At 45.1% G+C, this 71,934-nt stretch overlaps 2 protein-coding genes and 1 long non-coding RNA gene across 3 annotated transcripts; all 3 read left to right on the top strand.

Annotated features, from left to right (window-relative positions):
• The first annotated feature begins 8,313 nt into the window (after positions 1–8,313).
• Positions 8,314–9,723, top strand: LOC142922661 (exosome complex exonuclease RRP44-like). The gene is made up of 3 exons (XM_076063496.1): positions 8,314–8,419; positions 8,771–8,990; positions 9,719–9,723. The coding sequence occupies exons 1-3, from the start codon at positions 8,330–8,332 to the stop codon at positions 9,721–9,723; spliced, it is 315 nt and encodes a 104-aa protein (XP_075919611.1). The 5' UTR covers positions 8,314–8,329.
• A 1,614-nt stretch (positions 9,724–11,337) lies between these two features.
• LOC142922663 (uncharacterized) lies at positions 11,338–13,936 on the top strand. The gene is made up of 3 exons (XR_012940214.1): positions 11,338–11,446; positions 13,105–13,206; positions 13,871–13,936. It is a non-coding gene; the product is annotated as an uncharacterized LOC142922663 (long non-coding RNA).
• Positions 13,937–17,629: 3,693 nt separating this feature from the next.
• Positions 17,630–25,582, top strand: LOC142922660 (exosome complex exonuclease RRP44-like). Its single transcript, XM_076063495.1, has 4 exons — positions 17,630–17,682; positions 19,386–19,527; positions 21,109–21,231; positions 23,196–25,582. The coding sequence occupies exons 1-4, from the start codon at positions 17,630–17,632 to the stop codon at positions 23,271–23,273; spliced, it is 396 nt and encodes a 131-aa protein (XP_075919610.1). The 3' UTR covers positions 23,274–25,582.
• Positions 25,583–71,934: the final 46,352 nt, after the last annotated feature.

Raw genomic sequence — 71,934 nt, 5'->3', positions numbered from 1 at the left:
CTGTTGTATCTGTGTTCCCCCCTACTTGGGTGTCTGTATATACATCTGGGGTTATGTGTTTCCTCTCTCTCGTAAATTTAGCTCTTCTGTACCTGATGATGGCTGCTTGTGTTGCAACCGAAACGTCGTACGCTATTTAGTTTTTTTATTATTTCTTATTTATACGTGACTTTACCGAAAAAAACTAAGAGTAATTCCTGCAGTCACGAAAGCTTCAAATCAAGTCTGAACTACCTCTACGGGGAGATATGAGGTTTGTGTCTTTGTGTTGTCTCTGCTTGTGTATCTGCCTTTGTTTCTTGGCTTGGATTTGTGTCTCTGTGCTGTCTCTGCCTGTGTGTGGGCCTTGGTGTTTTCGAGTGTGTGCTGCTGCACCCCCTTTGCTCCATGCATACCTCATGCTAAATTGTCCCATTGTCTCTCAGCCTTACCTTCTCTGCCTATTTAAGGCGACTTCACTGTGTGCGTGTCTGTGCTGGTTCGCTCTACTTGGATGTCTATGTGTGTGTGCGCGGTCTGTATTTTAAATTTCATACTTAACTTGCAATTTAGCAATCTTTGAAATAGCGTAATCAACCAGACTATGCGTTAATTGTGTTTTGACCGACCGTCTGTGTTGCTTTATATGGTTTCCAAATGTTGCTAAACCCTGTTTGTTTGGTATGCTTCTCTCTCTGTGTCCCCTGTTGTATCTGTGTTAGTTCCACCCTACTTGTGTCTGTATATACATCTGGGGTTATGTTTCCTCTCTCTCGTAAATTTAGCTCTTCTGTACCTGATGATGGCTGCTTGTGTTGCCACCGAAACGTCGTACGCTATTATGTTATTTTATTATTTCTTATTTTTACGTGACTTTACCGAAAAAAACAAAGAGTAATTCCTGCAGTCACGAAAGCTTTGAATCAAGTCTGTAGTGCCTCTTGTTAAACAGTGCTTCAGTTAAACAGGAATATTAATAAATCTAGCAGCCATGACTTGAAAAGTAACAAATTTACATTTTGGGTGGCACTCTAAATCGTCCGGTAAAGCGTGTCGCCAATTATAATGTCTGCGTTTATCTGCGCGTGTCTGTGTACCCCCAGTGGAGGAATACGTGCGCAGCTTGCTGGACAACCCTGAGTTGATTGACCGTCTGGCACTGGCCTCGGAGCAGGTGAGACTCCGTATGCGTGCATCAGCTCTGCCCCCCCTCATATTTTTGGTGCGGGCCTGTACCCTTGTCCGACCCCTCACTTCCGCGTTGCATCCAGCTGCCTCACTGAAGAAAGGGACACTTGCCTTGCGCTGAGTACGACGTTTCGCTGGTTGTAATCGCCAGGGAAACGATATACTCGATTTGTAAGTGTTGTGGGTTTACTCTCCAATACACTGGCGTGCTGCAGTAGTAACTAATTGACACGTTTTGTTTTACGTAACAAACCTTACTAATTGGCTGTACCTGGTTAACTACACACATTTACGCGCTCTTACCCAAAAAACCTTTATTATGGATATTGGTCGCGATAGAATACGTGTTAAACAGCTCCCTTTTAGAACGTCTCATCCTCACCAGCAATGGTCAATCAATCAAATAAATCCTAGATTCATAACGTGGCATATTTAGCAAAAAGCAGAGACGGAAGGGTGAAACTCTAGAGGTAGCTCTATGATATCCGCTTTTGTGGAACGTTCTCTAACACGGATGGCCGTACTGCTCTGAGATAAATCAGACTGGATCCTTCGTCTCGTTACGTGATGGCGGTTGCAAAATTGTTGTTGACGCGTGCATGTGCCGTGCGTGTGCTGTGTACGTGTGCAGGATGTGGTGGAGTCCCGGGTAATCTTCCCCGAACGTCTCCCGCTGTCCCAGCTGCAGCAAGGTGTGCGCTCCGGCCGGTTTGTCCAGGGAACCTTCCTTGCGAGTCGTGAGAATTACCTGGAGGGGACTCTGAGGGTGCGAGGGGACGGTGACAGTGATAAAGAGGTACACGTTTCACAAGCCTGCGTCTGGAAGGAACAATGCTGTTCGATCGTATCTGTGTGAGTTTTAAAAACAAATTTATAATGAAGCAGTGGCATAGCCTTCTTGGCATGAGCAGTAGCTCTTAACCTTTACTGCAAGGCTGCAGTAAAGGTTAAGAGCTACTGGGCTAAAATATTTGTATTTTGAACGTGTTTTGCACCCTACGTAGGTGTCGTAGCCTGGCTCCTGCCCCTCCGGCCTGTGGGTCCTGGTGCAGTTGCACTGCCTGCACACTCGATAGCTACGCCACCACAACCACAGTATATACGTTAATTGTGACTACTTTAATAATAGGGTTTTTCCCTTTTTTTCTGGCAACAAAACTGAAACCTTTTACAAGGAATCATGTGTGCATTAACCACAATACTTGTGGTCAAAATGCAAACAAAAAACACTCTATGATAATATATACATTGTCCTTGAGACTGATTGGTCCACACCAGGGACGGCTTTCTTTTGAGCCTCGACCCAATTGGTGCGAGACCAGAGGACGCCAAAAGGCGTACGCATATATTGCAAATATTATCAGTGTGTTTTTGTTTGCATTTTCACCACAAGTATTGTGGTTAATGCACACATGATTCCTCGTAAAAGGTTTCAGTTTTGTTGCCAGAAAAAAGGGGAAAATCCTATTATATTTTGGTACTGGCAAAGGAGGTCTAATGATGGTTGTGACTACTTTGTTAACAAAATGAATGGTTCTAGATTTAAAGCTTTCGTGACTGCTAGGATCCATACTCTTTGGTTCTATTGGGTAAAGTCACGTAGGTGAAAATAAAATAACAAAAAATCACGACGTTTCGGCCACAACACAAGCGGCCTTCATCAGGTGAAGGGACGAGCCTGCCTGTAGAACAGCGCTGGAGTGGAAGAAGCCACGCTTAGATCACGACATTTAAGCTGTGTGAGAAGAAGAAAAAGACCACGCGCTTTGACAAAGGAATTAGCATATAATTTAGCATTGAAATGGCTCATTGAAATAGCTAAGTTAAAGTATACACATCCGCAGAGGTGCCCGTTGACAAAGGAATTAGCATCGAATTTAGCATTGAAATAGCTGAGTGATTAGCTAGTAACTGGTCACAGAAATAGCTATGTTAAAGTTAGAGTATATACATTCACCGAGGCACCTAGTACTCATCAAACAGGAGAATTTAGCGAAACACAACCACGCTCAGACATCGGACCTGTGTGCGAGCCTACAAGGTGTTCTGACAAAGAGATTAGCATAAAAATTAGCATTTGATTGGCGGATTTTAGGAAAGAGGTGGTGTACGTGCCGGTGGACTTGCAGTTTGGCGCGGGGGGGGGGGGGGGGAAGGGGGGAGGGGGATGTTCTGTTTGAGAGGAGACCTGATGGCTCATTGGGGCATTCTGTCTACAGGAAACCCACCCACACAGATTCCTACTTGAAACCTGATTCCCACCACCACCCAGCCCAAAAGAATTCTCTCATCAAAACTTTATTCCATAGGGCTCATTGCATTTCGGACCAACACCACCTGACCAATGCATTAAAACATGTACACCTGACCCTCAAAAGGAATGGTTACTCTGACCGTACCATCCGCCAAGCTGTCTCTCCCTCCATACAGAAACAACCACTTGATACTCCGGTCAAACCATCACACTTCCATATATCGCAGGCGTTACTAAAAAGATTTCCAAAATTCTAAACAAACACAAGATCCAGGTCCGGTTCAATACAGTACACAAAATTCGTGATCTTAATTAATTGTATTTTTACGATGACTTTTTTCGATTTAAAGCTTTCGTGACTGCAATGATTCATCTTCTTTGGTTCTTTCGGTAAAGTCACGTAGAATGATAATAAAATAATAAATTGATAAAATAAAATAACACAATAATATTCTCGAGACTGTCCTGTCTGGTAGGACAGTCTCGCCCCCTTCACCTGATGAAGGCCGCTTGTGTTGTGGCCGAAACGTCGTGAGAATATTATTGTGTTATTTTATTTTATCAATTTATTATTTTATTATCATTCTACGTGACTTTACCGAAAGAACCAAAGAAGATTTTACGATGACCTTCAGACCACAGCTCTTTCGCCAGCATTGCCTCTTAATACCTCTCACACCACGGTTAATGGTATGGTTTTACAACATGGAGTATACTAGGGCCTCGCAGCTGTCTCTCTCCCCCTCCTCTGTTCCGACCATGGACGAACTCGTCCGTCTGAACGGGGCCCGTAGCTATCCGTGGTGCTAAAGTTGAGGGTATGAATCCACCCATTTTTTCGCCATATAGCATTGTGATATATAACGACTTATTCTTGGTAGCTTAGCTGATTGGAGAATATAGAGTTTATTGATAACATTAAGGTAATTTATATTTTAGTTTTTATTGGTTCACTATATAGTACTGTGAATAGCTCAGATGTGTAGGCCTTGACTTCAACATAGTCATTTCTGTGACCAGTCACTAGCCAATCACTCAGTTATTTCAATGCTAAATTCGCCTAGTTATTTCAATGCTAAATTCTCCTGTTTGATTTGTACTAAGTGCCTCGGTGAATGTGTATGGTCTGACTTTAACGTAGCTATTTCTGTGAGCAGTTACAAGCTAATCACTCAGCTATTTCAATGCTAAATTCTATGCTAATTCCATTGTCAAGGGGTGCCTCTGCGGATGTGTATGCTTTAACTTTTAACATAACTATTTCTGTGACCAGTCACAAGCTAATCATTCAGCCATTTCAATGCTAAACTATATGCTAATTCCTTTGTCAAGGCGCTTTGTTCCTCTCACACAGCTTAAAGGCCGTGATCTGAACGTGGCTATTTCACTCCAGCGCTGTCCTACCAGACAGTCTCGTCCCTTCACCTGATGAAGGCCGCTTGTGTTGTGGCCAAAACGTCGTGAGAATATTATTGTGTTATTTTATTTTATCAATTTATTATTTTATTCTCATTCTACGTGACTTTACCGAAAGAACCAAAGAAGCTGATCCCATCCGTGAAGGATGTCATTCCTGATTTACAGTACCCCGGGGTTTACAAATTGAGTTGTACCTGCGGTGATTGCTACATCGGTGAGACAAAGCGACATGTCTCTGACCGAATTCGCGAGCACAAAGCAGATTTGAAACACGGCAAAACGAATTCTTCTGCCGTGGCTGATCACTGTTACAACGCTGTGGGGGATCACGATATATTTTTTTCCGATACCAAGGTTCTTTGCAAACCCACGGGCTTTTATCAGAGATTTGTTCATGAAGCAATTCAGATCTACAAACACAGACACAATTTCAACCGAGAGGATGGTTTCAAAATTAAGCAACCATTGGAAAGATGTTCTAAATCGAACTAAACATTAAACTAATTTCAATGGTACAGTATATTTTTCGAGTAGTGGTACCCCAAACTTTCGCAGCTCTTATAAATTCCCATTTTCACACCATCAATAGGTAAAATCCCCCTCCCCCCTTTCCCCCCCCCCGCGCCAAACTGCAAGTCCACCGGCACGTACACCACCTCTTTCCTAAAATCCGCCAATCAAATGCTAATTTTTATGCTAATCTCTTTGTCAGAACACCTTGTAGGCTCGCACACAGGTCCGATGTCTGAGCGTGGTTGTGTTTCGCTAAATTCTCCTGTTTGATGAGTATTAGGTGCCTCGGTGAATGTATATACTCTAACTTTAACATAGCTATTTCTGTGACCAGTTACTAGCTAATCACTCAGCTATTTCAATGCTAAATTCGATGCTAATTCCTTTGTCAACGGGCACCTCTGCGGATGTGTATACTTTAACTTAGCTATTTGAATGAGCCATTTCAATGCTAAATTATATGCTAATTCCTTTGTCAAAGCGCGTGGTCTTTTTCTTCTTCTCACACAGGTTAAATGTCGTGATCTAAGCGCGGCTTCTTCCACTCCAGCGCTGTTCTACAGGCAGGCTCGTCCCTTCACCTGATGAAGGCCGCTTGTGTTGTGGCCGAAACGTTGTGATTTTTTGTTATTTTATTTTCACCTACGTGACTTTACCCAATAGAACCAAAGAGTATAAAATGAATGGTCTATTTCCACCTCCAAAATGTAACGTTAAATAACAATTAGGTACATTGGCCCTTTGTTGGAAAAAAAACCCAGTCCAGAAATTGCCCTGCTTGAACATATGTTACTGAAAAACATTGGTTTAGGAAGATTCATGGGCTAATAGTCCTACATTTTAAATTGTTTATTCGTGGTATTAAAACTCTCGTACAGTAAAACCTTGGATTGCGAGCATAATTCGTTCTGGAAACGTGTTTGTAATCCAAAGCACTCGTATATCAAAGCACTCGTATATCAGTTGTGATCACGTGACGCTCGGCAGTACAAAGCTGCTCGTATTGCAAGACCCTCGCTCGTTTATCAAATTAATATTTATTATAAATTTTGCTCGTCTTGTAAAACACTCGCAGACCAAGTTATTCGCAATCTAAGGTTTTACTGTATATGCTGCTCTCTAACAGCACTTGGCCCAGCGGTCTGTTAAGGCTATACGGGGGATCTTTATTGTCTCCGTGCAGGTGTTGATCCAGGGGCTGCAGCATTTATACCGCGCGATGCACGACGACATCGTGTGCGTGGAGATGTTCCCCGAGGAGCGCTGGGTTGCCCCCTCCTCGCTGGTCCTGCACGATGAGGGCGTCGCAGGGGACGTTGCAGAAGAGAATGAGGAGGATGTGGTGAGTGGAGCGTCAACACTGCCGAACCAAAATCAAACCCAGACACCTGCAGTGTGCGTGTCTCTCTCCCCGTGGTCGCATGGATTTTTCTCCAGGTCCTCCGACTTTTCCCTGCACAGTTACAATCTGACATGCACTTAGAGTATTTGGCTGCTATCAATTTCAAATGTGATAAGATACTTCATTGAACGATCATTTGTGGCCAGGTCACTTAAAAAGAGCTATATAGCTCTCAGGGTCCTTACCTGGTAAAGTTATTTAGTTTATAGTTTTTAAATAGTTTTAATATAGTTTAAACAAAGAATAACAACAAAGACTCAACCACTTCAAGAGAGACCTTAAACATAATGAACACCGTGTGACCAGACAACAATCCACATTAGAGATGCTGTTAGCTTGATTTTGCGTTTATTAAATGACTTTACATTACATTACTTCAAAATCAAGTCAGGAGTGCTAATCATTTCGTACTATTTTTGTATGTACGTAGGGGTTATTTGACCATACTTCGGTGCGGGTTGGTGAAGGGGCGGGGGGCATAGATCAGGAGCATAGAAGGACAGGACAACAGTTCATTTTGCTGTACTGCGCTCTGCTGCCAGCCATTTTGGCGCAGAGCCTATACCACCTGTTATGCATATCCAGGCTCAACACGGCGTCGCTTCCACGGTCTGAGCTGGGTCACAGGGTGGCCTCTATATTGAAAACTAATTTCTTTAGTACTGCTTTTTGTATTTAGATTGTAGTCCTTGCCACGCACCTCTTTTTAGCATGGTTGGCTGTGTACGGTGCGAAATAAGTTTTACATGCATACATACCACAGTGACAAAATGCAAAACATAATAAAGTACAGCAAGAAGTTAATTGAAATTGGCACAAAAACAACCGTGGTTTATGAAAAGTCGACAATATTTCACAAACATAAATAAGTGTTAGATATTAAATCGCATGTAGTGCAAGTTGGCTTGGGCAGATTATTTATAGACTGATCATTGCACGGTTATACTTAGAAAAAACGTTACGTAAACATTAAACACATATAGGGTGACTGATGTGCTAAGCAGGTAAGAGAAAATGTCAATCACAATTGCAAGTGAAATCATAAAGAATCGAGAGATTAAGCATCAAATGGTGAATTAGATGGGAGGGTAACCTTGGTTGTAGATAATATTGGTCGCAAAAGCCTACGCGGTTTTTTTTTAAACATGTGGTGTCTGATGGGCGTGTTCCGGTTGATTCTATCAATCGCCAGAACTGTTTTAACTTAGCAATATTTACGGAGGACTCCTCACTGTGATCTTTTGTCATTTTAACAAAGCGTCAGTCTCATTATTGGCATTGATGAGACACAGCATGAAACCACATCCGCAGGTTAAGCGCTATTGTTTTGGATTGCTCCTTCCCCTTCAAGCCAAATTGTATTGTGTTATGCAGTGAGCTGGTAAAAAAATAGTTATTTCATTATTTCAGTGTGTGAGAGAGACGCTACTGTGGTGAGTGCTCATTTGAGTTTGCGTTGTCATCTCCCGGTGCTATCCCAGCTGCTGCTGCTGCTGTCGTCGCTCTTGCTTAGATTACGCAACACGATGTTTGTCCTTTGTTTTGGTCTCCAGCTGAAAGCCGAAAGTGGGAAGATGCGTCGGCCCACTGGCAAAGTGGTCGGCATCATCAAGCGGAACTCGAGGCCGCTGTGCGGCATCCTCATGCCCAGCCCAATCAAGGAGGTGGGCTGATCTGCATGTGTGTGTGTACGTGTGGGGAGCGGTAATGTAGCGGTTAGCGCGCTGCGCTACGAATCCTGGGACCCGAGTTGGATTATATTTATCGCTCATAACCAATAAACAGCGGCAAATGTCTGAACCTGTCTTGGGCCCTTCCCTAGGTCGACTCGGCCATAAATGAGTATCTGATGTGGCATGTAAACATCAGCGCTGTGGAGACAAAGGCGGTCGGGCATGGTGCTGGCCGTACCCACCCCGTCGTTTGCCGTACCAGCTTGAATAGGTGTGTGCTGACGGCACTCGCCCAAACAGTTTGTTGAATGCCTTACTGGGGGCTCTTTGTGCGTGTTGCAGGCCACCCGCCACCTGTTCACGCCCGCGGACCGTCGCATGCCACGAGTGCGGGTGGAGACAAGACAAGCAGCGTCCCTGCAGGCCCACCGCATCGTGGTGGCCATCGATGGCTGGCTGCGACACTCCCGCTACCCGAACGTACGACTGCACCGTGACGCCCCGCACGCCGTGACACCTCACCCGTCCGTCCCGTGGTCGGCATCGTCGGGCTTATCCTTCTGTCTCTTGACGCACGGCCACGCGTCTCTGTATGCAATACAGCCGTCGAACCCAAAACACGAACGGTGACACGGTGAATTGGAAGTCAGGGTGGATGAGCTGGCACCACTGTGATTTTTTTGTTTGAAAGCATGGCAAACTCACCTGTGATTCAACCTAGGTTATTAAGGTGTTGTAAGTTGATAGTCTCAGCCCAGTCACCAATAACTGCACCAAAAACGATATTAAATTTGGTCGTGCACTTCGATTGTTTAATTTCCATCTCTGAGAAAACTACTGCTTTTGACTGCCATGTGATGAACATTACTTTGATTGGCAGAGTGGTTGGAAAAGCACTGCCCCCCTACAATTTGGACCGCATTTCACTTCATTGGATCTTAGAAGTAGCTCTGTTATGTGTGCTCCTGTGGGTCGTCCTTGACCACGAAGGGTGGTATAGATTGCTTGTCTTGTGTGATACCATTAACACAATGAGAAAAAAAATTGGGGAAAAGCTAAATATATTGTTAAGATGGATTATTTGGGTTGTATCTTTGTTTAAACAGATGCCGGTTAATATTCTACATCATGAACGTTAGGTACAAGGTTGGCATTGTGGTTGTGCTTTTCATACCTATTTGCCACTGCACAACCGAGCGGCACCATGGCTGGCACGGTTTAGTAGGCTGCAGGTTGTTTATTCACTGCAAAAGCGGATCCATGCCATGAACGGTCAATGCTTTGAACAAGTCTAGGCACGTGCAGATGACGCTGTGGTGCCACGTCCCCGTGGTGTACCGACTGCCGTCACCCAATTAACGTGTCGCTAGCCCCGCCCCTGGCCCTGCTCGGCCCCCGGATAGATTTGGATGCCTTGTGGGGCCAGCATATCACGGTTTGGTTCCGGTTCGACACGGCAAAAAGCCAGTGGGTGACCACAGACACCTCGAGAGATCTGCGCCGTCTGGGTTCCAATGTATCATTGGAAAAGGGATACCGGTGACGATTGGCCACGTATGTGCATATGCATGTTGAACTTCTTCCGTACCATACGTAGACAACCGTGCTAATCGTCGGTGTGCTTGTGCAGGGCCATTTTGCGCGCTCTCTGGGCGAATGTGGGGATAAGGAGACGGAGACAGAGGTGCTGCTGCTGGAGCACGACGTGCCACACCAGCCCTTCAGCCAGGCCGTACTTGCATGCCTGTCCCCTCCCACGTTCAGCATCACAGCAGAGGTATGCATGAGACGTGTGACGATATGTCAATTCATCGATTGAGTTCAATTCTTACGCCTGCGGTGTGTTGGTGTGTTTGGTCGTGCATGTGAGAATCCTTTACTTCAATGTTCTTTATTACAAGGCCCACGGGCCACTCGTAGCCTCTGGGTGGCCTTTGGTGTGGCCCATGACGTGTGGCCCCCGACAATAGACAAATGCGAAAACACCCCCCATCATCATCATCGTGCTGTCAAACCTCAATAGTTTCAAGATGTTTGGCCTGCGTAGAATACCTTCTAGAGGGCCTCTCTGGAGCTCTCCCTCCAGTCGAGGTCCTTCCGCTGCACTGGCATGAACGAGAAGCCACGGGGCTCTACACCTTTACCGCAGACCGTATATAGAAAAGCCGTCGACCTGAAAGAAAGTCGATGGCTCGGACACATCATCGTAAGAAGAGAGGAAATTCACATCGGAGGAAGGAAGGCGACGGACTTATGGAAGCACCAGGGCGGAGACCCGAGAGGCAGGCCTCGAGAGATGCGGATCAAAGTGGTGAGCCAGGATGTGGAGGACTCTGCAGTAGCCGTGGAGATGGTCCAGTACAGAAATGAATGGAGCAAGGGGACTACAAACTTTTTTCCTATAACGCTGTACTTGCATTCCTGAAGAACACCGAATTGTGGAAAAATCGCATAATAAATAATATAGGGTAAAGCACAGTCCGCGATAACACGTGAGATGCGTACGCAGGCTTAACAAAGACTTTGGGTACGTGAGTAGCATCTAGAAGCATCCAGAAGCATCCCGCCTTGTGTGATGCTACACCGAGGCAACCGTACAACCGCTTATTCTGCCTCGCACAACGCAGTTCTGTTCACTCGATCGCCTTTTATCCAATTCGCATCCATGTTATGAAAAAAATGTGTTCCCTAATGCATTCATCGCATTATATCTAATTCACGATATGAAAACACGCAGAGTTATAGGAGAACGGACTGTACTTTGAAAATATTCAGTCGCCTATTGAGAAGATAGAACGCCATTAGAATGAAGTTGGTTTACCCATGTATGGCTCACCCTGTGTTTTGTTTGTTGTAAGGCAGCGTTTTGTTGAACCTGGTGCTGTGTGTGTCCCGTACAAGGACCAGGCTGGCAGGGAGGACCTCCGTGCGTTGTCCATCTGCAGTGTGGATCCTCCAGGCTGCACAGACATCGACGATGCCCTACACTGCAAACCGCTCGACAATGGGAACACCGAGGTATTCATTTGGTGGTGGTAATCGTGGTCACGGTCGCGGTAATTCGTGCCTATTCCTTTCATGGTTTTGTCAATGCTAGCGGAGGTGACAAGGGGAGTTTAGTGGCACAATGATAAGTGCACTGCACATTCATCCTGTCAAGCTGGTTTAGTTCCAGTCATGGCTAACACCGGTACAGAGTGATATCTAAAAAAACTGCCCAAGTTCTCCCCTTCACCACATGCATTGACCATCGTAATAAAGCAAGGTCAAATGACAATCGCGACCCATTACGGCATGGAGAAGCCCTCATCCTGCAGTGGATTGACAAAGGGGTGGACAATATTCCTGTTATTAAGTTTCCAAACATTGTTGCCTTAGTGCCCGTATTCTTGGTCTCTCCTCGGCTCAGGACTGACTTCAACATGGCTCGGTTCTGGCTTGATCTGCTCCGTTGCCTCCAAAGAAGCATGAGTGGCTCAGCTGTGCCTTGGCTCAGGCTTAGCTCACGGAAATTCTGAGCGTGGCTGGGAGCATGCAGAGATATACGAGGAGGCACAAGAGACACAGAGGCTCAGGGCTGGAACCATGCTTAGAGGCAGCTCGGGTTTTAAGCGTTGCTTTGATGTGGATTATTGAGAATTATAATCATAATATTTATACTGGAGGAATCCGATGAGCTATAAAGCTATTTTTCACATGTCCAGCAGAGGCGGGTAAGAACGTTACAACAACAAACAGTACAAAAACATAATAGTAGTGCAAAGTACAAGAAAGATAAACAAATAACCCAAACACAAAAAAATACAACGAAACCATCCCCATCCTACCAGGCAAAGCCCACTGAGGTATTGATTTATTTTTGATTAGTGACCTGGCCACAAATGAATAGCTCAACAAAGTGGCCCATCATTTGGACATTTATAGCAGCCAAAATAATAGAAATAATCTCAATGCATGTTGCGCGAGAGCCAAGCCTGAGCCAAGCCATGGCTAAGACCCCACTGGCCTAAGTGTCCACGTCACTGGCCGAATGCCTGGTTCACAATGAATGCACCAGGTAGTAATGGGTGTGCATTTCATTTCACATTATTCTGCTTTGGTTGGAGTGGCTATGGTGGAGGTTATGCATGCATGTGGAGTGAGCGACTTCCGACAGACGTCTAGTAGAAGGCGTCTTATTTATTAAAAGCACACAGGGCGATGCACTTCGTAACGCGGCTACACCTAGGCTGTACAAACACGCAGCCCATCTGCGTCCTGCGTAGCTACGCTGGCTGGTTAACGAGCATAGCGGCGGAGACAGAGCTGCTCTTGCAGAAGAACCAGCCACGTGGTCGAAGACGAAGAGATGATGACGGTAGCGACGCAACCAGGACCCAGACCCCACGCTAACAGCCCCGAAGTTCTGATTCGGTGCTCTTTATATCTGCCTGGAGTGGCCAAGCTCCACCTCTGGCCACGCTCCCTTTCTAGAACCTTCTAGGCCCTTCGGGATGGTTCCCGGAGCTTCTCGACTGACTCCGCCGTTGACCTTTACCCCAGATACGCCCCTTCATAATAAGGCATTATGTAATGCAGCTATAACCTTAATTACCCTTACAGGCCGGCAGGTATCACCCTGTCATTACACATCCATGCATGTGAGGGTGGTGACGGTGTATTAATGTGTGTTCTAGGTTGGGGTACACATCGCCGATGTGAGCTACTTTATCCAGCCGGGGAATGCCTTGGATGAGGAGGCATCTCTGCGTGGTACCACAGTTTACCTGTGTGAGAAGGTGAGATGTGGATTTCTTCTTGCCACAATATCAAGTGTTTTACGACCTGCCGATTTCATCTTTTCATTCTTAACTTTACGACATGATGTAAAATATTATGATGTAACGATCATCGCGGTACCAGTTTCCCCACAACTGTAATTGTATTTGACATTTTCACCACATTTTTTTGTGTGCTTTTCAGTACTTCCCGTATGAATAACGATAACTTAAAAATGAATTAGAATAAAAAAATGTGCAACAACAATGCTAAATATATCTCATGATGTTTTAAACGAGTTGATTCTTGCGGATTTCTTATCATATGATGTACCGTGACATCATGAGCGGCAGGCTATCGGCGCAGTGGTAACACTCGTGCCTTGCAGCAAGGAGACGCTGGGTTTGATTACTCAACTCTTGTGCCTTTTTGCTTGCAATTTTGTTTGTTCTCCCCCCTGTTAGTGAATGGGTTTCCTCTGGATTCATCAGATTTCCTCTAAATAAAACCCATACAATCTTTACTGGCATTCGCGAAAACATCTCCTTGCTGAACAGTTACCTGCAGGTGACTTAATCATGTGTGGGTTTGCTTGCAAAACACTCGTTGAGTTGGTGCATATGTATTTGCCAGATTGTGTTTATTGACAGAGAAGTTGTTGCGTTTGTGTTTGTGTGCCTGCAGAGGATTGATATGGTGCCAGAGTTATTGAGCTCAAACCTGTGTTCCTTGAGATCCAACGTCGACCGGTGAGATGCACCAACAACTGTTAACTCGCGAGTGCGCACATTGCAACCCATATTCAGCAGCTAACGTGCATTGTTGCCAGGTGCACATGTAATCCCATGATGCGTGGCACTGTTAAAGTGTCATTGTACAGATCCACACTAGCATGTGTACATACATAAGCAGCCAAACCAGGATGGCACAATGGTAACACGTGTCTCACAGCAAGAATGGCCTAGGATTGATGCCCGACTTGGTTGCCTTTCCATGTAGCTTTTGTATGTTCTCCCCCTATTTAGCATGGGTTGACTCCAGGTTATCAGGTTTCCTCTCATCGCTAACATAAACGTGTTATTACTACTATGATCCTTAACCAAGAAAAGCCTCACTGAATCTCATAACTTCGGTAGGGTACTGCAAAGCTTTTGTAGTCGAACAATGGTTGCTACATATATATTTCAGTTGAGTAATTTGTAACAACCCAAACCGGTATTTGGTCAAACATCCCACTGCTGAAAGAATGACTCGACTACCAAAAACTTGGCAAGACCCTCCTGAAAAAGAGTCTCGAGACTTTGCGAGGCTTTCCTGAGTGAACACCCTGCACCACTCCAATGACGACGACTCCGCCACTCGACGGTGAATGGCGACGGTGCATGTGCTGTGCGCGTGCAGGCTGGCGTTCTCGTGCATATGGGAGATGACTCCAAAGGCTGAGATTGTGAGCACACGTTTTACCAAGAGCATCATCAATTCCAAGGTGATTTCCCCCCCACAGACGTTCAGTTTTTGTAAAACTCTCGTTTGCTTTCACGTGTATTGTATCGGTGCCTTGCTATGTTAGTGCAGTTGAGGTTTCCGGATGGCTGAGAGGTCAGAGCGTTGAGCTTGCACCTCTGGGTTCACAAGTGTAGCGAGATGAACCGGGTTCACAAGTGGTAGTATGTATGTTGAACTTCTTTTGCACCGTACGTAGCCAACTGTGCTAATCGGAGGTGCGAGGTAGGACATGAAAGTAGTGAGTTGATGGTCTCTGTCCAGTCAACAATCACTGCACAAAACACAGAACATACCAATTCGTCACGAGTACAGCACACCGGTGTGTTGTACCAGTGACGAATTGGCCACGTTCTGTTTATGTGACAACCCTTACTAGTCCACTGTGGGGTGGTGGCGGGTTTAACGACATATTTATGTATTTACACAATCTAACCCAAAAAAACCTGTATTATGGATGATATTGGTCACGAAAGCCTACGTGTTAAACTCACTGCACAAAAGACCACCAAATTACATTGCACTAAATTTGGTTAAATTCCAGCTTTGAGAATTCAAAAAATATCAATTTTGCTGTCTTTGGGTGAGCGTAACCCTCAGTGGTCATCGGGAGCCACGTAGACATCTGTTGAGTTCTGGCTTGGGCTTGGATCAGGCGTGGGCATTGTGTAATTGCGAGGACCCCATGGTTCACCCGTGGTGTGTTCATCGTATCCCCGCAGGCGTCTCTGACATACGCAGAGGCTCAGCTAATGATGGACGACGCCGGGCGGAAGGACCCAGTCACCAGCAGCTTGCGTGGCCTCCACTCCCTGGCCAAGATCCTCAAGCAGAGGCGCATTCAAAACGGGTAACTCATTGTCAAGATCCTCATCCCCTCCACCGCCTCTGGAGCGCTGAGCAGTATTAATGGGTGCACCACATTTAGTCGATCGGCAGGTCGCCTGTGGCGCGGTAAAGTGTGGTTACTCCCGTGTCTTCTAAGACATCCGGCCAGCGTGGAAGAGTAGGCTAAAATACATTGAGAGGGACTGTAAAAGGGTGTATCTCTAGAGGGGCCCCCTCTTATGGGAGCCCCCTTCTTCCAGCAGTGGCTTGAGCAAACAATTGCAAGGCTGCACCTGTAGCTTTTTTTGACCCCATGATGCATGAGGCTTGGGTGAATACCATGCACAAAGAAGTGTTACAGGATTCATACTCTTTGTTTTTTTCAGTAAAGTCACGTATGTAAAACTATAAAATAAAATAACAACTAAATTAAATAACGACGTTTCGGGCGCAACACAAGCGTCCTTCTTCAGGTGGGACAACCACAGCCAGAAACAATTGCTGAAGTGGGCAAAAAAGGGCTGTTGTAACAAGAGGCTATATAGGTAAGAGAGTGGGGGGGAGCAAGAGGGGAGAGATAGAGAGGGGGTGTGGGATAGGGGAAGTGGGGTGCTGCTAGAGGGATTAAAGGGGCGAGCACGGCAAAATGCCAGGGGGGGGGGGGAAGTGAGCGGGGCTGGGAGTGGGAGGCTGAAGAAGCTGGAGATGCAGAAATGAAGGCAACAATAAAGAAGTTAAGGTTTTACCTGGTTAATAACATCCTTCTAGATCGGAGTGTTACAGGCTGCTGCGGGGCTACATTGTGGGCAATAGAGGACAATGCAGTGACATAAATTGTTTTACTCTACTTAATGCTCCCATGTCTGTGCTCCCCCACCTTTGCCAACGCGTACTGACCACCACGGTTAAGTACGGTAAAACCACCCCACGACCCGCATGACATGGGGTGGCCCTCATCCAGCAGTGGATTGACTTAACGAGCTGTGCATGTTCAACTCAAATATCTGAGTTTGTGAAGTGTCTTATATTAAGATTCTGTGTTGTTTTGGCTGGACATGATAATCGCTCATGTCCCTTCTCCACCCGTAGGCCATTGACTCTGGCATCCCCTGAGGTCCGATTCCACATGGACAGCGAAACCCACGACCCGATCGACCTGCAGACCAAGGAACTCAAGTGAGTCTCGTCAACAAGACACCTCCCATGACTGCAATCCGACTGTTGTGCAGATCTCTCTATCAGAATCAAAATATATATTTCTACTGGAAGAATCCGATGAGCTATAAAGCTCTTTTTTCACAGATGTCCAGTTGGGGCAGGTCACAACGTTACAACAACAAACAATACAAGCACACGTTAGGATTGCAAAGTATTGGAAAGGTAAACAAATAACTTAAACAAATATACAAATACAACTAAACTATTTTTATCTTACCAAGTAAAACCCTGACCACAAATGATAGCTGAACAAAAGCAACAAAAAACCATCACGATAAATGTAGTACTGTATTTAATTTTAGATAAATTCCAGCACTGAAATGTTGAAATATCAGGTCGACTTATTGTGATGAACATTATGCTCAAAATGGGTGGGAATGTGCTACCCCCTACTGTGAAGCAGAGGTGTCTTGAAACGATGTCAGTATTGGCCTGAGCGAGCAATTGCAGGGCTGCACCTTTTACCTTTATCTTGAGATGTAGCCGTATAGTTTCCACTCGCCCTTAGAGGCAGAACAACTCAAAAGGTGTGACGAACCACAGACAACGCTGGAAGGCAGCCAGGCACTGTGCCAGATGTAGATTAATCCACTTGCCGTACTGCCTTCTCCTGGCAAGCCAGGTTATGGAAACCTGAATGCCTACAGGAAGTGTGCTGAATAACGTTTTCTTTCCAATACACCACAACCCTTGCTGCTTCCCCAGCACTGAACTACAAGCCACGTCCGGGATAGTCACCTCACAAACGCCGGTGTGCCCGATTTTTTTGTGCAGAACATCGAGATCCAGGTGGACTCGGCTAAGGCGTTGGCCGAGTCCCTGGACCGGGCGGTGGTGCCGGGAGCGCCACCATACCTCAACACTCTGCTGCGCATCCTGGCCACGCGCTGCATGATGCAGGCCATCTACTTCTGCTCCAGCATGGATCCCGACACCCACCACTACGGGCTCGCCACCGCCATCTACACCCACTTCACGTTGCCCATTCGACGGTGACGTGCTCTGGCGTCAGGCACACGCGTGAAATCGACCTTCGCGATTATTGAGGGGACTATGTTGTTGTCTTGGTGTGGTCTGGGACTGTGCTGCCTTTCCCAAGTTTAGGAATTTATTCATTAATTGATGTACTTATGCAATGTTAATTTGTCATTATGGCACACCTCCGATTAGCACGATTGGCTACGTACTTGTATATCTTTTTTCTATTATTTACTTTTAGTGATTTGTTTACCTTTCCTATTCTTAGCACTCCTATCATCTACCTACTGGACATCTGTCAAAAAGAGCTTTTATCGCGAATCGGATTTCTCCAGGATAAAGATTCAGATTTTGACTTATTTTTCTAAAAGGTCCTATAAACGGGAAGTTTGGCCAATTCCTTAAATGGTTGTTTGGCTTGTGTTGGAGAAAAACTAGAGGATCCAAAGAACACCAACGCCTACAAGGAGGGTGACAGTGTTCCACGTGCAGAATCAAGAATCCATTGCCGTGTTGCAGCGGCGGCCAAAAGTGAATTGCAATTCTGCCATGGATCGCTAACGATTTTGTTGTGGATCTTAAATAAGAACACAGATATGAGCAGGCAGCAATTTGCGTTACATCTGATGACAAATAAAAAAAATCCTCAACAAAGAATTAAATTCATACATTAATAAAGCTAATTTCCACAAGCAGATGGTGCTAGAACGTGGTATGTCCAGAGTACAGTATTCTATCACAGCGTCAAATCCATCTGAGTCATTGTTTGAGTAGCTTTCTGGTGGATCGTGAAACCCGCTGAGATCCACCAGAATGAATCGCGGTGCTTGGTGGATTAATACCGCTGCTCCGTTGGCATCTCGTGGCTATACCGCAGCCTGTATCTACTGTAAATTTAATCTTCATATTAAATAGAGGCTACAACAAATGTGAATATTGTTGTTGTCTCCCTGTACCGTTACAGATACTCGGATGTGATTGTGCACCGGCTGCTGGCCGTGTGCGTGGGCGCCGACCCCACGTACCCGGCACTCACCGACAAGCAGAAGCAGCAGCAGCAGCTCTGCAACAACCTCAACTACCGCCACAAGATGGCGCAGTACGCCCAACGCTCGTCTGTAGCTTTCCACACGCAGGTGGGAGGCGGAAGTGTGGGCCACGTGGAGCTTGCACGGCGTGTGCTTCTGCACCTGATAATGCGTCCATTCGTCTCTTGAAAACCATTTTTAAGGCCACGAAAGCAGGCATCGTATTGTGCGTGTAGTAAGAATCAATTGTTTTCTATTCACACGCTTACGTGTGGTGGTGCCGTGGCTGTACTGGTTGGCTACACTTGACATTGCTTTTCAGCATTCTTCTGTGTTTGCTGAAAAACCTAGTCACTTGGCACATTTGCCCATGATGTGACAACTTTATTTGATTGGCTCTGTCAGGTGATGGAGGATTATAGTCAATACAATTGACATTGTACCTTCACGATTGAACTCAAAATAATCCCCATGACATGATGCCAATAGCACAACTGGAATAAATTAGCGGGGGGATGCGGAAAATTACCTTAAATTTTGTTAACTAATTATGGGCTTGGTAAGTGATGTGCGTGTGTCTGCTCTTGGCCACGTAGCGGTGATTAACGGCTGTTGTTGTTGTGGTCTCAATTGTTCTTCAAGAGCAAGGGAGTGGTGAGCGAAGAGGGCTTCGTGCTGTTTGTGCGCAAGAACGCCGTGGTGGTGCTCATTCCCAAGTACGGCTTGGAGGGGACGGTTTTCTTTGACTCCAAAGATCTCAAGCTCAACGTTACCTTCGACGAGGAGGTAGGGCATGTGTTCACTTAACCGGGAGGCATTGGCATTTCCCGAACGGCTGAATTCTGCATTTAAACCCAGGACTGGCTTAATGCACTGGGACCCAAGCCCCCTGACCATCTCTCTACGATTAGGTTTCTATCAGACACACAGACACTTGGTTTAAGGTGGAAGAACGCAGTGAGATACGAAGCTCCGTTTTTTTTGCCATTTGGCAGTGTGGACTATTACAGAGGAAGTTACACCGGTGGATACATTAGAGCCGGATGGCTCACAGGGCTATACCAAAATAAACTGAAACTGAATTAAATGATGTAAATGCGTTTCAAATGTAAAACGGTCACAATTAAATATGCTTTGGAAATAACTGCCATGACTGAGCCCGTATTGTCACGGAGAGGACATCACATTAAAAATACAGTAAAATCCCTCAGGTCCGGAAGAATTAGAGAGAAAATCTAATGCTTTCTGTAAACAATGAGAAACTCGAAGGGCAGAAAAGTACTTGTAGAATAAAAACAAATGAGGGAAATAGTAGTTGATGCAAAAAGTGATCTCTAGATGGCAAAAAGCACATTTGTGACCATTGGATCCAGTCCTTTCCAGCATGCCTTGCATGCCGCATTACATTGTCACTCTGCGTGGATAAGTGGATAATGCACACAGCCTAATTTGGACCAGAAGCTCAAAAGGGTCAACATTTGCAGCCATATTTTAGGTATGTTCTTAACTGCAATTGTACACTCCATATAACCTAAGGGGGGTTGCATCTACTCCTTAATGATGGCCAAATAAGGCTTTAAAATTCCTTGGCTGGCCCGCACATCACGATCCCTCGGTTGGTTTGGTCATTGCAGCCATCGGCTTCTCATGCCTGGTTTTCAGCTCGCGGTGAGGTGGCCCAAGCGGTATTGCATTCGCTGTGTGTTGTGGAGATTTGCGTTTCAAACTCGGTGGCCTCTCCGGTTAATACTGTGGTGTGTATTAAGCGTAAAATATTTACAGGCTATCCGCTTTAACAGTGGACGTTAAAAGATCCTGTAACGTTATTCGTGTGCCAGCATCATGGTCCAAGGTTGGCAAATTACATGCAAATTACTTATTTGGGGAGCACATATCAATCGTTCGCCTCCTTTTACAAAGACGTAGCAGTGACCTTGAATGCAAACGTTTTGAGAATCAGTGAGGCTTTTCTGAGTGACCCAGTAATAGTTGGAATAATAACGTTGGGTTTACGTCAATCCGTGCTTGTGTGCAGGGCACTTGGTAGAGAGCAGTCAGCGGTAGTGTAGCGGTTAGCGCTCTGCGCTACGATCCCAGCGACATGGGTTCGATTCCTTCGCACAGTCAACACCAGTGATGATTATCTGAACCGGTCCTGGGCCTCCCCTAGGTTGACTCGGAACTCAATTGAACGCCTGGTGCGGTGTGTAAACATCGCCACTGGGGAGACAAAGGCGGCCAGGCATGGTGCCGGCGACCCACCCCCTTGTGTGCCGTGCCGGCCTTCATCTGTGCTCCTCGCCAACAGCACTTGCCCCAACAGTCTGTTAAGGCTACATTGGAGATATGTCTTTGTGTTTTGTGTAGGGCCCCACGCTGTGCGTGGAGGGCATCGCGCTGAACATGTTCGACCGCGTGTGCGTGCGCGTGTCGCTGGATTCGTCCAACCTGCAGCACCAGCGGATCCGCATGCACCTCATCCGCCCGGAGGTACTCACCGTGCGGCGCGACGCGAAACCTCGGAATACCACCGATTTGTATTGTGACCATGCTGCTGTTGCTGCTTGCTGCGCCAGCAGTAGTGCACAGAAAACAAACGCTCGCCGCATCGGAACGTCAGCGGGCCGAAAATTAATGACACAAGCCACAGCATAGCGCTTGTTGCCATGCAACCCAAACTGTGGAACCGTATCGGAAACCCATAGAGACACAGAGATACATAGGAGATACAGAGCGACCCATTATGATTCCTAGAGATTCATAGAGACTCATACAGATACATAGCAGTGCATTAAAAACAAGCTACTGTACGATTGTGGCCATGCAACCCAAACTATGGACCACATTTTACACCACTGTAGTCTGCGCTCCTTCAATGGAGGGGGTGGCAAGATGACACAAACTCTCTCCTGAGGCTCTCCCGTGGCTATCAGACCCATACATTGGCATTTAGCCCCTGAACGTAATACCCTTATAACACAGGAATAAAATATAAACTCCGGTCTTGGATGGAAAAAATATATGTTTAGCTAGCATTTTGAGCTGCAGTCTGTTGTCCTATACCTCCTGTAACTGGCAAATTGGATATAACGCGATGATGAATGTATGAAGGAACGCATTTTTTGTATAACGCGGATCCGAACTGGATTTAACTCGGTTGAATGAATGGAACTACGTCGCGCGAGTAGGAATAAGCGGTCGTAACGGCTGCCTCGGCGTAGCATCACACAAGGCGGGATGCTGCTGGATGCTTCTAGATGCTACCCACGTTCCTTAGTCTTTGTTCAGCCTGTGTTACGCATCTCACGCGTTATTGCGGACTGCGCTTTACCCCATATAATATATATTATTTATTATAACACGATTTTTCCAAAACGTGGTGTTCTTGAGGTACGCAACTACCGTATTATAGAACAGACTGTATATCCAAAGACTATGGGATACTATCCCTACCTATATCAGTTGTGACTGTCCGTGTGTTTAAATCCAGCTTGAAAACGTCGTTATTAATTGGCTTTTCCTGGATTCTGATTGGTTATTACTGTGAGGGGAATCATTATAATTAGCTTTTATTGCATTTTGCATGCTGTGTAAAGTGTCAGTATCACTATCATTGTTATTATCGGCTTTTACTTTATTTGTATTGGCTTGTATCTATACTTGAGTAGTTTTTTAATGTCCAGTGCTTTTTTGAGATGTTTCGATATGCAAGGTGCTGTATAAAATAGATTTTTATTATGGCCCTAGTTCATTGCACAAGAAGGGCCATTATCTGAAACGTGACCTATTTAAATGATCGTTTGGGGCTGTTGTTGATGAATGCGAGTTCTCAAGATACCAAGCTAAGTCAGGGTGTGGGAGCCTTGGTAGATATCAGATTTCTTAACAAAACTCCATGAGTCTGTTCTGCATGGGTTTCTTCCGGGTTCTCTGGTTTCCTCCCATATCTAAAAATAAGCATGCGTTGAAACTGGTATTAAGGTAGTTTACGTATCGCCATGGGCGGCAGGGTGGCACATTGGTAAACCCTTGCGTCTTGCAGCAAGAAAACTGGGTTTGATTCCCAACTAGAGTGTTACTGTGTGGAGTTGTTAAGTTTTTCAGTGTTAATAAGTGTAATAATAACGTATCACTTGTGTTGGAAATACCCGCATGTGTGTGTGTGAGAGCATTGGTGTAGTGGTTAGCACGCTGCGCTATGAACCCGGCAACCCAATTCCCACTCACCGCCAACACCAGTGAGGATTATCTGAACTGCTGTTTTGCCTACCCAAGGTCAACTCTTTCTTAAATGAGTACCTAGTGCAGTGTGTAAACATCAGCACTGGGGAGAGGTGTTGGCCACTTACCCCCTCGTGGGCCATGCCATCTAACAGCAGCACAGTCTGTTAAAGGCTTATTTGGGTGACTATCTTCGTTGTACGTTTGTGCCATTTGTGTGTCCGCTGTCACAGATTCCAGGCTACAACCCTGCGGAGTCTACCCCATGGGGCTCGCCTTCTCCCCGGCCTAAGAAACCCAGACAGCACTAGTGTATCGTGGATGCGGTGTCAACAAGATGTCGGAGCAGGTGCATGAGTGGGCACACACTCTGGGTTTTACATCTGCAGAGTTAATTAAGTGTACATTGTGCTTGCAAGCAGAGGTGAACAATTGAAAAAAGCAGTGGCGGTTATGAGAATTGCTACCCTGAAGTAACAGACGGTTTGCACTCTGAACTTGCAATCCAGAGGTCACCGGTTCTTTGTTCTCCTGTCGCAGCGGTTCAAACGGTAGCACTATTTTTTTTTATTTAGAATTTTTACCTTGCCAACCAGTACAATCAGCCAATTAAGGTGTATACGCATCAAGATGTATGAAAGGTTTAGGATATATTCTTAGTTCTTTCGGTAAAGTCGCATTGAAGGGAAACAATAAAATAATATATATTTTATTATTATTACGTTGAAGGGAAACAATAACATAATAAAATATATATTTTATTATTATTTTATTGTTTCCCTTCAACGTGACTTTACCGAAAGAACTAAGAATATGAATTACTGCAGTCACGAAAGCTTTAAATCAAAGGTTTAGGATATCTTATGCCCAACTTCTTTGCCAGCCAAGACACTGACCCCCTTGTGATGAAGGTGATTTCACAAAAATATTGGTTACTGAATCGGTGGTGTTTATTGACTAACACAGCAGCGTCCAACCCACAAAGCACTGTGATCCATTCTGGTATATCTCAACATGTTCCGTGATCTACCAGCAATATATGACCAGCAGTTACCCGGATGGATTTAACCGACTAATAGAACACTGTAGACATGCCAAGTGCTAGTGCAATCTATTGGTTTAAAATATATAGTATTAATCCATTAATTCTTAGTCGGGGATTTTGTTTTGCCATCTGCTATAACAAGAAATGCTTTATATTAGAGGTGTTTATTCCTATTTGTCCCGAGATCCACAATCAAAATCTTTTGCGATCATCCACCCATGGATCGCGATTCACATATCGGCTACCACTGATCTAACAGTTGAAAACCAGTTTAACACGTAGGCTTTCGCGACCAATATCCATAACACGGGTTTTTTGGGTTAGATCGCGTAATAAATATTTAAATGTGTCGGTAAACCCGCCACCACCCGACACAGCCAATTCGAAAGGTTTGTCACATTAACAGAACGTGCCAATTCGGTACTAGTAACATCACACCGGTGTCTTGGAGAGCAAAGCCACAACATTTACAATCTGAGTACAATGTTTCACCAGTATTTACAACCAGCTTCATCAGGCGACAGCCAGATTCGTGGAGAATCCTCGTCCCTTAATGCGCATGCATAATGTGTGTTGATTAACATATAAAAAACCCAATCGGCAATGGATACCCATAGTCAATGCATTCATTGATTCCCCTCCCAATTCGCGAAAGAAGTGCTCACAAGTGATGGCTGTCGCCTGATGAAGCTAGTTAGTGCTGGCGAAATGTTGCACTTAGATTGTAAATGGTGTGGCTTTGCTCTCCAACACACTGGTGGACTGTACTAGTAACGAATTGACATGTTCTGTTTACATGACAAACCTTACTAATTGGCTGTCGGGTGGTGGTGGGTTTAACAACACATTTATATATTTAAACGATCTAACCCATAAAATGTGTATTATAGTTGAAAACCTACAATTGTGCCAGGTTTGGCCTGTCGGAGTGGGCCATTAGGGTGGCCACTCGGAGGGCAAAGCTCTGGGGAATCCGAGCAAGAGCTTCGAAGTATGATTGTGCACGGTGATACCCGCAGGGGTCTCGTGATGGATGGCAAATTGAAGATTTTTTATCGCGAGAGGATTCCCTGCAAGGGATGTTAGGTTACTTATTCTTGTGAGGATGCCATTTACTGTATGAAGGGGCAGCGGTCAACTGCATAGAACATAGTATAAAATTACCCGAGCTGTTGCTGTTTAAATCGTCGGTTTAACGGAGAATTTCACCTCAGGTTTTTTTACACAGCTGCCCCACCCCTCATCGGACTCTGTGCAATCACACAAGGAATGTTTTTTGGAAAAAATGTCGGTGTCAGAAAATTTTAAGGTTTAATCGTTTACAAATGCGCATTTCGTTACAGCTTCTCTTGTCCTTTAGACGTGCAAAGATAATTTCTGACAAAATATTGACACGTTTTCAAATTGTTTCGTAAATGGTCATAACTTTGCTCACGTATATACAGTACTTGGGCAATAATTCTGAGCTCCTGGAGTACTGGTAAAGATTTAAGCGAGTTGATGTCTTTGCGACTTTGTGTAAATGTGTTTAACATTTTTTAGCTGAATCGTATATTTACAAGCATGTACACATGAGTTATACGCGTTTATATACAAAATTAAACCGATTTATTTTCCATGCATCTTGTTATTTTGGTTACTTTAAGTTACGTTTTCCACTGCTGGATGAACATCTCGCCACGTGATGTTGGATGCCAGCTTTAGTTTGACCATACTTCACCATGCTGGTCACTGTTGGATGATAATAATGTCCACTTGCAATGCACCACCGCGCAGTATTCACTCACCTTCGAATCGAGTCCTGCACCACCGTTTCACATGCAAATTTGATTCACAATCCCTGGGCCAACTTGCTCCTGATTAGCATGCGATTTGCCACATTTCGATCTTGGAGGTGATTAAATGCGCCGGCTTCCAGGCTTGTTGAGCCGCTCGGAGCCCAATTAACGAAAATTGTTGCCAAAGCAAAAGCGTGAGCTCGAATGTTTGTCCGTGTTCTTTTCAAACCACCAGTCGAACGCCGGCCTCTGCCCACTCCGACCGTGCGGAGGCCCTGGCCGTCGGGGAGGCCCTCATGGTGCCTCACGGCAAACGTGGGGCCCGGGTGGGCGCGTCGACGGTTGATCGCGTACAGGCGGTGCAACTCCCACAAATGAAACATCACACCTTGCTGATTTCGTGTCCAGGAGCATAAACGGTCATCACACAAACTCCGGTCATCCTCGCAGCAGCAGCTCTTGGCCATCGAACAAAGACGATCACCGCTTCCTTCCGATATTAGAAGCCACGAGCTATGAACGACTCGGAGGTTCGAGCAACCACAGCCGAGTGGGAAGGCAGCAGCAGCCCAGGCGGTGAGCCAGCTCCAAAATCCCCCAAGCACTGAAGTTCTCGATTTAGTACATTGAAAAACACGACAGTAAGTGAAACAACGTAAATCGAAACCAATTTTGCCATTCACTTGAGGGGCCGTCCATAATTGACGTCACGCAATTTTTGACCTCGTCACTCGGCGTCACAAAAAGTCAGACCCCCCCCCCCTCAAATATGGCGTCACAAAGCTCTGCCCCCCCCCAAAACCATATTTCCATTTTGAAAATAAAACATGCTTCAACTATTGCCATTGTAGTGCGTGGCGCTGCACTGATGTAGGAGTGTTATAACAATTAGTGTTATAACAATTCTATACTTAAAGTTGCGCATTTTGATGTGACGTCACATTTCTCAAACCCCCCCCCCTCCCCCACGTCACACATCGTCACAAATGTCTGACCCCTGACCCCCCCCCCCCGAGGTGCATGAAGAGGGAAAAGCATCCAGCGTCGCCGCACGCAGGCAACGTGTATATCACAGTGGTAAAAATATAAAAATACACATGTAGTGGGTTCCACGGAGACTGGAGACGTCTTTGGAGGCAACACGGTTTATTTGTAACTATGAACAGAACTCCCCTTAACTCCCACTATCTAGGGAGGTACAGCCTCCGGGCTAGCGTGCCCTCGCACTGATCAAACCTGGCTCTCAGCCCTCTGGCTATCTGTGCCCTAGGGGAGGCTAACTGACCCGACCCAGCCAAGGTACGGGTCCTGACCACTGGTCCGAGCTCGGCGCGGCCCTTACAAGGACGTTGGGCTCGAGGTCCCAGGGTCCTAGCTAGGGAGGCTACTCTGACCCGACCCAGCCAAGGTGCGGGTCCTGACCACTGGTCCGCGCTCGGCCCCGACCCTTATAAGGATGTCGGGTCCCAGGGTCCTACCTAGGATGGTCTTCTGTTCTTCGTCTTCGGAGCACTGCCCCGAGCTGTCCTAGAGGTGCCCCTTTAATACACCTCTCGGGGGCTCTCCGCCCCCGGTGCCGCCCCCTCTCTAGAACCTTCCAGGGGGCTCTGGAAGAACCCCCCAACCCCTCACCTGGGGCCTGGCTCTCTCTGTCCTTCCCCAGCTCAGGGTGGCACCCCCTATGGGCTTGTGCCCGCAACTGCAGGTAAGTATACCGACGGTATAGGATGTGCATTTATTACGCTACATCTATGCGAGAGAGGTTGTGGACAAGAGTCTGCTCTGCGGGAAGCAAGCATTGCCATACGAATGAGATGAGCTCGCGTTCGATGCGGGCAGTCTTGAGGACGACCGTCGACAGGCACGCGTGGAGGCACGCCGTGGTCACAGCGCAGCGCCGACTAGTGTAGGTGGTGATGGCCCAGTTGTAGAGAGGAATGCCGGAGCTTCGAGCAGATGTAGCCGAATGTAGGATAGAGCATCTTGAGGAGCGTTGCCCTCGACCTCCTCCGGGAGGCCGTATGGTTTACTTGGCACTCCCGTCCCTTAGAGTCCAGTCTGATGTAAGCCTCCTCAGGTTCCAGCAGCCTGGCTTCGTAGGTCTTCATTGCACCGCTCTGCTCGTCTAGCATAGTCTGAAGGGTCATATGTGGCTGCCTCCTGAATCTTCACCCTCCTGCAAACCTTACTCGACATCTCGTTGAGGACCCGAAGAAGGGCAGTATTCTCTTTGTTTTTTTTTTTACAAAAGGGCTTGTAAGAGCTCTCGTTCCTCCCACCGGGATCTCTGGTGTCAACTTGAACGGGGTGGGGGGGGGGGGGGAGACAAAGCTATGGCTTTTTTCCCAGGGGATCTGTCTTCCATGGAGCACAAAGATACAGGCGGAAGGTCCCCTTGGCCTAGCCATGAGGTCAGGCTCGAGTTGCTTACTGAGGACCCTACACCTAAGGAGGCTGTGGATCGCCCTAGGAAGCTCCAAAGTAAAAAAACAGCTTTTCAAGGCCCCCTATAAAGTGCCTGAGGCCAGGTAGAAAAATAAGAAAACTATCAAACAGGAAAGCGAGTGGTTATGTTGGGTCGAAAAAGGTAATGTTCTAATGTAGGGGTTGGAGCGGTCATTGCTGCTTACTCGACCATGACGTCACTGCAACTCGTTTGATTAACACTTTTAAAATAAAAAATCACAACGCGCACTGAACATATTATTCCGAATCGGTTTTACCACCACTACCACCATGACACAGTGGCAAGGCTGGCACATCGCAGTGCAGCTGCTAGGCTGAATCATATGAATAAATATAATCAAATCTAGAAATATCCTGTATGTACCCAGGAGAGCCACATTGAGTTTCGAGACTCATTATTAGCTCCGTGCTGCATTAAGATGTTTGGACAATTTCAAGCATCAGGGTTCGGCACGTAGGAGGAAACCGGAGAAACGCGCAGATGTTGTGAAGCTGGCTTGGTGGTAGAAGTCAGTCCAGAACATTTGGCCCCACACCTATCACTGTAACGAATCAGTGTTCTACGGGAGCATTCTAAGCGAGGACTGATTGTATTAAAATCTACTTTGATCTACGAATCGTAATGTATCAATAATCAGTTTAACACGTAGGCTTTCGCGACCAATATTATTCATAATAAAGGTTTTTGGGTTAGATCGCGTTTATTTATAAATGTGTCGTAACCCTCCACCACCCGACACGGCCAATCAGCAAAGAAAAGTGTCACGTTGACAAAAGACAAATAATTCACTACTTCAGCCCACCGGTGTGTTGAAGAGTTAATCCACATTTACAGTTTGAGTACGACGTTTCGCTGGTAAATACTTCCAGCATCATCGGGCAATTCGCCAGAATGGTAAAGCCCTCGCTTGCTCCCGGTTTTATATAGAGCAGAAGAGTGACGTCATCACTTAACTCATCAGGTGCAGTGATTAGAGGCGGAGGGGGGGGTAATGTAATTATATAATCGATTAGTAATCAGTCATTGGTTATGATTAGTAATGAGTTGTAGATTAGTAATTCTTTAAATCAAAATGTAATGTGTATTATTTAATAATACGCTTCCAGGCCGCACTAAGCCGGTAGCTGTCAGAGCGATTAAAGTTATTCTTGTTCCTCTCAATTTCAATGGATTCTCTAATTAGTCTTTGCCAGTAATAATTAGTTTTACACACCACTGCAACATTGTCAAAATCAATTGAGTGTCCTTGTTGACAAGCATGTTCTGCCACTGCCGACAGTTGTGTTTGAGATAATTTAATATTTCTCTGATGTTCTTTTAGTCTTACGCTGATGTTACGTCCCGTCTGCCCAATGTAGCAGCTGCCACATGAACAATTAATCCGATATACACCTTCTGTTGATAGTTTAGGTAATGCGTCTTTAGTGCAAGATACTAGTTTTTGAATTTTGTGTACTGTACCAAATCTTACTGTAATGTTTTGCTTTTGCAAAACGCGGGCTAATTTGTCAGTTACTCCTGAGATATATGGAATTTTTATTGTTTTAACAATCTGGTCGCTTTCAGTAGTATTGCTTTGCGATCGTGATTTGGCATTCAGTGCTCTGTTAATTTGAGCATTATTGTAGCCATTCTGTCGTAGTGCGTCTTTAACGTGTTTAATCTCTCTCACTAGACTCTCACCATCTGACACTGTTTTCGCCCGATGTACGATTTTGACAATGTTGCAGTGGTGTGTAAAACTAATTATTACTGGCAAAGACTAATTAGAGAATCCATTGAAATTGAGAGGAACAAGAATAACTTTAATCGCTCTGACAGCTACCGGCTTAGTGCGGCCTGGAAGCGTATTATTAAATAATACACATTACATTTTGATTTAAAGAATTACTAATCTACAACTCATTACTAATCATAACCAATGACTGATTACTAATCGATTATATAATTACATTACCCCCCCCTCCGCCTCTAATCACTGCACCTGATGAGTTAAGTGATGACGTCACTCTTCTGCTCTATATAAAACCGGGAGCAAGCGAGGGCTTTACCATTCTGGCGAATTGCCCGATGATGCTGGAAGTATTTACCAGCGAAACGTCGTACTCAAACTGTAAATGTGGATTAACTCTTCAACACACCGGTGGGCTGAAGTAGTGAATTATTTGTCTTTTGTCAACGTGACACTTTTCTTTGCTGATTGGCCGTGTCGGGTGGTGGAGGGTTACGACACATTTATAAATAAACGCGATCTAACCCAAAAACCTTTACTATGGATGTATCAATAATGTTAACGTGTAACATGCCCCATGGTTTTTCTTAATCTGGAAGGAGGGAACAACGGATGATCTGTGTGCTGATGATGTTGGTGATGATCTCGTAATGGCTGTTCACTTCAAGGAGTGGGAGAGTCTGATGGTGAACCTGGATCGTGCCAATAAGAGGTAGGGCCTTACCATTCGCCCTACCAAACAAATCAAAGCAGTACCTGCCTTGATATTTTGTATGTCTTCAAGGACTCCACCCCCTCAACTCCGCATGATAGGTAGTTGTGGAAAGAGTGGAGGTATTCCCATATCTGGGCAGTTGTTTATGACCAGCTCCGATTTCAGAGCGGAGGTCTTACTCTGAATTAGTTCAGTGGCATATCCTTTTTTTCAGCTGCTTAGTGCTGTATAAAAGTTACATGGCCTATCACTTCATACAAAGCTCTGGTTCTTTTCTGCCACACTTGTCCTCTCCCTCCCAGCTATAACCTCCCGAAAGCAACATTTGACCTTTGTTTTGGCGTGACAAACACCAGTGAAAGCAAAACACCGAAAGTGTAATGACTACACGTAATGCATAAATCTCAGTTGTATTTCTCAACGGGTATTGAATATGAAGTACCAGGAGTGGTGAAGGTGCATCAACCTGCAGACCCACAGGTGGCAGCGGTGGATTGGCCTGCAGACGTTGGGGTGGTGGTGGATTGGCCTGCAGACCTTGGGGTGGTGGTGGATTGGCCTGCAGACGCTGGGGTGGCGGCGGTAGATCGGCCTGCAGATGTAGGGGTAGCGGCGGTGGATCTTCCAGCAGTAGCCGACCAGTGAAGTTCTCGAATAAATTTACGCAATTTGCCGAACCTGGTGGCTTTGGCACAGGCGGTGGTGGATCTCCCAGCAAAAGCTGGGGAGGCAGTGGTGCATCTGCCAGCATGAGCTGGGTTGGGATGACAACGTTGGATCTCCCGGCAGCAGCCGGGGCGGTGGTGGCGGTATTGGAGATGCCAGCAGCAGCCGGGGTGGCAGCGCTGAATCTGCCAACATCAAGCGCCATGGCGGTGGGGGTGAATAATATGCCAGAAGCAGTCGGGGTGGGGGTGTCGATGCATCTCCCAACAGCATCCCTGGTGGTGGCGGCGGAACTGCATGTGGCTGCCAGGATGGCGTTGGAGGCAGTGGTGGTGTTGGTGGAGACCGTGGCCGTGGCTTTCTCCAGCTCCTTGAGCTATCAACGCATCATTTCCAACTGCAGATGGTGCTCCACATTCTCCCGTTTGTATACTTGAGTGCAGGGAAACATTCGACAGTTTGATCAACATTAGCCCCTACACGAGCCTTCTAATCATCGCAACTCTTCAAACTATATCGCTTATATAATGTACATCATTTCAGTCACAACAAAAATTACATAAACACATCGGGGCTGTGAAAATTACGGCTTCGTATTACCAATATCTTGCCTGTCCAGAGAAGCCCATGAACTAACGTTGTACATACAAACTCATAGACTCAGAGGCCCATAGACTGAGTCACAAATAGCAGTGGATAGGGCCCGGAACGGTGTGGTGTTAGTGAAAATATGACCCCAACTGCGTCCTTTTCAATGGAACCAGGGACCCAAGTGTCATCATAGGCTTTCCCTCGCAATCGAGGATTGCCTTCCAGAGAAAATTTGGATTTTCTGTGGGTCCAAAGATGGCTGAAGAGACCAATCTGGGATCGACAGATTCTGCCGCAACTCTGGCACATGTGTCCAGAAATAGTGGTGGGTGGAACTGCATTAGTCGGGCTGCAGGCTGTTGTTTCTGCCATTCCCACTTTTTCTGTTTCTGCTATTAAGTTTTAAAATGTTTGGCTTCTTGAAATAGACTGTCTCCATCTGAGGTGATCCTGGGAAAGATACTCCCTTGAGTTAGTGTCGATGGAGCACTTCTTTATGTTGGACTTGAGGACATCCTTGAAGCACTTTCTCTGACGAACTACATTCTCCCACTTTTGGTTAATCAAGTTTGACAGTTTTTCATTGAGGCATTGGTGGAAGAGGTCTTGCTTAATGGAGTCCTATAAAGCTTCAATGTTAATCTTCTGTAGACATCTCTTCTGATGAAGCCGTCACTTGCGAGCCAGTTTTATGAGCATGGTTGAGCAGATGAGTCAATGATCAGTCCAGCCACCAGCAGCTACTAGAACAGCCTGGATGATGAAGACATCTTTGGGATCCTGTTCATGGACAATGACATAATCGATCAAGTGGCGGTGCTTAGATCACGGATGATGCTATGATGTTTTGTATTTGTTTTTTTCTGGCGTAACAGGGTGTTGATGATGATGACTCCATTTTCCGTGCATTTAGTCAAGGGAAGGATGCCGTTGGAATTGACTTTACCCACTCCTTCTTTCCCGATGGTTCCATTACAGAGGTTTATGTTTCTTCCAACTCTGGCATGCATATCACCGAGCAGAATAAGTTTGTCTCCCACAGGAACAGTAGAAAGGACCTGATCAAGGTTGACGTAACATTAATAATCGGAGTGAAGAATCAGGGCATATACGCTGATGACAGTAGAATATTGGCTCCCCACCAGTTTGAGACATAGAGTCATGAGGCGCTCACTCATCAAGTAAATTCTTGATGGAGAAACCAACTCTGTGCAGCCGCCGCTGTTCTTCCTGTCTGCCTTTCCAGAAGAGGGTACAGCCAGCTCCTTGTTCCTTGAGCTGCCCCTTCTCTTCTCGTCGAGTATCATTGAGGGCAGCTACGTCAGTGTTGTGTCGTCTGAGTTTCCGGGCCACGATTAAGGTGCAGCATTCTGGGCGTTCACTTTTAGTCTTGTCCATAAGGGTCCTGACATTCCAGTTCCCAAAGGTAATTATCTGACTTTTAGTTTTGTTTCCACCACAGTAATGGGGATCCTTCTGAACGTGGTTATCCAGTCCGGAAGAAGTGAGACAGACTATGTTTAGGGCCACTTCCCTAGCTCCTTCCCCACGTGGGGTGAGCAGAGTGGATCATTTGAAAGGACTTCTTAGTCGCAGGTACAGCTGCAGAAACACACTCTTGTTTCTGCTGAGTGTTAGACGACCTTCTTGTAGCTGCCACTAGAAGCTTCCAGACTTCACAATCAAGCTCCCGTCGTCACTAGCTGGTCACCAAAAACACTGTATTGAATGGGCCAGAAGATGTTGTTCCTTTAATGAAACACGCCTGTGCATGATTTATTTTATTGTGGAGAAGCTAATAATTGTTTTTTTACCCTGTTATCTGGCAACAAAACTGACACCTGTTTTTTACAAGGAGTCATGTTTGCATTGACCACAATACCCGCGGTCGGAATGCAAACAAAAAACATAACTCTGATAATGTATGCACTGTCCTTGAAATTGATTGGTCCACACCCAAGACAGCGTTCCTTAGAGCCTAGTCTCACATGGTGTTGGACCAGATGACGCCAAAAAGCTGTTGTACAGTAGCTTCCACACAGTTCTTGAGAGAATGGGACCATGAATCCAATGGCAAGGAGACCAGTACGATTGGAGATATCGTTCTGCTGCAGTCTTGGTCCGCCTTCACAGCTGTTGAGATGTTAACATCTTCTTCCTCCTGCTCTGCTGTTGAGGACTTGTTAACCCATGGCTGGTGGCAGACATGCTTATTATAATGGCGGCCTATACTCGCCATGTGGAAGCATCGTTAAAGGGTATATGTCGCTTTTCAAGAGGAAAACCATTGGCATTTTCAGTCCTAACCACACCCTGGTGGTGCTGTCACTGCTTGGTCCACAACTGCTTATCCGCCAGGGTTGCCGCTGCTTATTTTGCAGCTAAAGTTCACAGAAGGTCGTTCCACTATCCACCACCTGCGGATACGCTGGGTCCCTGATATACAATACCCTGGCGTCTACAAACTAAGCCGTGTCTGTGGCAGTAGTTACATTGGGGAAACTAACCGACATGTCTCGGACTGTGTTCATGAGCATAAGGAAGATTTGAAACACGGTAGGACCAACACGGTAGCCTTGGCTGATCATTGTTTTAATGCGGTTGGCTCACACGCCAATTGATTTCTCTAAGACGAAGGTACTTTGTAAGCCCACTGGCTATCAAAAAAATTTGTTCATGAAGCCATCCACATATACAGACACAGTCACATTTTCGACCGAGACGATGGGTACAAACTCAGCAATCTTTGGAAGAACGTCATCAACCAGTTTAAGTCATAACTGGTGTTGTTCTCATCCTGCCACCTTCCGATGTTAGTTTTTATTTTCCCCGTAGGTTCGGCTCTCCGATCTTACATTAACAGGTGAAACAAATTTCACACCAACATAGCCCCTTCCGCATGCTGACCTAGACGTGGCGGAAGCTCTGCGATCTTACATTAACATGCCAATCTCTCACATTAACCTAACCACCTCCGCGCCCTCGTCATGGAGGCCGCTCTCCGATCTTACATTAATGTGCTAATTTCTCACATTAACATCACTAGCCACGTCGTTTATGACCCTTGGGCTACACCCATTTTCAACCTTTAAAACAGTCTGCCTCAGCAGCTTTCCCCCTCTTTCTTCTTCCTGATGACGATCACTTGTGTTGTGATTAAAACGTCAGAGCTTTTTTGTTTATTTTATTTTTATTAATTTGAACCTATCTACGTGACTTTACCGAAAGACCCAAATAATATGAATTCCTGCAGTCACGAAAGCTTTAAGTCAAGATTTATAGTAATAACTCTTCCTCAGATCTAATTAGATGAAATCATTACCAGATGTATTTGCACCATTCCTACAATGCAAGGCTCTCACGAAGGTGATATGTTTTACAGACGGGTAGAGTGTGCCATGGTTTCACATTAAGGGCAATGCTGCTCTGTGGTTTTAACCAATTGGATAATTGGAAAGTATTATTTAAAGTCTGGTAAATTTGGACTGTGGCACTGACGCAAATGGCCGGCTCTTTTTTGAATAACAACCACCATTAGTTTAACAAGCCTAACTGATGAAACCCAAATGGGAGCCGGTATAATTATATTGCTTAAAACAAATGCTGCTGGGGAATGTTGGTGGGAAAAGCCATTAGGCTGATGTATTTAAACATCGTATTCTGATTTATGTGGAGACACAAAAAGCGAGTTATGCTTCTACAGTATTTGCTTGTGCAAAGCATGGACAATCATTGCCACAGAGACTGAATCAGCTCGGTGGCTAGGAGATGTTAACTACCTCACCTGGTATGGAGGAGGCCGAGGGTTTGATCCCGACCCTGATGCCTTTATAAGGAGTACCTTGGATATCCAGGTGGTTACATTTTTGGAAAGTGTAGCAAAAGCCAAAAGCGTGATATTCAATACTTAAGCTTGACCTAAATAATGAGCTTACATACACGCAAGCAAAAATAGACACATCACAATGGAAATGTGCTGTACTGAATGCCAAATTTACTACTATAATGAGCCAATAATGTCTGTGTCCCGCACGTGACGTCACTCCACGTCGAGCAGGCCCCCTCATTAATACTCATGAATAGACTAATCTCTCACAATACAAAGGCCACTGCCACAGCCATTGACATGCTAATCTTACAATACAAAGGCCACTGCCCCAGCCTCTGTGGTTGGACCATCTCTAGCTCCACCCACCTACCTTGATGCACTCATCTCAGGCCTATATAAGACCTTGTCTCAGCAACTTTCGGGTGACGTCACTCCACATGGGGGGGGGGGGGGGGGCGAGGTGCCTCCTCCCCCCTCCTCAGCGTCAACTTAGAAACTCACTACAAAGGCAGAACCCTCACGTCACGCGATCTCCCTAACGCTATTGAGACATGAAAGTAAAAAGGACGTCATGATGAACAAGGGATTATAACCTTTAAATGAAATAGGTCTGTCACCGCGGCCTTACAAATTGCACACAAATGGATGCAATGAATATAATTTCGCGGTCTGATTTACTGCAATAGATTTACTGCAATACACCCATCCTTGGACGGGCAAAAGGCTAGTAAACAAATAATCCCCTCGCCTGCTCCCCACCACAATATCACACAATGATATAGTACTTCCTTGTACAGTATACCCGCTAAAGACCAAAACTAATCCCCATGATAGGTAAATTGATATACATAGAGCTTGCCGGCGATAGGTCTAAACCACGAACTATGAACTCGTGATATTCAAGGGTCTCCCGTATTTGGAGTGTGCATGTTCTCCCCATGGTCACGTATCCTTTTCTCCAGGTCCTCCGGTTTTTTTCTCCACATCTAAAAACATGCGTTAAGATAATTACTGCTATAAATATTCACATAAGCCACTACGTTGAGCAATCATATGTGGCCAGGCTGCTTCTGGAAAAGAGCTATATATCTCGGTGGGCCTTACCTGGTCAAATAAAAATAGGTCGCTTACAGGAGCTGAATGGATTGCCACATCACAGGGACGCAAGGAATCGCAGCATGGAGAGGGCTTCATCCAGCAGTGGATTGATCCTGGTTTATGTTTTGCAAATAGTAAACGTAAGCGTGCACTTCCAAATGAAGGTGTTTAAAGTATCTGTTTATCTTCTTTGGTTCTTTCGGTAAAGTCACGTAGAATGAGAATAAAATTATAAAATAAAAATAAGACAATAAAATTCTCACGACGTTTCGGCCGCAACACAAGCGGCCTTCTTCAGGTGAAAGAACATAACTGTCGGGACGACAGTGCTTCAATGAGTGCTGCTGAGATTCGTGGCGTCTTTTAAGCTCGGTGATAGGTGTGAATGACCTAGAAAGCAGGAGAATTTAGCATTGAAATAGCTAGGGATTAGCTTGTGACAAAAAATAGCTGTGTTAAAGTCAAAGTTTACATATCAACAGAGGCATTTAGTATATGGACGCTAAAGGGCCTCCAACTACCCAACTATCATACAGTAAACCAATGTGGGAAAAAACTAAGTCTATATTACATCAGTATAATAATTGTACTTGATATATTCTTCAATAAGCTGAGCTATTAATCACAAAGCAACTGGGTATACACTACACTATATAAACAGGTCCCTGCAGGGTGGGCTGGTAGGAACATTGGAATTTTGTCTATTGCAGGTTGGTACACTCAGTTTACAACTTCGTTCCTTCCAGTATTAATACCATATAGTAAAACCAATGAAAACCAAAATATAAACTACCTCAATGTTTTGATTTAAAGCTTTCGTGACTGCAGTAATTCATATTCTTAGTTTTTTCGGTAAAGTCACGTTGAAGGAAAACAACAAAATAATAATATATATAAAACAAAAAATTCTCACGACGTTTCGACCATAACTCAAACGGTCGTCTTCAGGTGTGTTGGTTTGCATACATTTATTTTTAAACGGCGCATTTATTTATTTATAAAAACGTTAGCGCCACGTGCAACGATTTGGCAGTTTATTTAGGACTAGTCCATCTATATTCTGAAAAGAGGAGGGGGGAGACGAATTTTTTTATAATGTATGCTGTCTGAAAGCCACTGTAAGCGTGAACAATCAATTAAAACCTGAAATGGTTTATCAAATCTTTCCAATGATTGCTAAGATAGAATCCATCTTCTCGGTTGAAATTGTCTCTGTGCTTGTATATGTGGATAGCCTCATGAACGAATCTCTCATGGAAGCCAGATGGCTTACAAAGAACCTCTGGCTTGGAAAAGTCAATGGCATGTGAGCCTACTGAATTAGAACAATGATCTGCCACGGCCGAGGTGTTGGTCCTACCGTGTTTAAGGTCTGCTTTGTGTTCACGAATGCGGTCCGAGACATGGCGTTTGGTTTCTCCAATGTAACTACTACCACAGAGGCAACTTAGTTTGTAGACACCAGGGTATTGTATGTCCGGAATCACATCTTTTACAGACGGAACCAGATCACGGATTTTATGTAATGTGTTGAAACGGACCTGGATCTTGTGTTTATTCAAGATTTTGGAGATTTTTTTGTGATCCCCGCAATGTAGGGTAAAGTGATGGTTTTGAAAGGCTCCTCAAGAGGGTTCTTCTTCATGGTTTGAGTGATAGCTTTGCGGATTGTATAGTCGGAGTAACCATTAGCCCTAAGAGCTTGGTGTACGTGCTTGAGTTCACTGCTTGTGTTCCTGGTCGGATATGCATTTATAAATAAATAAATGCGCCGTTTAAAAATACATTTATGCAAACCAACACACCTGAAGACGACCGTTTGAGTTATGGTCGAAACGTCGTGAGAATTTTTTAGTGTTTTATATATAATTTATTATTTTGTTGTTTCCCTTCAACGTGACTTTACCGAAAAAACTAAGAATACCTCAATGTTATCAATAAACTCTATATACTCTCCAATCAGCTGAGCCACCAACAATAAGTCGTTATATATCACAATGCCATATTGCAAAAAATGGCGGTTTTTCTTCCCATCAACGACCAGCACCACGGACAACGAACGAGCTTCGTTCAAACGGACGACTCAATCCATGCTCGGGAACGGAAGAGGGAGAGAGACAGCCATAATGCGTTGTTATACTCCATGTTATAAACCATACCATTAACCGTGGTGTGAGAGGTATTAAGAGGCAATATCAGCGAAAGAGCTGCGGTCTGACGGTAACCGTAAAATACAATTAATTAAGAACCATTGTAAAGATGTTTTAAACCATTTCGGAACTTCATTAGATTTATTGGCTGGTTGGGGAGGCTATATTAAGTTTTCGAGGTCTGAAACTCCAGGCCAAACATAAACTTCCGTTATCTCCGAAAAAGTAAGATGGATTGATGACCAAGCTGTGGAGGTCTGCCTAAATTCATGAGATGTCCATTGTTTCACAAGAGATAGCATGACTCGGATAAGAAATACATTATTAATTCTTATACACTGGTCCATGCATACAATTAGTATATTAGTGGACTACGTTAGAGAAGGAGAAGATCAAGGGAGTAGAGGAGAAGAGGAGGGCCGGGGTGCCCGGAGCCCAGAGAGTGCCCAGAGGGGCCAGAGAGCCAGGGGCAACCCTCATGTTTATGTTGGCTGGATAGCATGTGCTCCCGTGCATGTGAGGTTGCTCTCAACAGAAGTCGTTCCTTGCACGAGAATGGCTGAAACGCTGAGTAACCACTCAGAGGTATAGTGGTTAAGCAGTGGAGACGATATAGTGGAAAAACAGTGGAGATTTCTGAAATATAGAAGACTTAAAGTGTGTTGCTAAAAAAATCTTGGAGGAAAGAGAGGATACATGTGTGCCTCTTGGAGAAGGAAAGGCATTGCTCAAAACTGTGCTGCAAGGTCACGTGCCATGAATCACATGAGTTTAGAAAAAACGTGACTGTAAACCAACAAGCTTGTGAATAATTATCATGGTGAAGACACCTCTATACGTTGGATACTGAAGGAAAACCATCGTGCTACGCATCGTCAAAGCACAACAACACCTGACATTTGAGAAGTACAATTTCATCGTTCTACACATCGTCAATACCCTACAACACCTGGAAAGTCACCAGCTGCATCAAGCATCTGACTGTTGTATTGTTCGAAAGACACTGTGTGTAACGACTTTACATCCACCGGCACAGCGGATTTCTAAACGCCTGCCATGTCACCTTCTCAACACTAGCGTCAGAGACCGTCTGATGCAGACTGAAAGCTGATTTCCTTTGTTGCACTGTTTGTCTTTTCATGAATGTCATATTGTGCACTGGGTTATGCCTTATTAACCTAAATTCTGAATTTAGCTATTCATGTATTTCTATTACAGTATCACATATTCTTTGGACCAAGTGTCAATTGCCTATTTGATGACTGGTACTCTGATTATTTTTTACAAATAAGGAACTTGTTTTATTTAAAATGTGTATGTGTGTGTGGTTGAACAGTGTAACAAATCCATGCGTTACATGTGTAGTGTTGCAGCGCCGACCTGGGCAAGGCCTATGATACAATCAGTAGGCCAGGGCTCTGGATTGTTATTCGTGTTTTCAGAGTCCCTTACCATCTGCTCACAATGAGTAAGGACCTTCACGATGGTGGGCAGACCCGGATAAAGTTGCGTGCCCGGGAGTCAGATCAATTGCCTGTTTAGAGTGGGGTGTGACAGGGATCTACAGTGAGGGAAAAAAGTATTTGATCCCCTGCTGATTTGTACGTTTGCCCACTGACAAATACATCATCAGTCTATAATTTTAATATTAGGTTTATTTGAACAGTGAGAGACAGAATAACAACAACAAAATCCAGTAAAACGCATGTCAAAGATGTTATAAATTGATTTGCATTTTAATGAGGGAAGTGAGTATTCGACCCCCTCTCAATCAGAAATATTTCTGGCTATCAGATGTATTTTATACAGGTAATGAGCTGAGATTAGGAGCACACTCTTAAAGGGAGTGCTCCTAATCTCAGCTTGTTACCTGTATAAAAAACACCTGTCCACAGAAGCAATCAATCAATCAGATTCAAAACTCTCCACCATGGCCAAGACCAAAGAGCTCTCCAAGGATGTCAGGGACAAGATTGTAGACCTACACAAGGCTGGAATGGGCTACAAGACCATTGCCAAGCAGCTTGGTGCGAAGGTGACAACAGTTGGTGTGATTATTCGCAAATGGAAGAAACACAAAAGAACTGTAAATCTCCCTCGGCCTGGGGCTCCATGCAAGATCTCACCTCGTGGAGTTGCAATGATCATGAGAACGGTGAGGAATCAGCCCAGAACTACACGGGAGGACCTTGTCAATGATCTCAAGGCAGCTGGGACCATAGTCACCAAGAAAACAATTGGCAACACACTACGCCGTGAAGGACTGAAATCCTGCAGCGCCCGCAAGGCCCCCCTGCTCAAGAAAACTCATATACATGCCCGTCTGAAGTTTGCCAATGAACATCTGAATGATTCAGAGGACAACTGGGTGAAAGTGTTGTGGTCAGATGAGACCAAAATGGAGCTCTTTGGCATCAACTCAACTCACCGTGTTTGGAGGAGGAGGAATGCTGCCTATGACCCTAAGAACACCATCGCCACCGTCAAACATGGAGGTGGAAACATTATGCTTTGGGGGTGTTTTTATGCCAAGGGGACAGGACAACTTCACCGCATCAAAGGGACGATGGACGGGGCCATGTATAGTCAAATCTTGGGTGATAACCTCCTTCCCTCAGCCAGGGCATTGAAAATGGGTCATGGATGGGTATTCCAGCATGACAATGACCCAAAACACACGGCCAAGGCAACAAAGTAGTGGCTCAAGAAGAAGCACATTAAGGTCCTGGAGTGCCCTAGCCAGTCTCCAGACCTTAATCCCATAGAAAATCTGTGGAGGGAGCTGAAGTTTCGAGTTGCCAAACGTCAGCCTCGAAACCTTAATGACTTGGAGATGATCTGCAAAGAGCAGTGGGACAAAATCCCTCCTGAGATGTGTACAAACCTGGTGGTCCAACTACAAGAAACGTCGAACCTCTGTGATTGCCAACAAGGCTTTTGCCACCAAGTACTAAGTCATGTTTTGCACACGGGTCAAATGCTTATTTCCCTGATTAAAATGCAAATCAATTTATAACATTTTTTACATGCGTTTTTCTGGATTTTGTTGTTATTCTGTCTCTCACTGTTCAAATAAACCTACCATTAAAATTATAGACTGATCATTTCTTCGTCAGTGGGCAAACGTACTAAATCAGCAGGGGATCAAATACTTTTTCCCCTCAATGTATGTGAGGAGTCTGTGGGTCGCAACATCACGTACGGCTGGAAGTAGGACATTCCAGACTAAGAGGGTTAATGATGGCAATGTCAACGATACTGAACCAGCCAGCACAACTCACTGCCAATAACACATATCACATAATTCACCCTTAAGCAATTGTTCAATCAATTAATTGAATCACTACAATTAAAACCAAAGAATCTCCCAGAACAAACACTTCGCACTCTCCTCCGTCAGCCACCTGCATCGACAATAGAAACGCATCAGTCCAGCAGTGGATAAAACCTGGCGTCGGAGGTATGGGGGGGGGCGGCGGCTTACACTTGCGGTGGACAGCAGGGGGGTGGCTGCATGCAGTAGCCATCGCAGATCAAGCGGTAGAACTTGTCATCGACTGCCATGCGCCAGGGTAATGGGCCTCTCCTACACCCACACACATCACACTGAGCGGCACACACGTCACACCGAGGAGCACGCACGTCACACACCGAGGAGCACGCACATCACACACCGAGCAGGTTGCACAGGTCTCCTTTATCAAGACAAACGTGGAGCAGATTACAACTACAACTCTTCTACGCCTGTCACAATGCCCCCCTCTCCCCCCCCCCCAGTTTATGGGGGGCCGCGGGCCTCACTCCACCCCTTCGCGTCAGCCCCCCCTAATAAATGGTCCGGTTGCATTGTGAATGCACCACTCGAATGACGTGCAGTCCCGTGGCGCACTGTAACGGGCTCGTGATTTACTCACTAAAATTCAATGTAAAAAAATAAAAACGATCCCAAGACATTATTTAAAATAAAGTATGGCCATCGTGTGTCAGCATCACAGGCGAAAATTGGCATGTAAAAAAAAACTTCACTCCGAATCACTCAATTGGGATTGCTCGCAGCAAAGAGCACTTGACCTGCTTGCAGGTTAGGTGCTGAATAACCGTGTGTCACACAGAGAACAGTTGCCACTGAGGGTGCCCTTTTAAAATGCTTGAGATGAGATGTGATTATCGCGTGTAAATGTGCACACTAAAATAAAAAAAAAATCATAATTATAAGCGAACTATTATCGTTTCAGGTGGCAGGGTGTTGCAGCGGTGATCTTTGACCCTCGCAACAAGAAGGGCCTTGGTTAATCATCCGACTGGCACTTTGCGGATGTATGGGTTATCCACTTTGCTCACGTAGCTAGAAAACACACAATCACAATGTAACTGGGTATTGGCCAAGCATCCCAATGCTAAAGTTACCTGCAAATTACTTCACTGGGATGACACTCGGCAGCAGAGCCGGATGATGACATTGCTGGGGCCCTATGCCATTGTCAAGCTTAAGAGGCCCCTTCTATGAATGCCAATTATGTTAAAACTCGAAACCTCGTGTCCATTTCTTGTTTCGTATTTAGAGCCCCCCCCCCCCCTCTTAATGCGAGGCCCTAAGCTGTAAGTGTAGCCGGTGTGAGCTCGCCTGTGATGAATAACACGTATAATTGCGCACTCTTATTTTCTATGGGTGGCCAGGAGAATGTATTATTATTTAAGTGAATGCAATGGTGATCAGGGGATTGGACCCAGAGCCCCACGTACACAGTAGAATACAAGGGAACGCCCACAGTACAGATTTGAGCTGACTCCCGGATTGAGAAATTGAACTGTGTTGTGACGTGGAGGGTGTTTCTGAACGCTATTGTGACCGACCCGTCCCGACGGGAGGAGAGAGGACAGGGTGGACCGGCTGCATGAGCTTACTCTCCGGCACTGCACAGCACAACATCGCCTCCCTACTGCAAAAAAACTCGGCAGGACCCTCCTGAAAATAAAAGTCTTCGGAATCAGTGAGGCCTGTCCTTGGGAGGACAGGCGTAGTCTTGGTCGTCACAAGCGAACATTTGTTTCTCCATATTAATTTGTATCTCCGGGTTACCATCAGGGCTGGGCGCTGCAAGCTTAGCTTCTGAGATCTGATGAGACTGGTAGCCGTTTTTTAAAAGGTAATTTCGGCACGTGGAGCCCAAGCATGCAACAACTTTATGCAACTTCTTGGTTCTTTCGGTAAAGTCACGTAGAATGGAAATAAAATAATAAAAAATAAAACATAAATAAATTCTCACGACGTTTCGGCCACAACACAAGTAGCCTTCTTCAGGTGAAGGAACAGAACTGTCGGGACGACAGCGCTTCAATAACTGCTGCTAAGATTCGCAGCGTCTTTTAGGCTAGGTGTGAGAGGTAAAGCGCCTTGACAAAGGAGTTTACATATCAAACAGGAGAATTTAGCATTGAAATAGCTGTGTTAAAGTGTTGGATCAGCAGGGTGTTAAATTCAGAAATTAGCATGTAACTGGGAGATTAGCATGATGTTAATATGAGGGTTTAGCATGTGACTGGTCACGGAAATAGCTATGTTAAAGTCAAAGTTTACATCTCAACAGAGGCATTTTGTATATGGACGCTAAAGGACTGCAACTACCCAACTATCATACAATAAACCGATGTGGAAAAAAAACTAAGTATAAACTACATCAATGTCATCAATAAACTCTATATACTCTCCAATCAGCAGAGCGCTTCATTGAACGCTGCTAAGATTCGCAGCGCCTTTTAGGCTAGGTGTGAGAGGTAAAGTGCCTTGACAAAGGAGTTTACATATCAAACAGGATAATTTAGCATTGAAATAGCTGTGTTAAAGTGTTGGATCAGCAGGGTGTTAAAGTCAGAAATTAGCATGTAACTGGGAGATTAGCATGATGTTAATGTGAGAGATTAGCATGCGACTGGTCACGGAAATAGCTATATTAAAGTCAAAGTTTACATATCAAGCGAGGCATTTAGTATATGGACGCTAAAGGACTGCAACTACCCAACTATCATACAATAAACCGATGTGAAAAAAAACTAAGTATAAACTACATCAATATAATAAATGTACTCAATATATTTTTCAAAAAGTTGAGCTATAAACATAAAGTAACTAGGTATACACTACACTATATAATGAATACCATATAGTAAACGAATTAATACAACTAAAATATAACTACATCAATGTTATCAATAAACTCTATATACTCTCCCATCAGCTGAGCTACTAACAATAAGTCATTATACATTACAATGCCCTATGGCGAAAAAATGGGTGGCGGTTTTTTCCTTCTTTCAAACGTTAGCACCATGGAGAGCGACGAGCCTCGTTCAGACGGACGAGTCCATCCATGCTCGGAACGGAGGAGGGGGGAGAAACAGCCACGATGCGCTGCTCTGTCCTGTGTTGCGTTACAACCATGCGATAAACTAGACTACTACACATTGTAATGTTATACCTTCCAATCTAAACTACATTGTATAATATCGTATACACAGCCCAATGTAAGCTCGAACATTATGCATGATATTGATATGTCTCCAACTAAAATTTTCCAACATTACACGACTATTCACCATAATATACACTACCATAGACAAACCCACCCTTGAATTATACAATGCGTTACTTTACACTACCCTATACTTTAGACTGTAAAATGTTAGACTTGTAATATTACACTATGTATTATTCTACCAACCCTACTGTATACCACACTGCTGTATATTCACTATACAATTACGATACTATATATTGCCTTATGAATTATGTTAAACATTACAATGTTATATTATTTATTATTATATAACATGCTATAAACATACCATTGACCGTCGTGTGAAAGCTATTAAGAGGCAGTGCCAGCGAATGGACTGCGGTCTGAAAGTCACCATAAAATACAATCAATTAAGAACCGAAATGGTTTATAACATCTTTCCAATGGTTACTAAGCCAGAATCCATCTTCTCGGTTGAAATTGTCTCTGTGTTTGTATATGTGGATGGCCTCATGAACGAATCTCTCATGGTAGCCGGATGGCTTGCAGAGAACGTCCGTCTTGGAGAAGTCAATGTCATGTGAGCCCACTGAATTATAACAGTGATCTGCCATGGCTGAGGTGTTCGTCCTACCATGTTTCAAGTCTGCTTTATGTTCACGGATGCGGTCCGAGATATGTCGTTTGTTTTGTCCAATGTAACTGCTACCACAGAGGCAACTTAGTTTGTAGACGCCCGGGTACTGTATGTCTGGAACCACATCTTTTACAGACGGAACCAGATCACGGATTTTATGTACTGTGTTGAATCGGACCTGGATCTAGTGTTTATTCAGGATTTTGGAGATCTTTTTTTGACCCCCGCAATGTAGGGTAAGGTGATGGTTTTGAATGGCTCCTCAAGAGGATTCTTCTTCATTGCTGGAGTGATGGCTTTGCGGATTGTGTAGTCGGAGTAACCATTAGCCTTGAGAGCTTGGTGTACGTGCTTGAGTTCAGTGGCAATGTGTTCCTGGTCGGAAATGCATTGGGCACTATGGTATAGAGTCTTGATGAGGGAGTTCTTCTGGGATGGATGGTGGTGGGAATCCGGTTTTAAGTAAGCATCCGTATGGGTAGCTTTCCTGTAGACAGAGTGGCTCATTGAACCATCAGGTCTCCTTTTAATAAGGACATACACAAAGGGTAGCTTGCCATCTTTTTCGACTTCCATGGTAAATCTGATGGCTGGGTGTATGGAATTGATGTGGTCGAGGAATTGGTCTAGAGCAGGCCGGCCATGTGGCCAGATGATAAAAGTGTCATCCACGTACCTCTTCCATAACGTCGGGCGTAGAGTGGCAGTCTGGATGGCATCAGTTTCAAATTTCTCCATGAAAACGTTGGCCCCCGTGGTGCCTCACCACAAACGTGGGGCCCGGTCAGCCGCGTCGACTGTCGTGATCGCGTACAGGTGGTGAAACTGCCACACATGAACCATGATACCTTGCTGATCTCGTGTCAAGGAGAATAAACCAGCAGCCCGTCGCTAGCAATGGGAATGATCGGTAAGGGAACACATTGGGCTCTACAGAGGCACTCCACTATTATACACCACTACTATACAGTAAACATTGGGCTCTATGGAGGCCTGTCGTTAAGGGATTACTCGTTAACATGGGGTGGTCGTTAAGAGGGGTTCTATTGTATATAACAAGTTTAAATATTTAATAAGTTAATAGAGACTACTCAACTGAGATGGCGGAGGAGTTTGCTAAACTCACAATACAAAGACCACTGTCCCAGCCTCTGTGGTTGGACCATCTCTAGCTCCACCAACCTACCTTGATGCACCTATCTCAGGCCTATATAAGACCTTGTCTCAGCAACTTTCTCTCTCACCTGACCTGAAGACGATTGCTTGTGTTGCGATCGAAACGTCGTGATATTTTTATTATTTTTTATCTACGTGGCTTTACCAAAGGACCCATAGAATATAATCATAAACAGGTTACGTCCTCTACATGGACCCCCCCCCCCTCATTATTAATCATGAACAGGTGACGTCCTCCAAATGGACACCCCCCTCCATTGATAATAATTAGCGGGTGACATCACTCCACATGGTGGGGGGGGCGAGGTGCCTCCTCTCCCCTCCTAAGCGTCAACTTATAAACTCACTACAAAGGCGATCTCCATAACGCTATTGAGACATCTAAGTAAAAACAACGTCATGATGAACAAGGGATTATAACCTTTAAATGAAATAGGTCTGTCACCGCGGGTTTACAAATTGCACACAAATGGATGCAATGAATATCACTTCGCGGTCTGCTTTGCGCTAGCAAGTTTCAGATTTACTGCAATACACCCATGCTTGGACGGGCAAAAGGCTAGTAAACAAATAATCCACTCGCCTGCTCCCCACCACGATATCACACGATGATATAGTACTTCCTTGTACAGTATACCCAATAAAGACCAAATCTAATCCCCATGATAGGTAAATTGATATACATAGAGCTTGCCGGCGATAGGTCTAAACCACGAACTATGAACTCGTGATATTCAAGGGTCTCCCGTATTTGGAGTTTGCATGTTCTCCCCATGGTCACGTTGGGATAATGACTGCTATGAATTTTCACATAAGCCAACTCGTTGAGCAATCATATGTGGCCAGGCTGCTTCTGGAAAAGAGCTATGTATCTCAGTGGGCCTTACCTGGTCAAATAAAAATAGGTTGCTTACAGGAGTTGAATGGATTGCCACATCACAGGGATGTGAGGAATCGCAGCATGGAGAGGGCTTTATCCAGCAGTGGATTGAGTGTTCTTGTTGAAACGTGTGTATTTAATATTTCTCTGATGTTCTTTTAGTCTCGTGCTGATCATTTGTCCTGTTTGCCCAACATAACATTTGCCACAAGTGCAGTTAATCCTGTACAAACCTTCTGTTGATAGCTTAGGTAATACATATTTTATACCAGAAGTCGAGTTCAAGAAACATAAGTACGTTTTTATTTCAACTGAAATGTATATATACATATATAAATATACATGTCCATACAACCACGTCTCAATGTCTATGTCTGGGAGAACACGCTAGTTTCTCCCTCTGTGGAGTCTCCACCACTTTTCTTTCTTCTTGTTTCCCAGCTCCTCGTCTTGGTGCTCCTTCCCTCTGTCTCCTCCTCGTTCATTCTCCTCTTCATCTTTCTCCAGCTGCCGTGTGCAGCACATGAAGCTCCAAATTGCCCAACGCCAGAAACTGTTCTTTCTCTCTCCCTTAGAAGATGGGATGTGCTTAATCTCTTTCTTCTCTTCCTGAACACTCTCTGCCCTCCAAGGTTGCTCACATCTTCCTTCCTCATTCACCACTTCCTGCTTTGTATCGTCTTCAATCGTGTCGACCTCCTTCAGCTCTACCTCATTTGCCTCTAACTCAATAGCTCCTACTTCTTTTGCGTCTACCTCTATTGCCTCTACATCATTCGCCTCTACCAAAATCGCCTCACTCTCCTCCACCTCAATATCCCCTACCTTCACTTCTACCTCAATCACCTCTACGTCATTCGCCTCTAACTCATTCGGCTCTACCTCCATAACCACCTCCTGCTTGGCCTCTCCCTCAATCTCCTCTACCTCTTTTGCCACTTCCTGGATGGCATCTACTTCATATGCCTCAACCTCATTTGCCCCTTCCTGCTTTATTTCCTCCACCACGTTCTCAACTTTTGTTGCCATTTCCTGTTTGGCCTTTAGCTCATTCTTGTCTACCTCATTGATCAAGACCTGCATGGGCTTTTCTTCGATCGTGTCGACCTGAATTGCCTCGACATGTTTCACCAATTCCTGCTTTGTATGTCTCGCAATCCCTTCTACGACATTGGCCACAACCTCTTTCACCACTTCCTGCTTGGCCACTGCATCTACCTCAATCACCGCTACCTCTACCTCACTCGCCACTTCCTTCTTGGGCCCTCCATCATTCCCCTCTCCCTCAATCTCGTTTTCCTTCATCTCTTCTACTTCGCGAAATTTCATCTCAGTCCTTCGTAGCTTCCTATTCCTACGTTTCCTCTGAACACCATCCTCTCCTTCTTTCTTTGTCTCCACAACATCATCAACTTTCTTAGCCACTTCCTGTTTGGCTATTCCCTCATTCCCATCTACCTCACTTGCCTCTACCTCTTTCCCTAAGTCCTCCTTGGCATCTCGCTCAATCCCTTCTACGACATTGGCCACTACCTCTTTCACAAATTCCTGTGTGGCCACTGCATCTACCTCAATCACCGCTACCTCTACCTCACTCGCCACTTCCTTCTTGGGCTCTCCATCATTCCCCTCTCCCTCAATCTCGTTTTCCTTCATCTCTCCTACTTCCCGAACTTTCATCTCAATCCTTCGTAGCTTCCTATGTTTCCTCTGAACACAATCCTCTCCCTCTTTCTTTGTTTCCAAAACATTCTCAACTTTCTCCACCACTTCCTGTTTGGCCATTCCCTCATTCCCATCGACCTCATTTGGCTCTACCTCTTCTGCTAATACCTGTTTTGCATCTCTCTCAATCCCCTCTATGACATTGGCCGCTATATCTTTCACCACTTCCTGCTTGGCCACTGCTTCTACCTCAATCACCGCTACCTCTGCCTCATTCGCTAATTCCCGCTTGCCATCTCCTTCTAACACCTCTACCTTATTCAACTCTACCTCATTCATCACATCCTCCAAAGCCACTGCCTCAATCATCTCTACCTCAATCGTCCCAACCTCCACCACTTCCTGCATGGGCTCTCCCTCACTCCCCTCTCTCTCAGCCACCTCTTCTTTCACTGTCTCCAGAACTTTCTTCTTGTTCTTGTGTTTATTCCTATTCCTACGTTTCCTCTGAACACCATCCTCTCCCTCTATCTTTGTCTCCACAACATTATCAACTTTTTTAGCCACTTCCTGTTTGGCTATTCCCTCATTCCCATTTACCTCACTTGCCTCTACCTCTTTCCCTAAGTTCGCCTTGGCATCTCTCTCAATCCTTTCTACGACATTGGCCACTACCTCTTTCACAAATTCCTGTGTGGCCACTGCATCTACCTCAATCACCGCTACCTCTACCTCACTCGCCACTTCCTTCTTGGGCTCTCCATCATTCCCCTCTCCCTCAATCTCGTTTTCCTTCATCTCTTCTACTTCCTGCACTTTCATATCAGTCCTTCGTAGCTTCCTATTCCTACGTTTCCTCTGAAGACCATCCTCTCCCTCTTTCTTTGTCTCCACAACATTATCAACTTTCTTAGCCACTTCCTGTTTGGCCATTCCCTCATTCCGATCGACCTCATTTGGCTCTACCTCTTCTGCTAATACCTGTTTTGCATCTCTCTCAATCCCCTCTATGACATTGGTTGATATATCTTTCACCACTTCCTGCTTGGCCACTGCTTCTACCTCAATCACCGCTACCTCTACCTCACTCGCCACTTCCTTCTTGGGCTCTCCATCATTCCCCTCTCCCTCAATCTCGTTTTCCTTCATCTCTTCTACTTCCCGCACTTTCGTCTCAGTCCTTCGTAGCTTCCTATTCCTAAGTTTCCTCTGAACACCATCCTCTCCCTCTTTCTTTGTCTCCACAACATTATCAACTTTCTTAGCCACTTCCTGTTTGGCTATTCCCTCATTCCCATCTACCTCATTTGCTTCTACCTCTTTCCCTAAGTCCTCCTTGGCATCTCTCTCAATCCCTTCTATGACATTGGCCACTACCTCTTTCACAAATTCCTGTGTGGCTACTGCATCTACCTCAATCACCGCTACCTCTACCTCACTCGCCACTTCCTTCTTGGGCTCTCCATCATTCCCCTCTCCCTCAATCTCGTTTTCCTTCATCTCTTCTACTTCCCGCACTTTCATATCAGTCCTTCGTAGCTTCCTATTCCTACGTTTCCTCTGAAGACCATCCTCTCCCTCTTTCTTTGTCTCCACAACATTATCAACTTTCTTAGCCACTTCCTGTTTGGCCATTCCCTCATTCCGATCGACCTCATTTGGCTCTACCTCTTCTGCTAATACCTGTTTTGCATCTCTCTCAATCCCCTCTATGACATTGGTTGATATATCTTTCACCACTTCCTGCTTGGCCACTGCTTCTACCTCAATCACCGCTACCTCTACCTCACTCGCCACTTCCTTCTTGGGCCCTCCATCATTCCCCTCTCCCTCAATCTCGTTTTCCTTCATCTCTTCTACTTCCCGCACTTTCGTCTCAGTCCTTCGTAGCTTCCTATTCCTAAGTTTCCTCTGAACACCATCCTCTCCCTCTTTCTTTGTCTTCACAACATTATCAACTTTCTTAGCCACTTCCTGTTTGGCTATTCCCTCATTCCCATCTACCTCATTTGCTTCTACCTCTTTCCCTAAGTCCTCCTTGGCATCTCTCTCAATCCCTTCTATGACATTGGCCACTACCTCTTTCACAAATTCCTGTGTGGCTACTGCATCTACCTCAATCACCGCTACCTCTACCTCATTCGCCTCTACCTCACTCGCCACTTCCTTCTTGAGCTCTACATCATTCCGCTCTCTCTCAATCTCGTTTACCTTCATCTCTCCTACTTCCCGAACTTTCATCTCAATCCTTTGTAGCTTCCTATTCCTATGTTTCCTCTGAACACAATCCTCTCCCTCTTTCTTTGTTTCCAAAACATTCTCAACTTTCTCCACCACTTCCTGTTTGGCCATTCCCTCATTCCCATCGACCTCATTTGGCTCTACCTCTTCTGCTAATACCTGTTTTGCATCTCTCTCAATCCCCTCTATGACATTGGCCGCTATATCTTTCACCACTTCCTGCTTGGCCACTGCTTCTACCTCAATCACCGCTACCTCTGCCTCATTCGCTAATTCCCGCTTGCCATCTCCTTCTAACACCTCTACCTTATTCAACTCTACCTCATTCATCACATCCTCCAAAGCCACTGCCTCAATCATCTCTACCTCAATCGTCCCAACCTCCACCACTTCCTGCATGGGTACTCCCTCACTCCCCTCTCTCTCAGCCAACTCTTCTTTCACTGTCTCCAGAACTTTCTTCTTGTTCTTGTGTTTCTTCCTATTCCTACGTTTCCTCTGAACACCATCCTCTCCCTCTTTCTTTGTCTCCACAACATTATCAACTTTCTTAGCCACTTCCTGTTTGGCTATTCCCTCATTCCCATTTACCTCACTTTCCTCTACCTCTTTCCCTAAGTTCTCCTTGGCATCTCTCTCAATCCTTTCTACGACAATGGCCACTACCTCTTTCACAAATTCCTGTGTGGCCACTGCATCTACCTCAATCACCACTACCTCTACCTCACTCGCCACTTCCTTCTTGGGCTCTCCATCATTCCCCTCTCCCTCAATCTCGTTTTCCTTCATCTCTTCTACTTCCCGCACTTTCATATCAGTCCTTCGTAGCTTCCTATTCCTACGTTTCCTCTGAAGACCATCCTCTCCCTCTTTCTTTGTCTCCACAACATTATCAACTTTCTTAGCCACTTCCTGTTTGGCCATTCCCTCATTCCGATCGACCGCATTTGGCTCTACCTCTTCTGCTAATACCTGTTTTGCATCTCTCTCAATCCCCTCTATGACATTGGCCGCTATATATTTCACCACTTCCTGCTTGGCCACTGCTTCTACCTCAATCACCGCTACCTCTGCCTCCTTCGCTAATTCCCGCTTGCCATCTCCTTCTAACACCTCTACCTTATTCAACTCTACCTCATTCATCACATCCTCCAAAGCCACTGCCTCAATCATCTCTACCTCAATCGTCCCAACCTCCACCACTTCCTGCATGGGCTCTCCCTCACTCCCCTCTCTCTCAGCCACCTCTTCTTTCACTGTCTCCTCCAGAACTTTCTTCTTGTTCTTATGTTTCTTCCTACTCCCACGTTTTTTCTTCATACCATTTCTCTCCCCCACTTTCTCCATCTCTTCGATCTCGTTCTCAACCTTGTTGCTATTCTGCATTGTCTGCTTCACATCCTCATTATTGGTGCTGACTCCTGCCTGCTGCTGCTCTTCTGCCTTTTGCTGCTGCTGCTGCTGGTGGTGGATGATGAAGCTCTTCAGCTCGGTGCTGTTCTGGAATTGCAGCAGCTCCCGCTGATATTTGGCCTGCTGCTGTGCACAATGATCCAGCAGGATCATCTCAAGCTCCAGAATCTGGCGCTTAGCTTCTAGTCTTGTGTCAACGAGGAACCTCTTTCGCTGCCCCTTCGAGCGACGGTCTGGGGAGTCACATGGGGAGGAGAGAGCAGCACCACAATTGATTCGTTAATGGGTATTTGAGTATTTCCTGTATGATAATAGGTTTTTCCCGTTTTTACTGGCAACAAAACAGGTGTTAAGATGTTAAAACACCAAACTGAAACCTTTTACAAGGAATCATGTCTGCATTAACCATGATGCTTGTGGTCAGAATGCAAACAAAAAACATACTCTGATAATATATGCATTGTCCTTGAAACTGATTGGTCCACACCAGGGACAGCTTTCTTTTGAGCCTCGTCTCAAACGGTGTTAGACCAGAGGACGCCAAAAGGCGTATTTCCTGTATGTTATTTTGGTAAAGAAACTTGGCACCATTGACAGGAATCTAACTTAACTTGAGACCGATGTAACAATGATAACACTGTAGGGAGGTCTGGAGGTTGACTCATGTGCCGGAGACACCTCCTCCTCCAAATAACTTCATTAGGATTATGGGCTGGTTGGGGAGGCCATATTAAGTTTGCGAGGTCTGGAAACTCCAGGCCAAACATAGAAAAACTTCCGTTATCTCAGAAAAAGTAAGATGGATTTATGGGCAAGCTGTGGAGGTCTGGCTAAATTTAAAAGATGTCCATTGTTTCACAAGAGAGAACATGAATTGGATAAGAAATACACTATTAATTCTTATACACTGGTCCATTCATACAATTAGTATATTAGTGGGCTACGTTAGAAAAGATAAAGGGAGGAGAAGAGGAGGGTGCCCAAAGGGGCCAGAGAGCCAGGGGCAACCCTAATGTTTATGTTGGCTGGATAGCATGTGCTCCCGTGCATGTGAGGTTGCTCTCAACAGAAGTCATTCCTTGCACGAGAATGGCTGAAACGCTGAGTAACCACTCAGAGGTATAGTGGTTAAGCAGTGGAGACGGTATAGTGGTAAAACAGTGGAGATTTTAAAAGCAAAGTTTAAGATTTGCATTTGTCACTTTATATTGAGCCGATACATATGGCAAGTGAAATTAAGAAGACTTAAAGTGAGTTTTACAGAAAGAGAGGATACATGTGTGTCTCTTGGAGAAGGAAAGGCATTGCTCAAAACTGTGCTGCAAGGTCACGTGCCATGAATCACATCAGTTTAGAAAAAACGTGACTGTAAACCAACAAGCCTGTGAATAATTATCATGGTGAAGACACCTCTATACGTTGGATACTGAAGGAAATCCATCGTGCTACACATCGTCAAAGCCCGACAACACCTGACATTCGAGAAAGAAGTACAATTGCATCGTTCTACACATCGTCAATACCCCACCACATCTGGAAAGTCACCAGCTGCATCAAGCACCTGACTGTTGTATTGTTCGAAAGACACTGTGTGTAACGACTTTACATCTGCCGGCACTGCGGGTTTCGAAACGCCTGCCATGTCACCTTCTCAACACTAGCGTCTGAGACCGTCTGATACAGACTGAAAGCTTATTTCCTTTGTTGCACTGTTTGTCTTTTCATGAATGTCATATTGTGCACTGGGTTATGCCTTATTAACCTAAATTCTGAATTTAGCTATTCATGTATTTCTATTACAGTATCACATATTATTTGGACCAAGTGTCAATTGCCTATTTGATGACTGGTACTCTGATTCTTTTTTTTACAAATCAGGGACTTGTTTTAATTAAAATGTGTCTGTGTGTGTGGTTGAACGGTGTAACAAATCCATGCGTTACATGTGTAGTGTTGCAGCGCCGACCTGGTCAAGGCCTATGATACAATCAGTAGGCCAGGGCTCTGGATTGTTACTCGTATTTCCGGAGTCCCTAACCCTCTGCTCACAATCATTAAGGACCTTCACGATGGTGGGCAGGCCCGGATAAAGTTGCGTGCCCAGGAGTCAGAGCAATTTCCTGTTTACAGTGGGGTGCGACAGGGATCTACTCTGGCTGACACATTATTTAGCATCATCTTCGACCACATAGTTCGAGAAGTTTTTTTTATGGCTGTACCGGTGGATTTTTTAATATTTGCTACAGATACAATGGGAGGCTGATTGATGCCTGGGTGAGGTCAAGGGATGGCTCCCTACTGGTCAACCATGTTATGTACACTGATCATTTGGAAGTTGATGCTCACACTGAAAAATAGTTGGAGGTTCTGCTGCTAAGCCTGGAGCGTGTGACAAAGAGGTGGTGCCTTACCATCAGCCCCACCAAAACTAAGCACCCGCCTGAGTATTTTGTGTAATTTAATACTCCGCCCCCTCAACTACTCTTGAGTGATGGGGTAATTGTAGAGAGAAGTTTACGTACCTGGATAGTGTGCTTGTGCAAAAATTCTGGTTTGGCAGCAGAGGTCTCACTCCGAATCGGTCAAGTGGCATATTTTCATCAGCTTCGTAACACTTTGGGGTATCTACCTGGTCTGTCACTCGACACAAAACGCTGGGTCTTCTTGGCCAATGATAGAATAAATGAAAAATCTGAACCAGCTTTACACTTTCAGACTGGCCTGCCTACGATCCACCCTGGGTTTAACTACGCTGGAATGTGTGAACAGCTCACAGTGAGCTCCACTGGTGGGCAGGGCTGCATTGCCTGGGTCATGTAGCCTGGGTCATGTAGCCTGCTTGCTCAGCCACCGCATCCCCAAGCAGCCTCTGTTTTTCCAGATAGAGGGGGCTAAATGGGCGTGGCACGGCCTGGAGAAGAGATGGACTGATGCAGTACAGGAGGATACGGAACTAAGTGGACTTGCCAAAGACTGGTACCACTGGTGTCAAGATCTGCCTCTATGGAGGAAGCTCGTGAAGGATGCTTATGGGAAGTTGGTGGCAGTTGCCCTCAAGCAAAAAAGGAGGGTGAGAGGAGCGACGCTCACAACAACAGACGGTGCACTGGATGACTAAAACGCAGCAAGTTGGCACAGTAGGATGCAAAGGTGGTGCGTCTGCCAGTCATCTCAGTCAGTCAACCCATCGCACTGGGGTCTGTCCCCTGATCTCCTGTCGGCAAGCCTTCGACACTTCAAGTGGCCTCGGAGTGCACCAGGCCTGGCACAAGCGCCATGGTGACGTCTCCGTCACTTAGTGGCGAATGAGGGCTGTTGTTGTTATCTGAGTCGGTTAGGGGCCTCCCCTAGGTCCACTCAGCCTCAAATAAGTATCTGATACGGTGTGTAAACATCGCCACTTGGGAGACAAAGACGGACAAGTGTGGTGCTGGCAACCCACCCCTCGTGTGCGGTGCCGGCCGTCATAGGTGCTCACTAACAGCACTTGCTCCTACAGTGTTTCAAGGCTATACACAAGATTTCTGTCTTTGTTTGTGTCTATGTGCAGTGTCTGTATGAGTGGTTGGGAGCAGTTGTGTCTGTGGGGATCGACCTGAGTTCGATTCCCATGCACAACCATCAGTGACTAATAAATAAAACCGGTCGTGTGCGTCCCCTACATCTACTCAAACTTAAAATAGTACCTCGTGCAACGTATAAACATCAAATGTGGGGAGACAAAGGCATCCGGATGCGGTGCTGACCACCCACCCCATCATAGGTGCTAACTCGCTAACAGCACTTGACTCAATAGTCTGTTAAGGCTATACGGGGATCTGTCTTTGTATACAGGTGCATGTGTCTGTGTGTATGTCTGTGTGTGGAATTACAGTACTCACTTCCCGTCGGCTTGCTCATCTCTCCACCCTGCAAAAAAATCACAGCAGCGCACGTGAGACTCTAATCATATCACAGCTTACAACCACCACCACCATCATCATTACCGTCCTCATCATTAAACATTTCGAACAGACACACATTCACATATAGATGTTCTCTCAGATTAATGTTATCCTGATACAGCGCGCGTGTGGATGTACTCACGGAAGACATCGCCTTGAAGGCAGAACGAGAAGTCACGGATGGTCACGTTTTGTCAATAGATTTCGTTAACTGTGTTAATGAAGAGTTCAACCTCACGGATGTTTGTCAATGAGGTTTACCAAGTAATTTAACCGCGTTATCGATGTTCACTGACGACGCTGTCGAAGTGTGCTCCCGAATGCGATCTTTAAGCACACAGAGCGCGCGTCCACCTCCGTCTGTAACGAACGACCGTTGCTAAGGAAGTGACGTCACTTGTTAAGGTAACGAACCCCGGAAACCACGTGGTCCACTGTATCCTCCAGGCCTGATTAGTTACACGACTGTCAAATTTTTACTTTAAACTTTCGTAACTTGCAGGAATTCATATTTTTGGTTCTTTCGGTAAAGTCACGTAGATAGAAAATAACATTTTAAGTGAAGGCAAAAAACCCACGAGGTTTAGGTGGCAACACAAGCGGTCTTCATCACGTGTTGCGATCGAAACGTCGTGGGTTTTTTGTTTTAATTTATTTTTATTTTATTGTTATTATTTTCTATCTACGTGACTTTACCTGAAAGAACCAAGAATATAGTAACGATTGTACCCTGGTCGCCACGGATGAAGAGGCCGAGCGGGCTCGGTTCAACTGTTGCCAGGTACCTCCACCACTCAGCTCGCAGCACACACACACACAGTGTCCACTATGTAAAAATCAGGCTAAACTAAACCTTTCCAGAAGTTACTAAAATAATGCTATAAAAACAATGCAACAGTGATCATAAGACATGTGATTGAAAGTTAACAATAGCGACATATATAACATATATTACTAAACCTAGCATCCTTCGCTAGCTGCTTGAGTCAATCCATAATAGCAGGAGTAACAATTATGTATGTTGATTAACTGCGAATAACCCAATCAATAACATATCCATTGTAATTTACATCAATACATTACCCCCCCCCCCCGTCTTCGTATCGGATCTGCTTACAAGCGACGACGTCACATTTATCCCCCGTCTACGTCTATTAAAGACCGAAACAGGGGAAGGATTTCACCACAACTCTGGCTGTCACCTGACGAGGCGGGTTGTTGTTGTAGTTACAGGCGAAACTTCACGGTACTTGAATTGTAAATGTTGTGGGTTTACTCTCCAACACACCGATGTGCTGAATTAGTCACTAATTGGCATGTTTTGTTTACGTGACAAACTTGACTAAGATTTACGCGATCTAACCCAAACAAACAAAAACACCCTCTAATAAGTAAATATTTGTATTAATTCCACGAATGGACCTTGGCCTGGGACTGTGCGGATTGAGAAGTTATGGATGCAGCTTCTGTTTGTGCTGCCATCAGAATGACCAACAAATAAAAAAAATACACACGGATTGGTGACTACAGTACTAGACCCCCAGTGCTTTTATATTTAAAAGTGTATGTGCTTTGTGGTTGCTTTATTGCGCATGTTGTTCATACTGTGTAACACTTGTTTGAACGCAGGTGATGGGGTTGTCCATGTTGGGTGTCATTACAGCCAAAAACAAGCAGCAGTACGAAGACCAGGACGTCGTGGCCGACCATGAGGACGGAAATTGGCCTCGCCCGGTCACAACGTACGACAGCAGTACAGGTTTCCCTCCACACATGCACACACCTACGAGTTTCCCACTACAGAGACGAAGATCCCCCATATAGCCTTAACAGACTGTTGTGGCAAGTGCTGTTCGCAAGCACCAATGAAGGTCGGCATGGTATACCAGGGGGTAGGTGGCCAACACCAAACCCGGCCGCCTTTGTCTCCCAAGTGGTGACGTATTACACACACCGCTCCAGGTATTCATTTGAGGTTGAATCGACCCAGGACCAGTTCAGATAAATAATCGTTATTGGTGTTGGCCATGAGCGGGACTCCAACTCGCATGTTTGCGGGGTTCGGAGCGTAGCGTACTATCCACTGCGTCACTGCTACCCTCACATAACGCACACAGAAACAACACACAGGGACCCACACGCACGGACACACAGGGGCCTGCTCAACATTGAAATGTGCAGCCCTTGTGTGGTGGCCTGCGTTGAATTTTGGCGTTCATCTCGTCACCCATACAAAAGGTCTCGACACAATCAATGGCAGTCCCCCTTGCCCTGCCTGGCACGCACATCGGGCCAGTCACCCCACGCACAGCGCACACAACGTGCGCGTCGCGTATGCCAAATCAAGAGTCGTCCCCGAGTGTCCGGCAAATTGGACCGACTATCCCGGGCCCCGCGCTTCGGGGGAGGCCCCACGTGTAGACATCAGTGTCACATGTAATGCTTCCGGTTTAGTTTGAAGGCATCGGGGGGGGGGGGGGCCACGCACCCCCTATGGACGGCCCTGGTCAAAGCACACGGCAGCGAGGAGCACGCGCGTCACGCGCACGGGCCACGTGCGTCACGGGTACGTGACATCTACAAGGCAAGCACCTGCATCGCGTGGTCATCACTTGTAAGGCATGCCCTTTGTGCATGGGACGTGCGTAGGGTGTGCAACACGTGGCACATGTATGTCACACATGCGCATCGCAACGTGATGTCATGTGTACGTGGACATTTGAATCGCATGTAGCTGTCTGGTGGGCAGGACGGATCTACACGTGGGCAAGTAAGGGGGTGGCTGAGTAAGACTGATACGGAGACACGTCAAGCCACACACTCACCACACACTCACCGGCACACTCACACACACCACATTCACCGCACACTCACTTACCGGCACACTGACTGCACATTCACACACTCACTGGACCCTCACTGCACACTCACCACGCACTCACCGGCACACTTACTGCACATTCACACACACTCACCGCACACTCACTTACCAACACTCTGACTGCACACTCACACACACCGCACTCACACCGCATTCACACACACTCACACACACTCACACCGCACTCATTCACTCACACACACTCACACACGCACTCACACAAATTTACACACACTCACCGCACACTCACACACAATCACACTCACCGGCACACTCGTGTGCAAGCACACTAGTGAGCTTCCACAAAATGTGCTGCACATTAGTGAGGCCACACACCAGCAGGTTTAGACATCAGTGAGCTTACACACTAGTGTGCACACACACAGTCATAAGCTTACAGATTAGATAGCGTACACACCAGCTCACCGGTGAGGTGAGCTACACACTGGTGAGTTAACACACCCACCTGTTTACGTGCGCAAAGCTCTTAACCCTAAACCTAACATATCCCAAATGTCATGGCTAAAGTTATTTTACACACGCACATGCATACACACGCACGTGCATACACGCATGCGCTTATGAAGGCACGCATGCACACATACGTGCACACAATCACACATGCACGCACATGTTTAAACATATACAATTCCATGGCGTTGGACTTGAGACTCCCAGAAGTGGAATCAGGACTCCTGAGTGTGCGATATAGCTCAGTGGGCCTTTCTTGGTAAAATTGAAATAATTAGTTTAGTTTCAGGATGTAGGGTTCTGAAGATATTTCATCTTTCAGTCCTTTCTGACCGTTTGAGTGTGGGTGAGTGAGTGACAACTACTTATGCATTTTTTTTTTATTACAAATACAAGCATTTCCAGCTATTGACATGAAATGTATTAACTCTGGAAGATGATGGTGATACAGGTGGTGGGTAGCGGTAGTGTAGCGTTTAGCACGCTGCACTACGAACCCGGCGACCCGAGTTAAATTCTCGCTCATGCCCAACGCTGGTAACGACTCTCTGAACCGGTCATGGACCTCCCCTAGGTCGACTCAGCCTCAAATGAGTACCTGGTGTGGTGTAAACATCACTACTGGGGAGACAAAGGCGGCCGGGCGTGGTGTTGGCCACCCACCCCTCGTGTGCCATGCTGACCTTCACAGGTACTCGCTAACAGCACTTGCCCCAACAGTCTATTCGGGCTATACAGGGAGTCTTTGCTTTGGTGGTGATGATACAGATGGTGATTTATTATACAGATGGTTAGGATGATGATAATGATACATTTGGTGATGATGGTGGTGATGATGGGACTGTAAGAGTCGTCCTTGAAGATATTTACTGTGTAATATTAAGACACACTAATATAAAATGTAATCATTAAAGCACAATATATAACATTTGTAATTTCTGTTCAAAGCATGTGCTTATAATTGTGACGTGTATTTGTACGTGGTTGTGCATGAATGCACGTGTTTTTTATTTTCTGTATTAGGTGCTTGACGACAGCACTTGGCCCAACAGTCTATATTGGTTGTACAGGAAATCTTTGTGTTTTGATTCATGAATGTTCCATTCACGAAATTTAGTGAAAACGAAATTGACAAATTAAGGATACTCTTCGACTTACGAAATAGGATTTCAGCGGAAACAATATATCACATGGCACGCACCATGAGATCATCAAGCAAAAAGCTGTCATCCATCCACGACAGTGTCACGGTATCCCCATAGTGCAAAAGTAACGCCTCTTCACCTCTCCAGTCATTCCAACATGCAGATCTTTTGGTGAGTTCCTTGAAGATGTTAATTATTTTTGTTTTAAATTGATTATTATTCAACTGTTGTAATATTTGTTCTTTATTATTTTTTGCATTGTGAAATGTTGGTGTTTATTTTGGGTTTATAGTAGAAATGACTGTCTGAAACACATCGCAAGTTTTTCGTATTCAATTAATGAGAAAACGCCATTCCGATTTACGATATTTTGTTTTACGTGCGTTTTTCGAAGAACGCATCCCTTTCGTAAGTAGAGGCATACATGTACAGGAATCCATTGCCAACCGCTAATTTACCAACCACGAGATTTTAGTAAACACGGATTGACTACTGGACACCTGTTTACTAACCACGAGCATCTCGCTTTGAGTATTCGCGAGTCGCGCCGAGTCGTGAAATCAAAACAACACGATGTACCTTATGGGGGGGGGGGGGGGGGGTTCTTGTATTTGTTCTTGTATTTGTACGAGCTGTTGTTTGTTTATGTTACTGATGTTTATGGGGAGCGTTAGTGCAGCGGGTTAGCGAGCTGTACTATGAATCCATTAATCCTGGTATAATTCCTGCTCATGGCCAACACCAGTGGCAATTATCTGAACCATTCCTGGACCTACCCTTGGCCTCAAATGAGTACTTGGTGCATTGTGAAAACATCAGCACTGGCAGAGACAAACCCCATATGCTGTGCTGGCCTGCATAAGTGCTCATAACGGCACTTACCCAACAGTCTGTTACATGGGGGGATCTTAGTCTTGGCGTGTAAGTGAGAGTTTGTGGACGTTGCATGTTCTTCCCCTGTTGTGCACGCGTTTTCTCAGGGTTCTCAGCTTTCAAAAAAGAACAACCAATACTAACAGTGAGATTTTACTTGCAAATTACTTAAACAGGGATTACACACCATGGCAACATCGCCCCCTTCTGTGAAAGCTGGACAGGACCCTCCTGCAAAAGAGTGAGACTTCCCTGAATAAACAAGTGTAGCACGGTAATCTTTGAAATAATAAAATAAACTATTCACCCCTAGAGTGGACAGGGTAACGAGGGCGATCCTAGCAAGTGAGGGAGGTGTACTCGGACGGAACGGACGACGGCTCCCAGCCGACCTCTTCGCCTTTGTCGATCTTGTCATCGTTGGAGGCCGGTCTCAGCTCTGCGAGGATCGCCTCAAACGTGGGGCGCTCTAACGGCGCGTGGCTCCAGCAGTGGTGCATCACCTTGCGGCTGTGGGGTGAGGGGAAGGTGCGGTAAGGGTGCGAGGAAGGCGAATCGTGCACAAGCTCGGACTGCGCTTTCACCTCTTCCAGTGCGCGTTCGTTCTCAGAATGGTTGAATGAGTGCCGATGATGTTAATGACGTCACGGAGGGGGATGAAGGGGGTCAGGTGGCGAGGGGGGTGAGGGGGGGTGTGAGTAGGTAGAGGGTCATGAAGGCATAAAATATCTACAGTATGGATTCACACAGCGGCGTCTAAATGCCACTGCATCTCCATACGTAGTGCAGAAACACTGGTCATGTTTATCTTGTAGAGAGAGAAGAAGTATGTGGGTCTCTACAGTGAGGGAAAAAAGTATTTGATCCCCTGCTGATTTTGGACGTTTGCCCACTGACAAAGAAATGATCAGTCTATAATTTTAGTGGTAGGTTTATTTGAACAGTGAGAGACAGAATAACAACAAAAAAATCCAGAAAAACGCATGTCAAAAATGTTGTAAATTTATTTGCATTTAATGAGGGAAATAAGTATTTGACCCCTCTGCACTTGGTGGCAAAACCCTTGTTGGCAATCACAGAGGTCAGACGTTTCTTGTAGTTGGCCACCAGGTTTGCACACATCTCAGGAGGGATTTTGTCCCACTCCTCTTTGCAGATCTTCTCCAAGTCATTAAGCTGGAAGCGTGGCCGGTGTGAGCTCGCCTGTGATGAATCACACGTATAATTGTGCACTCTAATTTTCTATGGGTGGCCAGGATAATTTATTATTATTTAAGTGAATGCAATGGTGATCAGGGGATTGGATCCAGAGCCCCTCGTACACAGTAGAGTACAAGGGAACGCCCACAATACAGATTTGGGCTGACCTGCGGATTGAGAAATTGAACTGTTTTGTGACGTGGAGGGTGTTTCTGAATGCTATTGTGACCGACCCGTCCCGACGGGAGGAGAGGGGACAGGGTGGACGGGCTACATGAGCTTACTCTCCGGCACTGCACAGCACAACATCGCCTCCCTACTGCAAAAATACTCGGCAGGACCCTCCTGAAAATGAAAGTCTTCGGAATCAGTGAGGCCTGTCCTTGGGAGGACAGGCGTAGTCTTGGTCGTCACAAGCGAACATTTGTTTCTCCACATTAATTTGTATCCCCGGGTTACCATCAGGGCTGGGCGCTGCAAGCTTAGCTTCTGAGATCTGATGAGACTGGCCGTTTTTTAAAAGGTAATTTCGGCATCTGGAGCCCAAGCATGCAACAACTTTATGCAACTTCTTGGTTATTTTGGTAAAGTCACGTAGAATGGAAATAAAATAATAAAACATAATAAAAAATAAAATTCTCACGACAATTCTGCCAAAACACAAGTAGCCTTCTTCAGGTGAAGGAACAGAACTGTCGGGACGACAGCGCTTCAATAACTGCTGCTAAGATTCGCAGCGTCTTTTAAGCTAGGTGGGAGAGGTAAAGTGCCTTGACAAAGGAGTTTACATATCAAACAGGAGAATTTAGCATTGAAATCGCTGTGTTAAAGTGTTGGATCAGCAGGGTGTTAAAGTCAGAAATAAGCATGTAACTGGGAGATTAGCATGATGTTAATGTGAGGGATTAGCATGTGACTGGTCACGGAAATAGCTATGTTAAAGTCAAAGTTTACATCTCAACAGAGGCGTTTAGTATATGGACGCTAAAGGACTGCAACTACCCAACTATCATACAATAAACCGATGTGAAAAAAAACTAAGTATAAACTACATCAATGTTATCAATAAACTCTATATGCTCTCCAATCAGCAGAGCGCTTCAATGAACGCTGCTAAGATTCGCAGCGTCTTTTAGGCTAGGTGGGAGAGGTAAAGCGCCTTGACAATGGAGTTTACATATCAAACAGGATAATTTAGCATTGAAATAGCTGTGTTAAAGTGTTGGATCAGCAGGGTGTTAAAGTCAGAAATTAGCATGTAACTGGGAGATTAGCATGATGTTAATGTGAGGGATTAGCATGCGACTGGTCACGGAAATAGCTATGTTAAAGTTTCCATCTCAACAGAGGCATTTAGTATATGGACGCTAAAGGACTGCAACTACCCAACTATTATACAATTAACCGATGTGAAAAAAAACTAAGTATAAACTACATCAATATAATAAATGTACTCAATATGTTCTTCAATATGTTGAGCTATAAACATAAAGTAACTGTGTATACACTACGCTATATAATGAATACCATATAGTAAACGAATTAATAAAACTAAAATATAAACTACATCAATGTTATTAATAAACTCTATATACTCTCCAATCAGCTGAGCTACTAACAATAACTCATTATACATTACAATGCCATATGGCGAAAAAATTGGTGGTGGTTTTTTCCTTCTTTCCAACGTTAGCACCACGGAGAGCGACGAGCCTCGTTCAGACGGACGAGTCCATCCATGCTCGGAACGGAGGAGGGGGGAGAAACAGCCACGATGTGCTGCTCTGTCCTGTGTTGCGTTACCACCATGCCATAAACTAGACTACTATACATTGTAACGTTATACCTTCCAATCTAAACTGCATTGTATAATATCGTATACACAGCCCAATGTAAGATCGAACATTATGCAGTATATTTATATGTCTTCAACTAAACTTTTTCATACATTACACGACTATACACCGTAATATACACTACCATAGACAAACCCACCCTTGAATTACACAATGCGTTACTTTACACTACCCTATACTTTAGACTGTAAAATGTTAGACTTGTAATATTACACTATGTATTATTCTACCAACCCTACTGTATACCACACTGCTGTATATTCACAATACAATTACGATACAATATATTGCCTTATGAATTATGTTAAACATTACAATGTTATACTATTTATTATTATAACATGCTATAAACCATACCATTGACCGTCGTGTGAAGAGGCAGTGCCAGCGAATGGACTGCAGTCTGAATGTCACCATAAAATACAATCAATTAAGAACTGAAATTGTTTATAACGTCTTTCCAATGAAATTTTCTTTTAAAGCTTTCGTGACTGCAGTAATTCATATTCTTAGTTCTTTCGGTAAAGTCACGTTGAAGGGAAACAACAAAATAATAAAATATATATAAAACAATAAAAATTCTCACGACGTTTCGACCATAACACAAACCAATTCCTCGACCACATCAATTCCATACACCCAGCCATCAGATTCACCATGGAGGTCGAAAAAGATGGCAAGCTACCCTTTTTGGATGTCCTAATTAAAAGGAGACCTGATGGTTGAATGAGCCACTCTGTCGACAGGAAAGCTACGCATACGAATGCTTACTTAAAACCGGATTCCCACCACCATCCATGCCAGAAGAACTCCCTCATCAAGACTCTATACCATAGAGCCCAATGCATTTCCGACCAGGAACACATTGCCAGTGAACTTAAGCACATACACCAAGCTCTCAAGGCTAATGGTTACTCCGACTACACAATCCGCAAAGCCATCACTCCAGCCATGAAGAAGGATCCTCTTGAGGAGCCATTCAAAACCATCACCTTACCCTCACATGACATTGACTTCTCCAAGACGGACGTTCTCTGCAAGCCACCCGGCTACCATGAGAGATTCGTTCATGAGGCCATCCACATATACAAACACAGAAACAATTTCAACCGAGAAGATGGATTCTGGCTTAGTAACCATTGGAAAGACGTTATAAACCATTTTGGTACTTAATTGATTGTATTTTATGGTGACTTTCAGATCGCAGTCCATTCGCTGCCACTGCCTCTTAATACCTTTCACACGACAGTCAATGGTATGGTTTATAGCAGGGGTGTCCAAACTTTTTTTCCCGAGGGCCACATACAGAAAAATATACGAAGGATTGGGCCACTCATTAGACGTGAGGTATACTGCCTCACTTCTCATGCACTAATATTGTCAAAATCAATCAAATGCAGGTAAATTACGTTTGATTATTGAACATGTTTGAAGAAAAAAAGCCTCCATCATAGCTCTTCATTAGTAGATTTAAATTTTATTTTTTACAAAAAGGTTGGCAGGTAATTCTCTCAGTGACAGCCTCAGATTGGTTCTTAGGGTGCTGATCCCCCTTCATTGTCCACATGAAGGGAGAGCCAAGAAGACAAATAGGGGATGTGGATATTTCAAGCTTATTACACAAATACATTATTGGGCTTGTTAACACATCAACTAACGTTTGTTAAAAAAATTGTCATCAACTTTAATTGACTGAATTTATGAAGTAATTGGGCTTATTAACAAATGAAAACAGTGTGTATATTTTTAACTCACCTGTAATGGGAATAATGTTACGCTCAGTGGGAGCAGTGATGCTGCGCTTTGGTCTGAAGGATAGCTGGCAGGTCAGGAGTAAGTTTGGTGGTTGAGATGCGAAGGACGTCACGGAGATGGCTGTCGGTCGTTCTGGTTCTCAGCCTGCTTTTGTTCAGCGTTAACAGAGAGAATGTCTGCTCACATATGTATGTTGAGCCGAACAGACTCATGCTCACATATGTATGTTGAGCCGAACAGACTCATCATTCGTTTTGCATGGCGTCTCGTCAGAGGAAACTTGGCCTTTTCCAACCTCCGGTAGAAGTCAGGTAGGGAGAGAAGCTGATGCTGATTCTTCAGAGAATCATCACACTGAATTTCGATCAGTTCTAATTGCAGACTCTCCTCCACTTCTTTTGCATCCATTGAAAACGGAGCCGCAAACAGTGTGATTTCCTTCTCAATGACAGAAAAATCTTGGAAGCGCTGACTGAATTCTGTCATGAGAGATGTGGTCACAGACACATATTCTCCCATTTTTGCAGAGAGCTTGGCATTTGGAAATGCGCATTGATTTCGGTCAGCGTGGGGAAGTGCGCTACATTGAAGTTGCGCAGTTCTGACTCGAAGAGACGGAGCTTCGCACGGAATGCTTTCATGTGCACATACAGCTGTGGTACCAGCTGCTCTTTGCCTTGTAGTCTCTTGTTCGGGGTGTTGAGATGATCAGTGAGATCAACTAAAAAAGCCAGGCCTGCCAACCATAAAGGGTCACTGATCTCATGGAGAGGTCTGCCCTTTTCTTTCAAAAACTTGTCGATATATGATCTCAGGGAATAAAACCACTGCAGCACGGAGCCGCGACTGAGCCAGCGCACTTGAGAATGGTAGAGTAGGTCCCCGTATTCAGCATCGACATCAGAGAGGAACGCTTGCAATTCTCTGTGGTAAAGCCCTCGGGCCATATTTTTTTTGACATTTTTCACAACTGTGTTCATCACATCGCCAAGCTGGATTATCTTGGCACAGAGGGCTTCTTGGTAGATGATACAGTGCATTTTAACAGTCTCACCTCCGCTCTCTTGCACCTTGGCACTCACCATAGAAGCCATTCCTTTGCGCTCGCCTGTCATTGCTGGAGCCCCATCCGTTGTAATTCCACACAGCTTGTCCCATTTAAGTCCAGCCTGGTTAATTGAATCTGACACAGCTTCAAACATGTCCTTCCCAGTTGTTGTCACCTTTAGACTCCGAAGATCAAGCACTTCCTCCGTAATGCAAAAATTCTCATTAACTCCCCACAAAAAAATTAACAGCCGTGCAGTGTCCGTGGCATCTGTGCTCTCATCACATGCAATCGAGTAAAAATCGAAAGCACAAGCTTTATCTGACACTTGCTGTTTTAAGTTAGCCGACAAGTCTTCAATTCGCCGCACAACCTTATTTCTGGACATACTAACATCGTTAAAATCCTGCATTTTCTCCAGGCACATTCCCACGACTTTAGTGAGGCACTGTTTGATGAAGTCACCGTCTGAGAAAGGTTTCCCGTGTAGGGCAATGAGTTGAGCTACTTCATTGCTGGCTATTGTTGCATTTTCTTGAGCTTTGTTAGCACGGAAAAAAAAACCCTGCTGCTGCGTTAGCAGGCTAGCTTGCCATTTGCTTTACCTTCTTTCTCCGCTCGGCGCCAGTGTAGGACGTGAAGGTCTGATGTTTCGTTTCATAATGCCGTCGTACATTGTACTCTTTCATCACGGCAACACTCTCATTACAAATCAAACAAACACACTTCCCCTTGGTTTCAATGAAAAAAAATTCATTTTTCCACCGAGTCTGAAATTTTCTGCACTCGCTTGCAATCTTGCGTCTCTTCGGTTCCGGCATTTCTGGTGACCCTGAGCAAATGTTTTCTTCGATTGCTTGCTTTGTGGAGACGCTGCCTTGTTCAAGACAATAGCGCCATCTAGTGTTTAAATTAAGAAATGCAATACAGTGGGCCATAGTCCATTATATTTTTAAACTTTGATACGGGCCAATTAAAAATGGATGGCGGGCCGCAGTTGGCCCGCGGGCCGTAGTTTGGACACCCCTGGTTTATAGCATGTTATATAATAATAAATAGTATAACATTGTAATGTTTAACATAATTCATAAGGCAATATATAGTATTGTAATTTTATAGTGAATATATGTGTGGTATACAGTAGGGTTGGTAGAATAATACATAGTGTAATATTACAAGTCTAATATTTTACAGTCTAAAGTATAGGGTAGTCTAAAGTAACTCATTGTATAATTCAAGGGTGGGTTTGTCTGTGGTAGTGTATATTACGGTGTATAGTTGTGTAATGTAGGAAAAAGTTTATTTGGAGACATATCAATATAATGCATAATGTTAGAGCTTACATTGGGCTGTGTATACGATATTATACAATGTAGTTTAGATTGGAAGCTATAACGTTACAATGTATAGTAGTCTAGTTTATGGCATGGTTGTAATGCAACACAGGACAGAGCAGCACATCGTGGCTGTTTCTCCCCCCTCCTCCGTTCCGAGCATGGATGGACTCGTCAGTCTGAACGAGGCTCGTCGCTCTCCGTGGTGCTAACGTTGGAAAGAAGGAAAAAACCGCCACCCATTTTTTTCGCCATATGGCATTGTAATGTATAACGACTTATTGTTAGTAGCTCAGCTGATGGAGAGTATATAGAGTTTATTGATAACATTGATGTAGTTTGTATTTTAGTTTTTTTTTATTAGTTTACTATATGGTATTCATTAGATAGTGTAGTGTATACCCAATTACTTTATGTTTATAGCTCAATTTATTGAAGAATATATTGAGTACATTTATTATATTGATGAAGTTTCTACTTAGTTTTTTTTTCACATCTGTTTATTGTATGATAGTTGGGTAGTTGCAGTCCTTTAGCGTCCATATATTAAATGCCTCTGTTGAGATGGAAACTTTGACTTTAACATAGCTATTTCCGTGACCAGTCACATGCTAATCCCTCACATTAACATCATCCTAATCTCCCAGTTACATGCTAATTTCTGACTTTAACACCCTGCTGATCCAACACTTTAACGCAGCTATTTCAATGCTAAATTATCCTGTTTGATATGTAAACTCCTTTTTCAAGGCGCTTTACCTCTCCCACCTAGTTTAAACAACACTGCGAATCTTAGCAGCAGTCATTGAAGTGCTGTCGTCCCGACAGTTCTGTTCCTTCACCTGAAGAAGGCTACTTGTGTTGTGGCCGAAACGTCGTGAAAATTTAATTTTTTATTACGTTTTATTTTTTTTATTTTATTTCCATTCTACGTTACTTTACCGAAAGAACCAAGAAGATGAATCCCTGCAGTCACGAAAGCTTTAAATCTGAACTTTACGCAATTAAAAATCATAGTGTAAGATAAGACTACAATCGTTGTCTGCTGTGAGGATCTTCTGTACTCAGGGCCCCGAATGTTTGTGGCAAGTGAAAGTTTGTCTCAGCAAAATATAAGATTTCTCACAGTAGCATACTGTATGACCACACGTCGCTCTGCACCTTGTAGAGCCCATGGAACATGCTTTCTGAAGACATACACTTTACAGGCAGAGGCACCTAATGGACATGACCGCATGGCCACAAGCACAACAACAATACGTTCAGTAAATTCAGTTCAGGGCGATGCTTCGCGATTCGTCATACGTTTTTTGCGTGAGGCCACATATTCATCTGGCCAAATTAGCGTCATCTAGCCCTCCACTACCCTGAAGTGTTAAATGTGTAGTGACATCACGGGATGTCACTGTGTAGTGCCGGCCCTAGAGAGGCACGGCGTGCGGTGTATTGACATCGCGGATACCACTATGGTGTGGGTGTAGTACTGGCCCTAGAGGGGCTCGGTCAGCGCTGATTGATCAGCTGGATGGCATCACGCTTGGCGTGCAGTGCCAGCCCGACAGGATAGGGTGTGGGAATGCCGGCCGTATGAAAGGGGTTACAAAAGGCCATGGCACTCTGTTTGCCCCGAGAGGACACGTGACCGGTTAAGTCTACAAAGGGGCCCCAAGTGGGGGCTAGGGGTGGTCACGTGGTCGGGGTCCAGATCCTGCTGCTCGAGGATTCTAGAAGGTGGTCGTGGCCAAGGGCGGAGCCAGCCACGCCACAGAGAATATAAGCCGGGTCCCCCAGAGGGACCGGCGTTGTTGTTCATCTTGAAGAAACCTTTGTCTGCGTCTACGTTCTACCGAGTCTCCAACACGTGGAC

Source organism: Petromyzon marinus, unplaced genomic scaffold, assembly GCF_048934315.1.
Source record: "Petromyzon marinus isolate PM22_M1 ecotype Great Lakes invasive population unplaced genomic scaffold, UKy_Petmar_22M1.pri1.0 PM_Scaffold_137, whole genome shotgun sequence".
Classification (NCBI taxonomy): domain Eukaryota; kingdom Metazoa; phylum Chordata; class Hyperoartia; order Petromyzontiformes; family Petromyzontidae; genus Petromyzon; species Petromyzon marinus.
The sequence above is the reverse complement of the archived record's forward strand: the minus strand, read 5'-3'. Positions and strand labels throughout refer to the sequence as shown.

Bases quoted from the DNA above. Each gene is read 5' to 3' on its own strand.
- LOC142922661 (XM_076063496.1), top strand. From the start codon at position 8,330: ATGCGTCGGCCCACTGGCAAAGTGGTCGGCATCATCAAGCGGAACTCG. The intron at 8,420-8,770 runs GTGGGCTGATCT...TGCGTGTTGCAG, and splicing joins TGCCCAGCCCAATCAAGGAG to GCCACCCGCCACCTGTTCAC.
- LOC142922660 (XM_076063495.1), top strand. From the start codon at position 17,630: ATGCAGGCCATCTACTTCTGCTCCAGCATGGATCCCGACACCCACCAC. The intron at 17,683-19,385 runs GCTCGCCACCGC...GTTCTTCAAGAG, and splicing joins CCCGACACCCACCACTACGG to CAAGGGAGTGGTGAGCGAAG. The intron at 21,232-23,195 runs GTACTCACCGTG...CCGCTGTCACAG, and splicing joins TGCACCTCATCCGCCCGGAG to ATTCCAGGCTACAACCCTGC.